This window comes from Filicampus tigris, chromosome 2 (assembly GCF_054856515.1).
Source record: "Filicampus tigris isolate MCC_2025a chromosome 2, RoL_Ftig_1.0, whole genome shotgun sequence".
Taxonomy (NCBI): domain Eukaryota; kingdom Metazoa; phylum Chordata; class Actinopteri; order Syngnathiformes; family Syngnathidae; genus Filicampus; species Filicampus tigris.
Genome location: NC_141218.1, coordinates 37,470,585 through 37,542,673, shown reverse-complemented (window position 1 = coordinate 37,542,673; position 72,089 = coordinate 37,470,585). Strand labels below are relative to the sequence as shown.

The 72,089-nt window shown below is 42.5% G+C and overlaps 1 long non-coding RNA gene and 2 pseudogenes across 1 annotated transcript; 1 reads left to right on the top strand and 2 right to left on the bottom strand.

The window, feature by feature from the left end:
* Window positions 1–2,404: 2,404 nt before the first annotated feature.
* Window positions 2,405–3,330, bottom strand: LOC147152376 (uncharacterized). The gene is made up of 3 exons (XR_015090141.1): window positions 3,155–3,330; window positions 2,608–2,697; window positions 2,405–2,534 (listed from the first exon to the last, which is right to left on the bottom strand). It is a non-coding gene; the product is annotated as an uncharacterized LOC147152376 (long non-coding RNA).
* Window positions 3,331–56,293: 52,963 nt separating this feature from the next.
* LOC147152375 (zinc finger protein 862-like) lies at window positions 56,294–68,270 on the bottom strand (annotated as a pseudogene).
* A 1,357-nt stretch (window positions 68,271–69,627) lies between these two features.
* Window positions 69,628–71,308, top strand: LOC147152374 (uncharacterized; annotated as a pseudogene).
* The last annotated feature ends 781 nt before the right edge of the window (window positions 71,309–72,089 follow it).

The window sequence follows — 72,089 nt, the reverse complement described above, 5'->3', positions numbered from 1 at the left end:
ACACGCACTTGCTCAATTCATGTAAAACAGGGGTCAGTAACTTGGTTTGGGCCAAATTTTTTCCTAACAATCTTATCGAACAAAATTATATTTTCATCAGACAAACCCTCTGCAAAAATATCAAAAGCTCACAGTTTGGTTTTATCACGGTATTGATGTCAGTGGATAATATTTATTGCAATGTTGTGTAAAAAAGCTCACAGCACTGCAGTAAGCCTTACTTTATTGCTAGAAAGTTGACGGTAAACAGTCTCCTCACTAATTTGACAGTATCATATTTCATATAGCATTTGAAATGTGATACTGCATACTGACAGTGATTCATTTGCTTATCAAGTAAGAAACACATGAACATTCTGAATAAAGATAACAGGTACAGAAAAAGCCAAGTAACAAATAAAATAATCACCTTGTTTGTTTGTTTTTCTGTGTTTACTGAGATGCTTAAATTCGGAGGGCAACTTATCTCTGATGTGTTGTCCGAGGCAAGGGGTGTAAGTCTCAACCACCAACACCGCTACCCACCAGACGACGGCACATTACGGTGCTGGTAAATGTGTTGAAAGTGTCCATAATCAACATGTGCTTCAATTTACATTAGTTCTCTCTATTTTTTAAAATCGGAAGATCAACGTACTGTAGCTCCCAGCGTACACGGCTGGCTTTTCTTTACATAGCCGGGAGAATTGCCACGTGCGCCAGTCAGCTAATCATCAGTGCATTTCTTCAGATGTGTCACATTATCATGTGGGGTTATGCAGCCAATCGATTGGCCGCAAAACACGATCCCAAAAGTGAAATGCTTAATATGCACTATATAGACGAGGTTAGAGATGAATAGACTAATATCTTCATTTCAGATGTCAAAAAGTGTTGGCGGCTCCCAATGTTTTCTTTTCCATGGAAACCGGGTCGAAATGGGTCTTTGAGTTTTGTTAAAGATTGCTGACACTTGGTATAGGTGATAATAACCATTGGAATGACATTATTTATTTTTTCAGCATTTTGCATTGTATCACCCAATAATTACGGCACTTGTACTTGTTTTTGTTGAATTCATTTTGAATATACAGATCGCAAATTAGCCCCCCTCATTGTCCCCCGAAATATGGGCCATACGGCACTGCCTCTTCAAGAATATCATGCCTGTCCAGAATGCAACGTCATCAGGAAGTGACGAGTCATCGTGCTCAGCAACAACAGATTTTGACATTTCACTATTAGCGCAAGATAGTTATTTGAAATTGGAAGATATGGCAAACAATTCAGTCGGGTGAGCATGAATTAAAGAAATTAAACCGTTACGCGAGGTGTTTTAAGGACAAACTGCAGGTGTCACTGATCTTTTTCACTTTAATATACCTGCTTGGTAGTCGTTGTGAGCTGTACATGCCAGATAGTAGAAATAAATAAAATAATGAGCTTATGTGGTGCTTCTTGATATAATTCCCCATGGAAAAAAAGAGTTCCGGGGTGCAGTTGGGACGGTGTTGTTTTATGTACCGTACATCCGATTTGCTTCCTCTTCAAAGTGAAGTGCAGTGGAGTCTTTAGTGATGCGTCCTATCTTTTGGCACCAAACTAATCGACAGATGGCATGCAGCGCGAGAGTCGTGCGGGACGATAGAGGCACTCCACCAACTGTTTCTCATACATTTATATGACATAATTAAAATATACTCACAACAGAATTTTAATAAACAAAATACCTTTATTAGACACTCGAGCAGGAAGTAATAATCAATCTAGTCGTTTACGTCATTGCCTGAACCCCATCAAAGTGACTGCTCTCGTAGTGCTAAGGGTTTCAAAATCAGAGTGTTAATCGATGATGTCATTGCCAGAGCGTAACAAAGCACAATCCGTCAAAATGACTGCTCTCGTAGTTCTCATAGTATCAAAATCCTGGTAGTCAGAGTGTTAAATGAAACAGACTTACCTCACGACACAAGACACACATTTGAGGGGGGTCTTTTTGCAACAAGACATCTCATCGATCCATATTAAACAAACAAGCCAACGTAATCCAGCAAACCTTACTGTTTTCACTCGTAAAAAAGGAAAACAAAACACTATTATATGGTAAATGGGGAGGCCATTACACCACACGGCTTCCGCATTCCGCATTGTGTCGCACACACCTCCGGCTGTGATATCATGCTTTATTTCAGTATTTACTATTTCCACTGCTATAAATCGGCTAGAATTGCATAAAAATTACATAACGACGTAGGCCTGGACCATTCGAACTGATTTGTGAAAAAAAATAATGAGGTTTTCGGCCGACACGATATATAATTTTACTTCAATGTTTTGAGATCACAATAATCTGACAATTTACAACTACGATTAAACAAATGAACAAACACAAATAAAATACTTTGATCAGATATTGTGCAGTTTTGGTGTCGCTGTCAGCAGGCGTGTCAACAGGCAGCCGCGCATGCTGATCGGTCAAGTGCTGTCAAACGTTTCTGGAGAAGGCGAACGCTAATCAGTCATCACTGAAATTGCACAAGGTCTGAAAAAAGAAGCTAAAAATTTTGAGTTAATAAGAAGACATGATACATGTTTTTGAGACAACATACACTTCATTCGGACACTTACAGTCAGAGCTGGGCATTCCCTCTAGCCAACGGACCGGTCCATCTATCCGCCTATGACGGATGCCCATTTTGCTGGCGATAAATGGGAAATCTAAAAAAAAAGACTGATTAAGCATAAGGGGAAGTGGTTTTTCGCCCGTCTATGTAATCTTCCATAACCTAACATTGATGATTATTGTTTCGTTAGATGTAGGTAAGTTTGCTGCTTTATTAGTGTATTTTACGTAAAGCATGTACAGTATTTTTTTGGATCAGCTAATGTGTCACAACATAGACTGTAGACAAGTATAGATGCGCGCTCACAGACGACTCCTGTTAGTGCTGCTTGTATTCTGCCCGTTTATTTCAGAAAGAAACATGCAGAGTAGACACTGCTGCTATAGAACTTGCAGAAATGACTCCGGACACTACGGCCGTCCACATATGAAGGATGTATTTTTTATTCGTTTCCCGAAGCCAAAAATTCAGAGGTGTAAATATGAGTAATGGGTCAACTTGAGCGGACGTCCAAAAGACCAGTTTAACGCCAGCAACGTGAAGCCTTTTACCTTCACATGTGTTCAGGGTCTAGGTGTGGGGAGGGCCCAATTGCAGAGACCTGAGAAGACTTGAGAAATAAAATGATGTGCTTATTGAATCAAGGATGAAGGTGTAAATTGAAGACTGAATCAAGGAGTTGTCTTTGTAACAGGCGGAGTTCACGGCACAGTGTTGGCAGGCTGAGTGCAACTCTGAATCGAGAGTGTTGATCTGGCGACAAGGCGGTGGTTGGGACAAGTATGCTGCTGATGGTGATTGCTTGCACCTGGTCCCAGCACCAATTGTCTCTCCACACCTGCACCAAGATAACACTGATAACCAAGATAAAAAAAGACTGATTAAATATAAGGGGAACACACCCCTACATACGCAACCCCCCCCCCCCACACACACACACACACACACACACACCCGCACCCCCGCACGCACACGCACACCCACACACACCTGTACACTCGGCGGGTCTTGTGGGGAGCGCAAAATTCACTAAAAGATTATTGCCGCGGTTTGTAGACATCAGCTATAATGCTATGTTCACACCAAACGTGAATGAAACATTCCGAGTCGCTTGATTCACTCGCGTTTGACCGCAGGAAACTTGAAACATCAAATGCTGCAGCCGCTCATTCGCACACAGCGGAGGGGAGGGGATTCGTGAGGCGAGGGACTTTGTTTGGTAGTAGACGAGTGTATTTATGTCAGCCATTTTGCGAAAGAGCCATAGAGGACGAAGTAGTGGAAACCTGCGTTTTGCACTTGCTCTGGAAGAAATACAAACGTCGGAATGCCACGCGCTGTCGTGTATGAATTCACCACACCAACCAGAGGCGCGCACAGCTCGGTGAATACCATCGTCTTCCCCGACAATTGCGCCTAGATGACTGCCGCTTCCAGCGGTATATGAGGATGACCAGTGCCCAGTTCGACAGCCTGTTAGTATGCGGTTCCATTTGTGCCAAAAATATGTTACGTCATGTCATGTCATCTTCCAAACCGCTTATCCTATACAGGGCAGTTGCTGGAGCCTATCCCAGCCGTCAATGGGCGAAGGCAGACTACACCCCGAACTGGTCGCCAGCCAGTCGCAGGGCACACATAGACACTGTCACTGAGCGGGAATCGATCCCACGCTGCCCGCACACAACTGAGGCGTGTGTACCACTACACTATCAGGGACAATATGTTACATGTCAATGATAAGTGTCTATGATAGACGTCCATGATCTGTGTCTGTCAATGATTCGTGTCTATGTTATGTGTAGCTAATAAGTGTCTATAGACGTCTATGTAAAGTGTTGATGTTAGACGCCGATGAGAAATGTCGTCAGTGTTTAATAAAATTAATAATATGTATGCATGCGGTCCTGTTCGCTCATTCACACCACCGTTGCGAAACACTGCTTTGTTTAACAGCCGGGATCAACTTTTTCGTGTGTCTTATTTTCAGCCTGTATATATGTCTTTTTCTTTTTTTTTCTTTTCTGGTAATCTGCTGGGGCTGTGCCTTCCCCCGCCTTTTGGGGAGAAAAGCGCCAAATAAATCTGACTTAATAATAATAATGAAGGTCTTTGCCTTCTCATAATAATAATAATAATAATAATAATAATAATAATAATAATTATAATAATAATCATAATAATAATAACAATAATAATAATAATAATCATCATCATTTTGTTTTCCTGTACTTCACGTCATGGCCGCATTGAGTTCAATGTCTTTGGCATTACTGATATCTAGGTGTAGAAACAGCGCACAGCACATAGATAGACTCGGGCTCAAAAAAATATAATATAATATAAAGGAATTAACCCGTTCATGCAAAGTGGTCACTAAAGTGGACAGCTATTTAAAAGTTGATTTCGCCATATTAATTAAACTAAAAAATATATTTATAGTTTAAATAATAACATCAAATCATAATTAATGCATGAAAGGGTTAAAATATTTTTTTAAAATTAGATTAATTAATAAAGGCAAAAGCAACTTTTAAATAGCTGTCCACTGTAGTGACCACTATGCATGAAAGGGTTAATAGATGCTGAAAATAAGACATACCCAAATGCATACTTTTATACATATTATTTTATTTAGAATGATTTTATTAAACACTGATGACATTTCTCATCGACGTCTAACATGGACACTTATCATGGACGTTTAACATAGACACTTATCATCGACGTCTAACATATATAGACACTTATCATCCACACATAACATGGACATCCAACATTGACACTTTACATGGATGTCTAGCATCGACACTTATCATCGACGTCTAACATACTGTATATAGACATTTATCATCCACACATAACATAGACACGTATCATCAACATAACACAGACACATCATGGACGTCTAACAAACACTTATCATCGACACATTACATAGACACATATCATGGACTTATAACATAGACATGTATCATCGACACATATTTTTGGCACAAATGGAACCCTTATATGTTAGCTCGTATCGATGCTAGGATATCCCGCATGGACACGAACTACAGGCGTTCCATTTCAGCCGCGGAGCGCCTGTCTATTTGTCTCCGCTGAGTGCCGCAATTGTTGTTTATAGCAGCTAAATTGATCAGAAATGATATTTAAATACATACGTCATGCTGACAAATATTAAAAAGAAATGAATTCATGAAAATGATGTAGTAGATGACATCGGATTTTATGAGGTAATCTATCTTGCATTTGGAGTGACGTACGCAGTTTTCTCAGTGGAGGACAAAAAGCCGGGTCACGTATATTACCATGCTGTGTGCGCGCTGAGAGTCTGAGACCAAAACAAATACCTACCTCATCACGATGTGAAAAATGAAAGAAGCAGGAGAAGCGTCACAAACTGATGCATTTGCTCACTGAAAAAACAGCCATTACTAAGCATTTTTGTGCAGTAAAGATGACAAAAATATCTCAGTGCTTTGCAAACTTTGTGCTGGCACAAAAACACTGCCCACCGCTAAAAATGCCACACTCAATTTGAGGAAACACTTGGAATCACAGCACAGCGCGATACAACTCAAAGCAAAGCCTTCAGGTAACAAGACAGCCAGCAGTCCTACAAGCTGAATGTGATATTTGTCACTGTATTGTTTCGTTGGCAACGTCCGCTGATAGTGTAGTGGTACACACGCCTGAGTTGTGTGCGGGCAGCGTGGGATCGATTCCCGCTCAGTGACAGTGTCTATGTGTGCCCTGCGACTGGCTGGCGACCAGTTCGGGGTGTAGTCTCCCTTCGCCCATTGACGGCTGGGATAGGCTCCAGCAACTCCCCCCGACCCTGTATAGGATAAGCGGTTTGGAAGATGACATGACATGACATGTTTCGTTGGCACTACTTTATTGTGCGCAAGATTACGCCCATTTTGCTTAGAGTTAAAGATGTGGCGGAGCCTACAATACTGTTGTTGAACCAGAGCGGGACAAAGTATGAGAGTGTGTGGCTGCCGTTTTAAACAATAAACATGTCTCCTGTCTTATGTGTATACTCGATGACTATGTAGATTAATCTGAAAAGATTGCCTCCCGATCGCTAAACGAGAGACCCGCTGCAGAACAGTCAACCACACCACAGCCAGTTACTTCAGCCCTCCGGCACAAAAACTGATGAAGCTGGATTTTAGTAAAAAGCACCAGTAAGTGGTAAAAATGTTGGTTGGGCGATATGGTCATCCATCCATTATCCAGTCTGCTTATCCTCACAAGGGTCACGGGAGTGCTGGAGCCTATCCCAGCTGTCTTTGGGCAGGAAATGTGTCCGTTGAGTACTGTTGTTGAAGAATATCTTAGTAACACTGCAAAATATTAAAACAAGTAACAAAAAAGGCTATCTGTAGGACCTTAGTTCAGCTCTGGTACTTGAGAAAATATAATTTTTTATAGTTTCAGTTGTAACAACAAACCAGCCTACATGTAAATGTTTTAGTTACAGATTGTAACCAGCCTACTAATCAGTAAAGTAACTTGATTACTTGAGTGAGGACTAATCAGTAATTGTATTAATTTTTAAGTAATCTGTCACAACACTGATCACTGGCACATCAAGCTGCTCGAAGATGGTCTTATCTGCTTACCTTGAACATGCCTGTCTATAGTTTTCTTTCGACTCTCCTGATACAACTCTCTTCTTCGTTTCCTCTCCTACATGTTAAGTGTGTCATCAAACAACACAGTGACTACTTGTTACCCTTTTAATAAGCCGACTGACTGTTTGAAGTTTGAAGACACCTCTGATGCTAATTAGAAGACACACCTTGGTTGAACATGTCCCTGTGGTCAAATGATCTTTTCAAGGGGTAACATCATTTTTTTGGCCAGGCCTGTTTTAGAATTTTTTTTTTTTTTTACAATAATTATTTTTAACCAAAGTCCAAAAGCATTTGTGATTGGTTCATTCGCATTACATTTTGTTTACTTTTAGTATTATTTCTTGTTGATATGGTGCACAGATCGAATTTTTTTGCCCATATGCGGCCTGTATCCCATTTTTAATTTTTTTTTTTTTTTTGACAGTCCGAACGGCTAAATTCCGATTTTTTCAAATGTAACCTGTGTCACTTTCATAGGTGGTCCTAGATTGGATACGTATCAGATTTTTTGCAAGTCTGAACTGCCAGGCCGCATATATCCGACATTGATGTCATCCGTAGCCCAAAATGCGCTCCGCGTGAGCAGAGGGGGAATGCAGGCAGCCGGGAGACTGAATCTGCAAAGTTGTTTTGAATAACAGTATTGTATTGACTTCATATTTGACTTTAATCCCATTTGAAACATGAATCATAAAGTGGACATTTATGGCCATAGTGGTAATTCCGCTACGGTTCAGATTGGCTCATTTTTTTACGCATGGTTATGACGTGACATCAACTTGAGTAACGTCTCCATGAAATAAGATAGAAAAGCCTCGCCTCATCATTTCCCCAAATACTGTATTTCTACCTCCGACCGAATTGCTCGACTGTAGAAATGCTCTGACACTATATCCATACCAACAATTTTGTTCATGTGTGTAGACAGACATAGACATAAACATTCAATCCTATTGGTTTGTATATTATATTGGAATACTTTGTAATGGTTTCATGGTCCACTATGACAATGAAAAAGGCTATTCTTTCATTATCACCTATTCTGACGTGTACCACTAAAAGGGACACTTCAGTAGGCCTGAACATTGGCACTTATATAATAGGTCTGCATGTAAAAATGATGTTAGCCCTAAAATTTATCCACCCCCCGCAAAAAACAAACAAACAAAAAAATCTGCAGTGATTTAAGGACTTTTTTGTAATGACTAAAACCACAGAATGTCACACCCCCTTTTGGATCTTGGCTTGTGGTTTTTTTCCATCTCTGCCTGTCTACATTATACCGGGAGGCAAGCATTGTAATGCATAATGTTTCCTGGCTTGGTTTGTCACATTCTGTTGTCACATAGTGTCTGGAACACTGATTAATTGCCACCAAAATTCATATGCACATTCCTACTTTTGTTCATTTCAACCTATGAAAATTGTAGGAATATGCATAAGAATTTTGTGCCAATTGTCACAGTTTTTGGACATTTAGTGTGGCTTTCTAGTTTTGTTATAGCTCCATAGGTAGACAAGAAGGTAGCCATGGCTGTTAATGCTAACTGAAAAATGTTTTGTCCTTTGGATAAGCCCAAGTGTTGGCTGCAGAGCTATACCTCTGGCCACAGAAGACAAAAATAACTATTTTTTTTTAAAAAAGCCTTGTGCTTCATTTGCATATTCTGCCACCAAGTTTGGCTTAAGAATTCATATCAGCTATTTGTGGTAGTGAGAAAACAAATATAGCAATGGTGAAAACCTTGATAGCTCAGACTTTAATTGAGTCCTAACAATAAAATCACTTAGTCGGGAGGAACAAAACAGTTCCATCAATTTTGGCACATCCTGATTTATCACACAAAACGTCTGAATCATATTGTTAAATGGGAATGGTAATGAAACAGCATTGTGCCACTCTGGCTGAAAGCAACCGCATGTTATGTTTGTTAGGTGCTTTAAAAACCTTCTTCAACCGCATGTTATGTTTGTTGGGTGCTTTAAAAACCTTATTCAAGCTGCGGCTGTGGCTTGTCACTTCGCTTTGTCATGTGGCTTGGCTTGGGACATTAATCATTTAAGACCCCACCCTTTATGACTTCCATTGTGTGAGCCTCTGTGTGCTGTGTTTGTGTGTGTCTCGGGGGAAATTTGAGCTACCATATCAGCAATCTTTTCTTTCTATAATTAATTAATACATCGGAATAGACACACTCATACTGGCCATTTGACAGTGATAGCCATCAACAGAATACTTCGCATATCAGGTTTATTGAGTACCACTTGTATTTAACATCATCATGGTTTGGTGCATATATCCATCTTATACTAGTCAACTTTACCAGTCAACAATACTACAAAAATAAAATACAAAATAATGTTTTCATTAGGCGTCACGGTGGTCGACTGGTTAGCACGTCCGCCTCACAGTTCAGAGGTCGTGGGTTCGATCCCGGCTCCGGCCTCCCTGTGTGGAGTTTGCATGTTCTCCCTGTGCCTGCGTGAGTTTCCTCCGGGTACTCCGGTTTCCTCCCACATTCCAAAAATATGCATGGTAAGTTGATTGGACTCTCTAAATTGCCCCTAGGTGTGATTGTGAGTGCGGATGTTTGTCTCTGTGTGCCCTGCGATTGGCTGGCAACCAATTCAGGGTGTCCCCCGCCTACTGCCCAAAGACAGCTGGGATAGGCTCCAGCACGCCCGCGACCCTTGTGAGGATAAGCGGTATGGATAATGAATGAATGAATGAATGTTTTCATTAGTGAGCTACAGGTGATGTGATAATTTAGCAAATTAGACTGCAATCTTTCTTTCTTCTTATACAATACAATACAATACCATTTTATTTGTATAGTGCATTTCACAACAGCTAGAACTGTACAAAGATTTTCACATACAAACAACAAAATAGCCATAATTTAACAAGTGAAAGCAATAAATTAAAACACAAAATACCATATACAATAGACACCGGAAAACAACAGAAAACCGTCAGTCTCACGTCAGATCAAAAACCAAAGAATAGAAATGTGTCTTCAACCAGGTTTTAAAAGTGGACAGGGAGGGGGCTTGCCTAACATCCAATGGGATGTCATTCCAGAGGGAAGGACCAGCAGCCGAAAAGGCTTGATCCCCTCTGAGACTCTGCTTAGTCCTCGGCACCTCGAGCAGCGCCTGGTCCGCAGACCTGAGGCTGCGGTAAGGTGCGTAGGAGTGGAGGAGCTCGGAGAGGTACGTCGGGGTGAGGCCATGACTCAAAAACAAATAGAAGAATCTTAAATTGAATCCTAAAATGCATTGGGAGCCAGTGAAGGGAGGCCAGAATTGGTGTTATGTGCTCCATCTTCCGAGCTCCAGTTAGGAGGCAGGCAGCAGCACTTTGGACTGGAGACGTTTGAGAGAGGACTGGCTGACAAAATAAAGTGCATTACCGTAATCCATTGTTGATAAGTCCTCACAACAGCCTTTCTCAGGCCAAAAGGTTGAAAAAACATCCATCCATCCATCAATTATCCAAACCGCTTATAGCCACAAGGGTCGCGGGCGTGCTGGAGCCTATCCCAGCTGACTTCGGGCAGTAGGAAGAGTACACCCTGAACTGGTCGCCAGCCGATCGCAGGGCACACAGAGACAAACAAACATTCACACTTACAATCACACCTAGGGCAATTTAGAGTGTCAAATCAACCTACCATGCATGTTTTTGGAATGTGGGATGAAACACGGGGAGAGCATGCAAACTCCACACAGGAAGGCCCGTGCCGGAATCGAACCCACGACCTCCGCACTGCGAGGACGTGCTAACCAGTCGACCAGTGTGCCGTGCATAAAAATACTTAATGCACATATGACATAAATATTTTTAAAACAAAAATGTCAACGAGAGAAATCAACACAGATGTCTATCATTTTTTAACATCCCTAGTTACAGCTCATTAGCCCTTACGTGAATGTAAACTGTTGTTATGGCAACAAACGACAGACAACGATAATAGCTATTTGCGATAACACCTATTTATTGATTTTGCCCCGTTGCCCCATCAACAAGAATAATGGAATGCGATTTAAAACAATCATAATGTTACTTACACTGAAATTACCCAACATGTTCCTCGGCTCTGGATTGACCCATGAACTCCGATCCAAAGTAGCGGGAGACAACGTGCTGTGTCCCTGCTTCATCTGTGGTCCAGAACCGCAAGTGGACCTCCATGTGTTTGCTTTTTATGTTGTTCATGCTATCATCAAACATGACTACGTATGTCTTTTTACTGACGCTTCGCGATAGCTCCTTTTTAATGAATGAAGCGATGCAATATTTAGCGACGTATGCGGTTTTATTTATTTTTATTTTTTTATTTACAAGCTGGGAGTCGGGGAACATAGCAGTGATGCCACTGATGTCTTCATTAGATTTAAATGAATTGCGCCTCGTAACAGTGTAGAGAATTCACAGTACTTCTGCCTTTTGCGTCGTGAATTGGCGCTCGCCATACCCGACTGGCGTCTAAACAAACGCTAGGTTTGTTGGTGGTGGAAAGAAAACAAGACTTAATCTTCAACAGTTTTCTTTTTAAGCCAGAGAGTGTGCAAACTCACAACATGCTCCGTTTTGTTCTACTTCTTCTTTTCTTCAACCTGCTTGGTGTTTACCTATTCATGTACCAATGGCGCCCTCTATTGGTAAAGCGGATCACATTGACATTCACATCATACACTATGTGTTTGTAAACACAAGAGCTGTGCTTGGAATGTCTATGGCTTGAAGAAGGACCCCACTAGCTGCTGCCACAGACCGCTGGTGTTTTTCCTCCTCTTATGTGCGACTCAACGGCTTTGACCCCCATTGTCCTGAACGAAAAAGTATTTTTGCAGACTTTGCACCGGGAACTGTAGATATTTTCACCAGGGGCTAACCAGCTCGTAAATAAACCATTTTCCATCCATTTTTCATAAAAATTACACTCCCCATCTCTGCATTCGCTTCGCGCTCACCTCTACAACCGCAAATAACCAGGAAATGGGATCAAGTCGCTGAGGTTGCGGACAATGTACCGTAATCCCCAACTCTCGTATTTAGTGCGCGGCCATTAATAAAACAAATACACACCATTAGAAGTTTTACGGCGGACGACAGTGTTTCCCTTAAACGCATTAAACGCATCTTCTAGAAATGCAATACCTACTGCAATTTTCCATAAAATTTAAGACAATTAAGACCCTGATTGTCCGGATTTTAAATTTAAGACATTTTAAGACTTTTTAAGGACCCGCGGGAACCCTGTTCAAATCTATTTGGTTAACAACGTTAGGCAGGGTGGGGAAACGGAGGCTCTTTCATTTTCCTCTCAGCGGTCTACAAATTTAGAAATTGCAAATACAATTTCCTCCAATACACCCAAAGAATCTGGCACCCATGAACGAGCAGACTTCCAAAACCATTTTCACAAATACAACTAGTTTTTGGCCACTGATGAATCAAGGTGTCAAATAAGGTGTGTTGGTGGAAGCCTTTTGCTTTCGCTTGTAGACATCCTTGCTACGCCCCCTCTCTTTTCACGTTTTCTACTGCCATTGGTGTTTCTCTTGATCTGACATCACACAATCTCTGCTGTTACTTGCTTTAAGTGCAATGCAAGGGAATTGTATGTGGTGCCATGTCTTAGGAGGTCATGGTGAATGCAGACTGTGTATGCCTCATATTTACAGTCCAAAGCTCCACAGGAGTATTTAATCAGTATAAAGAATAATTTTTCAAAGAATTGAGCTGCTTCCTTGGTGCACTGTGCCATCTTTACTTTGGTGTCCTTCTCCTCCTAATGTTCAGCACCATGTAGCTTGTGAACAGGCAACACAGGACATGCTGACGAGACTGTCTCCCAGCTGATCTGAGAATACCTCGGGAAGGAGTTGGATGAAGTGGCTAGGGGAAGCTCCTGACCCCCACAACCCCACCCTGGATGAGCGGAACAAAAATGGATGGAAGGATGGATAGGATCATGACATATATCTCGCATGAATCAGTCTACACTACACATAAAATGTACTATGTGTAGTACCCTTGGTGTGACCCCTTGGATGAGTAATAAGACGTAGTCTCAACTAATGCTCCAGTTTCTTTTATTTCTCTCCGCTCTTTCTCTCTCTCTCTCATCCTGTGAGCATCGTGAAAACTAGACAAACAATTGTATGATATACCAGCATATAGCCCGTCTAGATTCACACAACAAATGAAGGAATGGAAAGTTTCTACATATGTGTATTATCAAAATAGTTAAAGAAAACACTGTAAGCAAACAAAAATAAACATCCACTTACCAAACAAACAAACGTAAATTCATCAATCATAACATTGGTAAGATATTTGCTATCCTGTTATTCCGCCGACCAAGGGTGCTAAAAAATTACGCTCTGAGGTCTGCAGCTTTAATGACACTCTGAGATGGTATACAACGAGGGCTGTTAGCCGCATGGCAAGTCAGCAAAATGTGTCTAAATCTAGAGAAACCATAGATGACAATAATACATTGAAATGAGTGTATATAATAACTTGTCTTATAATGTGTCCTTGAGATGACAAATATAGCACTTAAAACATTAAAAAAAGATTATCAAGAGTCGCACCCTGTAAATCAGAAATCTGGCATCGTACCGGACTGGCCCATGATCGGCAGCGTGGTGCAAAAGCGCATCCGGACTGCTGGAAAATACAAAGAAAAACTAGTAGTAGTAGTAGTAGAAGAAAACGTAGTGGAAGCTAGGCTCTTAGCCCATATGGCAAAATGTTTTACAATGGCATTTCTATTGTGGTGAATGACATACACCCTAGTCCGCTGATAGTGTAGTGGTACACACGCCTGAGTTGTGTGCGGGCAGCGTGGGATCGATTCCCGCTCAGTGACAGTGTCTATGTGTGCCCTGTGACTGGCTGGCGACCAGTTCGGGGTGTAGTCTGCCTTCGCCCATTGACGGCTGGGATAGGCTCCAGCAACTCCCCGCGACCCTATATAGGATAAGCGGTTTGGAAGATGACATGACATGATGACATGACATACACCCTATACCAGGGGTCGGCAACCTTTCACACTCAAAGACCCATTTCGACCTGATTTCCACGAAAAAAGAAAGCCCTGGGAGCCGCAAATACTTATTGACATTAACCTCCAAAAAAACATCAGCTTGTTTGAGTTCCCAGGCACTGCTTCGTTCAAGTTGTATAATACCTTATGCCTCCATGTCACTCACGTCCACATATTACTACCTACAAAATATATTCAATCGATAATTTGATGCTTGAATTGATTAAAAGAGTACAAAACCCAAGCTGGCAAAATCCGAGTACTTCAAAGTCTGTGCTCCCACCCGTTGAAACGTCATACCAGCAAACACACCTGCCCAAAACAATGCAATACAATACATCTTCATTTTGGCTACAACGCCTTCACAGAACACCTTCTTTCAGGTTTAAAGCCATGAGAGATATTGTGTAGCGCAAGTCATTCTGTTCAGAAATGGAATGAGAGAAAAACTATCAAATTGACTGCAGACAAAAATAAATCAAGAAAGTATTGTGGAAAAAAATCACTGTTTTGTGACACTACGGGTCTTTTGTATTGAAAATGTTTTTCATAATTTATTCATTAATGAAACACTATAAATACGTACATGCACATACTGACGGCATGAATGAAGATTTTATGTTTCTTTAATCGTGTATCCATGGAGGTCAATCTGCCCATCACCCAAGGGACAAGCACCAAGATCAGCCAGCATCTGTTTCACCGCACTTCTTATTAAGTGTTCATCCATCTGTCCTTCAGCCGTCTGTCATCAGCCGTTTCAATTAACAGTCAACTGAGTTTGACAACCCATGACAATTTCATAACAGCAATATGCCACGATAACCAATTTCACTATCATTCATTTCTGACAAGAATAAAACATAATAGTCATTTTGGTTAACTGGAAATAACATATCGGTATTCATATTTTGCCATTTTCCTATTGTAATCTTCCCTCACGATTATATCCCTAAGCTTGTCCAGGAGTTTTCCTGCTACTTTTTGTGGGTACTTGCCAAAGATGGGGGACTTGTGTTGACTTGACTTGAGCTTCCATTTTTAGGATGTGCGACTTGAAACCTGGTATATAAGTGACTAGACTTGACAAGTCTTTGTCATCTTCCAAACCGCTTATCCTGTTCGGGGTCGCGGGGAGGTGCTGGAACATATCCCAGCTGACAATGGGCGAAAGGCGAACTACACCCTGAACTGGTTGCCAGCCAGTCGCAGGGGACGCACAGACACCGTCACTGAGTGGCAACTGATCCCACGCTGCCCGCACACAACTCAGGCGTGTGTACCACTACACCATCAGTGACTCACAAGTCTTTGTGTTTATATTTATTTAATATTTGTATATAGTTTGAATTGTTCATTTTAACACAGTTTGCGTTTTAAGAAGGAAAGCAAGAATTAAAAAAAAAAAAAAAAAGAAAAAGAAAATAGGGTTTTTGTTTAATTCACTCCAACCTGGCAACCTGGTCAGCATCACTTGTTGGTGTGAAGTGAAGACCTAAACAAAAAAAGTGATGGGAGCACTCCGAGGATCATGAACTTGAATTAATGGATCATTTTGTCGATGACGTTGGCAAAAATAGGATGGCAAAATGCATGATTTGCACCTCATAGAATTAAGACACAACAATGACGTCTAAATTAATTACAAATCCCACGGACAAGTAACCTAATGTCACAGTTTAGCTAGCGATACAAACATTGAATTGGGACCAGTAAAAAAACATGGGATTGTGAACTTTTAAATACAGCTATGTAACGTAACTAGGGGTGGGATGGTTTGTGAAAACTGTCTGAACCCTTTGTTTCGACTGTCGCATTCCAGTTGGCACAGTCGTGCAACCCCACCCACGGTACGCTCTATTTAAAAAGAAGGCAAAGTGATGTGGACTTGAAAGTAGCTCCTATGCATGAGCGGGCAGCTCGTCCAAGACACGAGCTCACTCATCGATGGACGGTAAGAATAAGATCCCCTTCTGCTAACTGTGACTGTTAGAAATTGAAAGCCAATTCTGCCTCGACTAGCTGCAGGAGCTAGGGGAGTAGGGGAGCTGCTTCGCTGCCTATGGGAAAATAACAAAGCGTTTGCATCGCTAAATGTCTGAAAACTACGATCAATTGTCACTAAAGTTCATATGCACATTCCTGGTATTGTACGGTCTAACCGGTAATTTAAAAAAACAAAACAATCAGCACAATATTTTTGATTTTGTGGAGGTGATAGTGGTTTTTCCTCATAGGAGCTCACATTTGGTGTTAATAAAAACTAAATATTGTGCTGCCCGCTTTTATATTCTCACAGTTTGAAATGGACAATAGTATAGGAATGTTCAGATGAATTTTAGTGGCAATTAATCAATTTCAGACACTAGGTGACAAACCAAAATAAAGCACAACACGGATAACAATGCTTGTCTCCCAGCGATGACGTAGACAGTCTGAGATGGAGAAAGAAAACCACGCCCCAAATGTAGGCGGGCCAATTTGCGGCTATAGTCATCACAAAAAAGCCCATAAATCAATACAGATTCTTTTAGGGGGGTGAATTTTAGTGCTGACATAATTTTTTAATACAGACCTATTACATACGTGTTGATGTTCAGGCAATCAAGTGTCCCTTTAAACCTACTTAACTAATAAGAAGACAAGATGAACCCTCTACACTTCAGACTGCTCCCAAATCCACACCAGCAACACCTTCATTAAGTATGCAGACGACACCACAGTGGTAGGCTGCATCGCAGTGGGTGATGAGTCACAATTTACCGGGATGAGGTGCAGCAGCTGACCGTGTGGTGTAGAGAAATTAAAACCTGCTCCTGAACACATCCAAAACAAATGGTCGTGCCCCCTAGCATTCTATCCCTGTTCGGCCGGAGTCACGGGATTAACCGATTCCAATTTCTCCATTGAAAATCATTGTACTTTCATTGTTCATAACGTCCCAAAACGGTGATCAATTGGCACCAAAATTTATGTGGGCATCTCTAATAATGCCCACTTCAACATATCAAAAGGATTAACCTCTCCGTGGCTGATTTATATGAGAATGAGGAAATGTGGAAGTGAGCAGAGCTACAAAGGTTTATGCTGGGACGAGCGCACGCTGCTTCTTTGCTTAAAAAAACACTGCTTCTTTGCTGATCACAGTTAGGACGAGCGAGGAATTTAACACCAGTCAGGATATTTACAGAGACTGAAGTAGAAATGAGTAGACGTGCACATTTATTTGGATGAGGAATGGCCCCATTTTCTCGACTGACAACACGCCGTCCAATTTGGAACGTAAACAGCCGAAAAGGTACATTCCAATGCGGCCACACTTTGTTGTGGAGTCAGCCTCGCTGGAACTTTGACGCTTGTTCGATAAGGGCTTAATTCACTCTCTGGCAGCTCTCTGTCTGACAACGCACGCGACAGCTTGGGAGGCAACCCCGCGACTTGAAGATCGACGCAGGCTGGACACAGAGCAAGGAGCTAATGTTCTGCTAACACCTTTGTTCTGCTAACGACATGAAGCTAGTTGTTGCTATTAGCTGTCCCATTATCCTACCTTTAGCCCTGGAGGGAAGAGGGGGCGTAAAGCTCCAATCTGCCTGCTGCTGCTGCAAGCCTCTCTCCTGAGAGTTGACACGAGTTAGCATCGCTAAATGTTCGAAATATAACCATTCGGGATTCGCATGCATGCTCTTGTCCACTTCAGCTTGTGAAAGTGGAGGAGCAATCGCCATGGTATTTTTGATTTTGTGGAGGTGATCATGATGAGCTCACGTTTTATGTCAATAAATCCAAACTATTGTGCAGAACACTTTTATACGTTCACAAGTTGAAGTGGACAAGAGTAGTAATGCGCATTTGGATGTTGGTGGCGATCACCGTTTTCGACAACAGAACTGACAAAGCGAGCAATATGTCCACGCTTGGCTCCCTCCCGTGACGTGGACAGCTGAGACCAAAAACATAACATAAGCCATGCCCCAAAAAGGGGCGGGGAAATTTGTTATAAACCTAATCACAAAAAAAGCCCTTAAATCACTACAGAGTCTTTTGAGGTGGGCATTTTAGTACTAATGTAATTTTTACATGCAAACCTATTATATAAGTGCCAATGTTAAGCTCACCCAAGTGTTCTTTAATAACCAAAGAATTTAACTAAGCTTTCAGAAGTGTTTTTTGGAATTAATAATCGTCAAGTCAAAAATAATCGCTAGATTAGTCGAAAAATGAATTGTTAGACTAATCGTCTAATTGTAAAAATAGTCGAAAGATTAATCGGAAGAAAAATAATCGTTTGGGACAGCCCTATCTGAGATACTTGATACAGGCGTGATGCAGGGAATTGAGAATTTAATCAATAGCACAATCGTATGGTCTATGTGGCGGCAAAGAGAGTGTGCTGTCCTTACTAAAAACTTGGTGTAAGTCATGATAAATACTTATTTGCTGAATATTTTCAAGGCGAATCCCTACCGTTGGTTTAACCATCGCGTAAATATTGCCCTCAACTGCCAATCGCAGGCAATGCGCAAAACAGAATGGACCCCATCTTGTTATGGCTGGATGATCCCATGAAATAACTGGATTGTGGTTCTTGAGCCAGTGTAGGCCTAGGACTAGAGGTGCAGACCGAGACAACGCGATTAAAAAAAATCAAGATATTTTTAAAATGACCGGTCCCGTGACATGTCTGACTTCCGCTAAGGGTCGTCCATCGAGATCATTATCCTTCCTGACCTCTTCTAGTGCTCGACTTGGCAACTCAATTCGCAAACCCCCGAAGGGTCAATGAAACAATCATTGGCCCCAGAATCAACTATAACACGAATAGCGAGACACTGAGTCAGACCAGCTACTTCTCCCTCCATTTCAAGTCGGTCTGACTCGCGAGATCTATCCTCAATCTCACCAGTCTTAGTCGAGGACGAGTCACTCATATCGGTGTCCTAGTGGTTGGTGCTTGCAAACATGTCGGACTTACAATTGTCCATGGAATGGGTGTGATCAGCCCACCACACAGAGAAGGGTCATGACAAGGATTGTACTTTTGGCTAAAATGCACCATGGGGTTCTAGTAAAGGTAAGCCAATTTTAGGATAAAAATTAAAACTTCAATGTAGTTATTAGCCAACGTTCCATCGTAATCATTCGCTGCCAGGCTGGTAGAGCACGTTCCTTGCACAGCCTGCAGCTTAGTATTTATTATTCATTTAGCATCTTTAAAGTGAAATTTGATGCGTAACAAATGTTTAGAAGGGTGCGAACCATGTCGCAAAGGAAAAAACTGGTGATAAATTCAAGCAAGGACACATTCTTAAGATCACCAAGTACCCATGAGACACAGTGTCTGTTGCATAATCTGTATCATTACTGTGTTCTGTCTCACAAAAAATATTTGAAACAAAATAAGACTGAACAACAAATGACTCACAACAGAAATCCCTGTTTAGTTTAATGATGTTGATATTGTATTTTTACCGCCCCTAACTTCCCATGATGTTGTGTGACAATTATGAGCAAGGTGACAATAGGCGCAGCAGTGTTGCTTGTGCCATTTTTCAAACAATAGCATTGTAATCCCTGCTGATTCATTCTTCATGCCATTGCTATTTGTGGGACCAACATTTTTGTGTGGTGTTTTTAATGTAAGATTTTGATTGAAACGGCTGCCTCACACATTTTGTTGGCATACGTGGCAGTCTAACAGAATCATTTCTCTGACACTATAATTCACACACACAAACACAGTGATAGATTTGTGCAATCGGAGGTTCACACAGTACTGCAAACAGTGGTACAGTATATCATTAGCATATAAATTTGCTCAAATGTAAATGCATTCATTGTGTCCGGAGAGAATATGGGTTCATTTCTGCAGACTTAAAATGCATGGTAGACAGATTGGGAGATGGTGTTCACCGTGTAAGCTGCAGATCAATAAGAGGTGCCATGCCAGCTTCTCCTAAATATAGCTGTCTGCCTTACATGATTACTCCTTCTCTTTCAGTTCTTCATATTAGTTGAACATTAACTACACACCATCTGCCATCACTCAAGGCTAGTGACTTGTTGACCTGGATATTTGGTATGCCATTGGGCATTCACACAGATGCGTCTCTGCTACAATTCGTTTAATCTTTACATTTTGTCGCAAGAGGCTCCTTTTGTTTGTACCAGGTAGGCAATTTTTGCAGACTGTCCTGGCACAAAATGTAGTGATGAAGTGAGAGGAGATACTGAGAAATGTGATGACTTCTAAAAATACACACTGGTAAATAGAGTGCTGGTATTGCTATTGCATAACGCCTGTGTCCACTACTGTTAATGTCACACCTCTTCCATGAATCAATTTTTGGGAGCTAATAAACAACAAATGTTCACAGCCCATTTATTCAGTCTTTGTCTACGTCAGACAAGTTGAGAGCAAGCACTTATGGAGTTTATTCTAGAGTGTTTTTGTTTTTCGGTTATACTTATTGTCCCTAAAGGGGGAATTCAACTCACACTGTATAGTTTGGGTTGCACACCACCCAAAGAACCAGTTCACACAGATGCAGGTATTTAAGGAGAGTTTAGAGTGAAAGAGATGTGTGTGCTGCACCACTTGAGATGGGTTGTGGTCACAATGCCTTGCTCAAGGGCATCTTGACAGTGGCTGGGAACTAGCATTTCTCCAACAACTATTTGCCATTTTTGCATTTTTTGTCCATAGTGTGGCACTCTAAATTGTGTCCACCGATCCTAAAGCCTAAAGCCCTTAAAAAATGGAATAGGACTGCTCAATTGTTTACCTCAGTTTTGCGTTCATCTAAGTTATTTCATATTTGTTATCAAATAATAAATACTACTACTAGTACTACTACTACTACTACTACTACTACTACTAATAATAATAATAATAATAATAATAACAAGTTTTATTTTGTGGATTGTATTGGGAAAGTGTTGGGAGGGGGTGAAGGTGATGTCAGTGTAATGACACCTTAAAGAGACACTTGGATGAGCTTATACAATGTATTTTCCGGACTTTAAGTCGCGTTTTCTTTTCCATAGTTTGGCCGGGGGTGCGACTTATACTCTGGAGCGACTTATGTGTGAAATTATTAACACATTATTACTGTCATGGATTCTTACTGCTGACTTGTATTTATGTTTTGCCTCCTTCTGCAGGCGCTTTAGCGCTAAAAGCGCCTGCAGAAGGAGACAAAACATCATAAATACAAGTCAGCACTAACAAGCCATGACAATTACTTCTATACCATTTCACATATTATTGTAACCCACATAAAGAAACATAAGATACATCCTATAAGCTATTAAAATGCATGAATAATTAAACGCTTAATGTCTAATGTTTTGTTAAACTAAAAGGCCTTGCCGAGGAAGCCAGCTTATCCAAACAGCTAAACATTCACAAACAAACTCCACAGACTCTAGGTGTGCAGCGAAGTTGCCTGTTTATGTTGTGAAACTGCACAAGAAACAGAAAATACTATCGATCTATGCTAACAATTAGCGACCATGATTAGCATTAGCGATACTGATTAGTATGTTCAGTCATCAACACAATACAGTCATCCACAATTCAGCTCCTATATAAATGTTGCATGCTCATTACACACAATTGTCTAAGTTACTTAACAGACGATGGTTGAACAAGAATGAACCACAAGCAGGCAGTTGCCTGCGTCTGGCTGGGGTATTGCATCATGCAGCCACACAAGTAAGAAGCTGAGCACAGAGGAGACGAAGACATAATTACGACGGAATACATTAATACTTTTGGAGACTTGGAAACGTTCTACATGGTCAGGGACGTATTTAATCGATCTACAACCATTTTGGTGAATTCAAAGTTATCTCAAAGTAACTTTCTTGTATGCTACATGTGTGAATGTTAGCTAAATGTTACCATCGTAGCTTGGTGGAAATGATGTGTACTAAGCGCACAATTTCCTCCCAAAATGCGACTTATACTCCAGTGCGACTTATATATATATATATATATATATATATGTGTATATATATATATATATATATATATATATATATATATATATATATATATATGTGTGTATATATATATATATATATATATATATATATATATATATATATATATATATATATATATATATATACATATATATGTTTTTTTCTTCTTTATTATGCATTTTATGGCTGGTGCGACTTGTACTCCGGAGCGACTCGTAGTCCGGAAAATACGGTAATAGGTTTGCATGTAAAAATGACATCAGTTCTAAAATGCCTCCCCAAAAAAGACTGTGTAGTGATTTAACTTTGTGATTAGATCTACGACAAATTGACCCACCCCGTTTTGGAGCTCGGCTTGTTATTTGTTTGGTCTCAGCAGTCTACATCACGGGAGGGAGGAAAGCGTGGTAATATTACTCGCTTTGTCAGTTCTGTCGTCCAAAACGGCGACCGATCACCACCAAAATGGAAATGCGCACTACTACTCTTGTCCACTTAAACCTGTGAAAGTATAAAAGTGTTCTGCACAATAGTTTGGATTTATTGACATAAAACGTGATGTCATCATGATCACCTCCAGAAAAAATAAAAAATACCGTGGGGATCGCTTCTCCACTTACACAGGCTGAAGTGGACAAGAACATGAATGCGCACACGAAGCCAGACTGCTTATATTTTGGACATTTAGCTACGCTAAACTCATGTCAACTCTCAGGAGGCAGATGGCGACTGGCAACGGGCAAGCAATCAGGCAAGCATGGATCTTTGTTCCCCCCTTCCCTCCCCGGCTTACAGTAGGATAACGGTACAGCTAATAGCAACAACTAGATTCAGGCTGTTGCAGCCTCGAGAGCGAAGCAGAGTTAGTTAAGACCTCATCGAACACCGGGGGTGTCTTGAACGTGCGCATCCGACTCCGCAGCCGAGTGTGGCCACATTGGAATGCACCATTTCGGCTGTTACGTTCCAAATTGGTCAGCGTGTTGTAGGTCGAAGAACTGGGGTCATTCCTCATCCAAATAAATGTGCACATCTACTCATTCCCACTTCAGTCTCTGTATATATCTTGACTGGTGTTAAATGCCTCGCTCGTCCTAACCGTGATCAGCAAAGAAGCAGTGTGGTTTTTTTTTCAAGCAAAGAAGCTCGTCCCAGCATAAATCTTTGTAGCTCTGCTCACTTCCACATTTCCTCATTCTCATATAAATCAGCCACGGAGAGGTTAATCGTTTTGATATGTTGAAGTGGGCATTAGTAGGGATGTCCACATAAATGTTGGTGCCAATTCATCAGCGTTTTTGGACGTTATAAGCAATGGAAGTACAATGATTTCCAATGGAGAGTTTGTAATCAGTCCCTCCAGTGACTCAGACCGAACAAGGATAGAATGGTAGGGAGCGCGGCCATTTGCCTCATTAACAAGAGGCGTTATTCATGTGGTCACTTATTTCCTAATTTCTCCCAAATGTATTGATAAAATAAAAAATGACAACTCTTTTCATTTTCCTGATCAAAAAATATATAAAATGAACTTGTTAGTGAAAACATGGTCATCCCGGCCCAACCACCATAAGTTATTTTAGTGTAATTTTATTTTGTGTATTTATTTGCGGGATGTGTTGGGAAAATGTTATTTACGTGTTATTATTAATGTTGTGGTGGTCAGGTATGCCATTTATTTTTCTTTCTTTCTTCAAACTTTCCTGTTTGTATAGGGTCTGAGGAAAGGGTGGGAATGAAGGGCAATAAAACAAGGAATTGCAATTCTAATGACTGTCATGGTCTATTCCTGGTTTACCTATTCCTTACTTTTTTGGCTTTTTTCTGTCCTCTATTCGCGTGGGCGATGTCGTGCCCCTTTGACCTCAAAACCCATGTGGAATGCAGGCCAGCTACGCCAATGAGTATCTTCTTTGCTAATATTTATGTGAGGACTGTTGCTTTTTCCTTTTTTATTGTGTAACACCACACCCTTTGCCATTGCTGAGTAATACGTAGTGGTAATTATTCTGTAGTTAGAGATGTACCAACTTGGTGAAGCCGCTTATTTTATATGTAGACTTTTTTTTTCATAGAATAATGCAGATGTCTATTGTATATTGTTAACTATTATAATATATAAACATTTTTAAAGCAAATATTGATGTATTTGAAAAAGAAAGTAAAATGTCTTACTCTACATACATCCTCTTGTTTTTAAATGTAAATATTGCAGTGTTTCTGAAATCCACTATCTTCCAATGTAGATATAGAATAAATAAGAAACAATGTTCATGAAAAATGTGGGGGTTTCAACAGTAATTTATGCAGTAATGAAGTGATATAATGGATTACCCGTTATATTTTTGATTTACAACTCCACTCCGACAAACGACATTACGCCCTTGTAAATAAGAGTTTGATGTACTCATTTATTACAGTATTTCCATTTGTTCATTCATTTTCACCTCAAACCTTTGTCTCTAGGGTTGGATACCCAGCCCTGGTACTAAATTTGCCAGGGTCTGAATTTTTATAAACTGCTTCACTCTCAAAGGTTTTCTAAACCGAAATTACTCATCTTAATTCTTTTCAATGGATTTACAATGACGGAAAACACAATATGCTAATCCTATACAAAAGTACTTTTGCACTCCGAGTATTCTTTTCTAATGAACAGTAGTGTGACACCCCAACTCGCTAACAAGCTTAATAGCTCACTACAAACAGCGACACCACTCGCAAAGTCGTGCAAGGTCTCCAGTGTTATGAAGTACGATACGATGAAAGAACCAAACCTCACCCACACAAACTGAGTCCTCGCTTGTAATCGGTCTCGTGATTTCTTTGACCTAACACACCAACGCTCGCTTCATTTCATTATCACTGCTTTGTTGATGCCTCATTAAATGTCAGCGTGTTTGACACTCCTCCATGCAAGACACCACAACAATACCCCGTGAATCCCCTCTGCCTTCCGCCTCCAACCACGAGTTCTGCCATTTCACCTTGCCTGTACCTGTGGCTATGTACCCAGCATTTTGCCTCCTCTGACCCTGAGTTCTACTTCATCACGTTTGTCTGCCTGTTCCCATGGCTGTTGAAGCATTCTGCTACGAAGACAAGAAATTGTGAGTTTCCATTCCTACTCTCTGTGAATTGTGGATTAAGGCAATAATGTGTGAGCATCCCTGACATGCTACCTGTGGAGTGCAGAGCATTACATGACTTTGGCTCAAGACAAATTCCCAATCTTCAAAGTCTCACCCTCTCGACTGTGAGGTGAACTGCTCTGGGCCATGGCTTTGAAGTGACCTGTCACAGCTGATACTGAAGTCCTTATTAAAGTCATTTCCAACCAACTATGTGGTACACCACACTCACCTCCAATCAAACCTGCTGCTGGGAAATTTCTAGTTTGCTTTTTTGAATTACTACACATCTCTACTTCATAGTTTGGCATGACAACCCTTTCAGACTGGCAGAATATTGTTGGTTATCATGCATTTTATATATGGCCCCTATAACAGAAATCCGAGAGTTGTGTATGGTACTTGTTTGGTATTATGGGGCTTATTGACTACTTGCTAACTACTTGGGCTGCCTCAATCAGTATTATATATTCTGAAGACATTGGAGAACTGATTGGAGGTATTATTACATACCCAAATAAAATCAGAGGCTGTTAAAGCCTTATTTTTTCAAATTCTCCATAGGCGGAAATAACATTTTACAATTTTGCTTGTGCATCTATTTCCACCAGAGTAATCTAGAAATATAGACATTATTTTAGAAAGCACATTTGACATCTCATAGGCCTTACCTTTCAGCAGGTACCAGATTTATTCCTGTAGCCCTTATAGTTTTGGAAATATACTTATTTATGTACAGGCACGTTTTAGACAGAATTCGCCTGAATTCAATTAAGACTGATTTATGATTAATTAATCAAATACAAGGAGGCAGGGGAAGACCTGATGCCTGTAAATGATTGCATAAGTCTGCCCAAAAAGAAAAATTATGAAATTGAATTTGATTCAAATATATCCGTTTAATTTGGTTCGCCCCTGACCTGGAAGTTGCTCTTCGCTGTGCAGATATTACCTAGCGCATTCAATAAGGAAGCGGCAACGAGGAAACAAGACGAATGGTAAACGAGACGAGCGAGAGCGGAGCAATTAAGGCAGGGACGCGATCTGGCAAGAAATACACAAAGAATTCTAGCTACAACTGGTCAAGGGCGCACACGGTAAACAGAATTCCTGTTTTTAAAGAGTTTAACGTTCATATTTGTTTGTAATGTAGCCACAAGAGGACACAAGCCAGTGTCTTATTGTGACGGTCCCAAGCCTGGATGAATACACAGGGTTTCGTCAGTAAGCAATATCAAAGATGTGAATCAAACTTATGACTTCCATACCGGATCGGTCAAGGCCCGGGTTAACAACGACCGCCGTCGGCGCTGTTGACCTACAGCCGGTGGAAATTGGACTACTGTTGGTCGAAGAAGGAGAGGAGGAAAGTGTGTTCGTAAGAAGAGAGAGAAGAGTAGCGCTAAGAATATAGGACTGAGAGTAGGGAGATTGAATGTTGGAACTATGACAGGAAAAGGTAGAGAATTGGTGGACATGATGTAGAGGAGGAAGGTAGACATACTGCATGTCCAGGAGACCAGGTGGAAAGGTAGCAAGGCTAGAAGTTTAGGAGCAATGTTGTTCTGTAGTTGTTCTATCATGGTGTTGATGGAAAGAGAAATGGAGAAGGAGTTATCTTGAAGGAGGAGTTTGTTAGGAATGTCCTGGAGGTAAAAAGAATGTCATATAGAGTGATAAGTCTGAAGCTAGAAATCGAAGGTGTGATGTTCAATGTTGTTAGTGGATATGCTCCACAGGTAGGATATGAGCTGGAGGAGAAGGAGAAATTCTGGCTGGACTTTGATGAAGTGATGCAGAGCATACTTAGAAGTGAGAGAGTTGTCATTGGTGCAGACTTCAATGGACATGTTGGTGCAGGAAACAGAGGGGATGAGTAGGTGATGGATCCTTTAGCAATCACTCCACACACAGGTCACGTAGACCAGCATCCTGAAACCTCTTCCCCAAGATTGATAGACGATTGCAGATGGAATGCTCCCATTCTCAGTTCTGATCATATGACTGTGCTCTTTGATGTAATGTTTTCCTGTGCTGTCAGAGCTACTGCTAGTGAGTTCAGGCGCTGGGTTTTTAACCCCCTTCACTGCTGAGCTGACCTGACCCTGACCTGCGAAGAGCGACTGCTGCCACCGCGGTGTCCCAGCTGCCGGCGGAGTTGAAGAGATCTGTGGGAATGGCCCGGCGCACGCCCAGAGTCGCCACTGCCGGGGTTCACGCTTGCCGGCCGGTACGAAGCGAGTGGAGGGGCTGACCGAGACGATCAGGGCAGCTCGAGTGGGGGTGAGCTACCATGCTATTGCTACGCAGCTTCGGCTGTAGGAGGGGCTGTGCGCCGTCACGTACGCACACTTTTAAAAAATGTTTTTATCAGTCTTACTTATTGTGCTTCTTCCGCGAGGCTAACTAGGAATTGAAACTTAGTTCCGACGTTCTAAAATCTGAACGGTTCCGGGAGAACCAGAATGATGGTCCTGATTCCACTCGATTCCCGGTTCTTGATGCCCAACCCAAGGGAACAAGAGGGAACACTTGTCAAGGCTCTTTCAGGCAAATTGCCATGATCCACGTACTCTATTTAAAATAATTGATTCTGAACTTAAGCCCTTTCTTCCTATTTGCATTGGACTCGTCCCCTGAAATATGTGATAGATTTTTGCAGTTTTACGTTGACAAGGTTGCTACAGCTAGGGCTTTCGTTCCGAATGCCACATTTGACCCCTCTGTCTACGTTCCTTGTTCTGCAGAGTTGGATTCCTTTGAGGTGGTTTTCTTGGCATTTTGGGAGGATGTGGTTTGCCATATTAAGCCATCTAGCTCCACTGATGACTCCGTTCCTCCTCATTTCTTTAAGGAGGTTCTCCCAAGTATTGGTGAATTTTTTTTGGCCACTATCAACAGCAGCCCGTCTTCTGGTGCAGTCCCCCAACATTTTAAACATGCTGTAGTTCAACCCCTGCTTATGAAGCCTGGCCTTGATCAGGGCGTGATGTTTCTAAAATTCTGGAAAAAGTGGTGCACTCTGTTAAAATCTTCCTTGGATGGACATAATGTTATGGAGGTTTTCCAGTCAGGCCTCAAGATGATGCATAGCACAGAGTCAGCCCTGTTACGTGTTTGTAAGGATATTCTCCTGACAAATGACTCTGCAGACTGTGTATGTCTTTTTTTTTTGTTGGATTTGAATGCAGCATCCGATACGGTTGACCACGGCATTCTTTTGGCTCGTTTGGAGCACCAAGTAATCATTAGTGGAAGCACTCTAGAGTAGTTTAGATCCTATTTGGCTGGCAGGACTCTTTCTGTTGACTAGGTTCCTCTTTGTCCAGCTCTGCCACTCTATCGCATGGTGTTCCACAGGGTTCTATTTTGGGACCCTTGCTGTTATTGTTGTATTTGCTGCCCCTGGGTTCCATCCTTTGAAAATGCGGTATTTCCTTCCTCTGCTATGCGGATGACTGTCAAATCTATGTACCGCTGAGCAAAAAAGACACTTTTTCCATAAGAGAAATGTCTAGGGACATCTAAGCCTGGATGTCACTAAATTTCTTAAATCTCAACGAAAATAAAACAGAAGTTATGGTGTTTGGTCCCAGTGGCTCTTATACATCCCACCCTGTTGACCTAGGCCTCCTGGCTTCATATCTAAAGCTAACAGTCTCAAACTTGGGCCAACAAATCAACGCTTTTGTAAGGTCCTGCTTCTGTCATCTTAGACAACTGGCTAAGGTAAAGCCCCTCCTTTCTCATCAGCACTTAGAATCAGTAATCCATGAATGTGTCACATCTCGGCGAGATTACTGTAATGCACTTTATTTTCGGCCAGTCCTCTCTCGACTCCAGTTGGTCCAAAATACTGCTTCTCGCCTCCTAACTGGAGCTTGCAAGCACATAACACCAATTCTGCCTTCCCTTCACTAGCTCCCAGTGCATTTTAAGGTTCAGATGGGTTAAGATGCTTGTATTTTTTTACAAGTCTTTAAATGGCCTCGCCCCGCCGTACCTCTCTGAGCTCCTCCACTCCTACGCACCTTCCCGGTGCCTCAGGTCTGTGGACCAGGCACTGCTCGAGGTGCCGAGGACTAAGCGGTGCCTCAGAGGTGATCGAGCATTTTCTGTTGCTGGTCCTTCCCTTTGGAGTGACCTTCCATTAAATGTTAGGCAAACCCCCTCTCTGTCCATTTTTAAAACCCATTTGAAGAGGCATTTCTATTTTTTGGCTTTTGATCCGACATGAGACTGATGGTTTTCTGCTGTTTTCCAGTGTCTGTTATATATAGTATTTTATGTTTTAATATATTGCTTTCACTTGTAATATTATTGCTATTTTGTTGTTGTAATGTGAAGTTCTTTGTTACAGCTGTAGCTGTTATGAAATGCACTGTATAAATAAAGTTGTATTGTATTGTATTGTATAATTTTCTGAAACTTATTTTCCTTCCAAGTGATTTCTGCTGCCTTGCCATACAGTGCCTGGTCAAAGACACAAACTATCTTCTCCAGTCAAAAGGCCTCCATTATGTTAAGCATTTGGATCAGGACTTCATTGACTTTTGACATCTCAATTGCTGGGCATTGATTGTTGGCTTGTATAGTCTCCTGCACCACATACATGTTTTTGCGTGTGAGGATGTTGAACCCAGTCCAACTGCTAATAGTTTGGTCTTCGGTGTTAGTTAACCGGGTGGGCAGCCAGATCATGTTATTGACTATGGAATTCTGGACCTGTTTCTCTGCGTCCACGTCTAGGCTGATGGTGATGGGGGGCTCTACTCTATGACCAGCATTGTACATGGGGAGTAATGCTGGTGTTGGGGAAATGTTCCTTTTCTTGGACTTTTGAAATGTCTTCTGTTCATATTGTGGCATTGGTCCAACAATTCTGGGCTGTACAGCAATGACATTTACTTAATGTGATGTACTCTTTACACTGTTTGTCTCCTACTACCGGTCTATGTTGTCCCAGGCAAGAGAGTGTTGAAGACACCCTGGTAGATGTTTCTTGGCAGTGACACTCCTCTCTGGGATCTCTCCAGTTTTTGAAGGCACATTGCGGTGTCAATTTCCTCAACCAGTGTATATGAAACACCATGGCCCAGGCAATTCAGAATATGAATCAGTTCAGTATTTCTAGTCAGAGACTTCACTGCAAAAGGCAGCAGGATGTGCTTCGGTGGTTTGGATTGACCACCGGTGACGGCAAACACCAAATAACTGCCTATGGATTTGGTGAGTCATTCAACTCTTTCTGATGGCTGAGGATCGGCTGGTTTACCTGTAATCCCTGCAATCACATCCTCCAGTTGTATCTTGGCTCCCTCAGGAAAGGTGAGCCGTTGGCCGTTGTTGACCCTGGACGTCTACCACACATACCATGACTAAGATCCTAACCTTAAATATGCCTATATGGTTTCAAGTTTGTGTCCCTGATAGTGTAGTGGTACACACGCCTGAGTTGTGTGCGGGCAGCGTGGGATCGATTCCCGCTCAGTGACAGTGTCTATGTGTGCCCTGCGACTGGCTGGCGACCAGTTCAGGGTGTAGTCTGCCTTCTCCCATTGATGGCTGGGATAGGCTCCAGCAACTCCCCGCGACCCTATATAGGATAAGCAGTTTGGAAGATGACATGACATGACAGGTTTCAAGTTTTCCCCCGCCTCCTTGCATTTGATTAATTAATCATAAATCAGTCTTAATTGAATTCAGGCAAATTCTGTCTAAAACAACATGCATGTTCATAAATGAGTATATTTCCAAAACTATAAAGGCTACATAAATACATCTGGTACCTGCCGAAAGAAAAGGCCTGTGGGATGTGCTTTCTAAAATAATGTTTATATTACTAAATAACTGTGGTGCAAATAGATACATAAGCAACATTTTAAAATGTTATTATATGCTGAATTTTAAAAAATAAGGCTGTAACAGCCTCTGATTTTATCAGGGTATGTAATAATACCAGTATTTCAGTTCTCTGATGTCTTCAGAATATATAATATTGATTTAGGCAGCCTGAGCTGTCAGCAAGTAGTCAACACGCTCCATAGTGCCAAACAAGCACCATAAAAAACTTTCGTATTTCTGCGATATGGGTCAATATATAAAATGCAAGATAACCAACAATAAGCTGCCAGTCTGAAAGGGTTATCATGCCAAACTGTGAAGTAGAGACGTCTAGCAAATAAAAAATTCCAACTACAAATTGCCCACCCATTATATTAAGATTGGTGATCTGGCTCATGGACTATTGGCCCTGCAGTATATGAGGCTAGATGAGCAGTAGCTGATTTTCATGAGAGAGGTCCAGCCTCTCAAAAAAGGTTCAATTCAGTAATGGGAAATTATTTAACTTATGAAAAAACAAGAACTTTCAAAACACCTTTCTTTTTGTAAGCTGTGCGGTACTGTAACAACAATTTCTACCACAACTTTATTGGCAAATCCAAACAGAAGATGATTTTTATGAAAATGCCAGTAATGAGAATACAATGCTTAGAATTTTCTGACCTTTTGAAAAACAATATGCTTATTTGACGTGCACCACCAACAACTCTACTAACTACTTTAAGGTGCCATAACTTCTGATGGTTATGCTGGCAAGGAAGTAGTTTGTGTGTGCACATTCACTATGTCAGGAGATCACACTGAGATGCATGCAGAAAATATTAAGTGCATTAATATCAATAAAGATCTTTTTAACACCTATAATGCTTGGAGTTGTACTGACTTTCTGTGAGCCTCTTTGTGAAATAAAGTAGTTTGGAATATCTGCTTACATACTTACTGAAAGACACAAGGGGCTGTAATGCATATAATGATCTGTACGAAAACTATAATGCCAACAAAGCTGGAATAATATTTGAAAATAACACCCCACATGGACAAGTTCCTGTGTCTGATTAGTTCATGTAAAGTCATGACATGAGTTTTAAGGGGTTAGTTGTCTCTATCTCCAGCTCAACAATATTCTTTTTCTCCTAGAAAGGGGTGACAGCCTCAGATGAATATAACAGAGAATCAGACACTGTTTGTCTTTTGTTGAAATGAAAGGCTCACAGAACAAGGGTACTCTACTTTATTATTTCTACAATGGTGAGACAGAGTGCCTTCATCGTGGCAGAACAATGGAGTCTTTCATGTGATGTGCAGGAGAGATGCTGCTTTTCATGCTTCTCACTGTAATGAGACTGCATTTACCTTGCAAATAGGTTACAGAGGCATTCTTGTCCTTGAGGGCTTCTGCTTTCAATTCCCCGACACATCCAATGATTTTCCATGTGCGAGCGTTCATGTGTGTCTGCACTCCCCTGGGTAAATGCCAGTTTTTGTGCACATGAAATCTTACAAGTTGCCACTTGGCCCCAATCTAAAAGCAAGCTGTGTTGTTTGGGCTTGAGAACTGAGTGAGAGAACGTTGCTCTACTATTTGTCCCTTAATTTTCCTGTCAATGACAATATATTGGTCCTACGAAAACCAGCACACATCTTTTTTAAATTAAATAAACAGGGAGATCAAAACCCTCATGTGACCCGCTCTGGCTAAACAGTCCCATGTCACATGGATTAGTTTCAGGTTATTGCCAACAATAGACCAGATGGTTAAAGAGGGAGTAAACCCCCAAAAATGTCTTTACAATATTATGTTCTATGCGCCGTCACCCGTCTAAACATGGTATTCTGATTACAATTGTGTTTGTGTAATATGAGCTAAGCAGCAATATCCCCTCGTTTTTATCCATCTCAGGGAGTGGCCATTTGCCACTTGCTGTCATCTGAAAATGACATCACAGTTGCTCAGGGCTCAGGTAACGACCAATCACGGCTCACCTGTTTTCTGACACTGACTGCTGAAGCTGATAAGCATCTCCACCGAGAACATCACTGAAACCAATGGGCTGCGCTTCTCTAGTGACTTTAATTGCTTCGGGACAAACTAGGCAGAATGGGCGTGGACCCCCACCTGGTAAACTGGATCTCTGATTACCTCACTGACAGACCACAGTACGTCGGGCTAAAGGACATCACGTCTGATACGGTGGTCAGCAGCACAGGAGCCCCCCAGGGCACGGTGCTGGCCCCTGTTCTCTTCACCCTGTACACCTCGGACTTCTGCTACAACTCAGAGCTGTGTCACATCCAGAAGTACGCCGACAACACAGCCATTGTTGCGTGTATCCAGGACGACAGAGAGGAGGAGTATCGGAGACTGGTCAGAGACTTTGCTACATGGTGCCACACCAACCACCTACAGCTTAACACCTCTAAAACGAAGGAGCTAGACATTGACTTTAGGAGGTCCAGAACAGGACCACGACCAGTTCTGTTAGAGGGAGCTGATGTGGAGGTGGTGTACAATTACAAATACATTGGGCTGTGGCTGGACAACAAACTGGACTGGACAACACACACCAGTCAACTGTACAAGAAGACGCGACGCAGGATGTACTTCTTGAGGAGACTGCGCTCCTTCAACATCTGCTGCAAACTTTATTATTACACTGCAGATATTTGAAATTCGACATTTACCATAATATTAAAACACAGCAGGCATAGAAAAATCTTTTTTTTAATTATTGTTATTTTTTTGAAAAAATGCAGTTGTACACTTACCTATATTAATGTGCTTCGACCCATGGTCTCTCAACCTATCTGGCTGTAATTCAAGGATCCCTTTACAATCACACTTCCCCGGGACCATCAGAAAATCACTAAGATGAGCTTTAACATTGGCGATTATATAATAGGTTTGCATGTAAAAATGACACCAGAACTAAAATGCCCCCCAAAAGCCTCTGTAGTGATTAAAGGGCTTTTTTGTGATTAGATTTACAACAAATTGCCCCGCCTCATTTTGGAGCTCGGCTTATTTTTTCTGTCTCAGCAGTCTAGGGAGGCAAGGGTGGTAATATTGCTCGCTTTGTCAGTTCTGTTCTCTAAAAGGTCATCATGATCACCTTCAGAAAAAAATCAAAAATACCGTGGCGATCGCTTCTCCACTTACACAGGCTGAAGTGGACAAGAGCATGAACTCGCACACGAAGCCAGACTGCTTATATTTCGGACATTTAGCTATGCTAAACTCGTATCAACTCTCAGGAGGCAGACGGCGACTGGTAGGGGGCAAGCTATCAGGCAAGCATAGATCTTTATCCCCACCCTTCCCTCCCCGGCTAACAGTGGGATAACGGTACAGCTAATAGAAACAACTAGATTCAGGCCGTTAAAATAAAAGGCATTAGCACAACAACATTAGCTCCTAAATGTCCGCGCAGCGTGTGGAGGTGATCATGAGCCTGCGTCTTCATGCCGCGGGGTTACCTCCCAAGCAACCCAAGCGTGCGTTGTCCGACACCGCTTGCAGCCGCGAGAGTAAAATGGCATCAGAGTGATGTAAGACCTCATCGAACACTGGGGGTGTCTTGAACGTGCGCATCTGACTCCACAGCCGAGTGTGGCCGCATTGGAATGCACCATTTCGGCTGTTACGTTCCAAATTGCACAGCGTGTTGTAGGTCAAAAACCTGGGGCCATTGCTCATCCAAATAAATGTGCACGTCTCCTCATTCCCACTTCAGTCTCTGTAAATATCCTGACTGGTGTTAAATGCCTTGCTCAACCTAACCGTGATCAGCAAAAAAGCAATGGGGTTTTTTTGGATTTTTTCAAGCAAAGAAGCAGTGTGCGCTCGTCCCAGCATAAATCTATGTAGCTTTGTAGCTCTGCTCACTTCCACATTTCCTCATTCTCATATAAATCAGCCACGGAGAGGTTAATCCTTTCCAGTAGAGATATCCACATAGATTTTTGTGCCAATTGATCACCGTTTTTGGATGTTATGAGCAATGAAAGTACAATGCTTTCCAATGAAGAGTTTGTAATCGGTTCCGCCAGTGATTCCGACCAAACAAGGATAGGACGGTAGGGGGCGCGGCCATTCTCCTCATTAACAAGAGGTGTTATTCATGAAGTCACTTACTTCCTAATTTCTCCCAAATTTATTGATAATATAGAAAATGACAACTCTTTTCATTTTCCTGATCAAAAAATTTATAAAATGAACTTGTTAGGGAAAACATGGCCATCCCGACCCAACCATCTCTTTAAGGCAATAAGATGTGTACGGACAGCTGACGCATCATCTGTTGACCAGGGGTGGCACTTTGTTGTCGCCCGAGAAGCGTGGAGATCTGCCTTGCAGATCGGGATAGGCGTGCCAAGGGAGATGCAGATGCAGGAGTCTCATTCATTCGCAGCCAAAGTAGGTAATGATCACCCGTCGGAGAAAACATACCTGTCAAGTTGTATACTTTCAGTGTAATTTGCACAGGTGGAAACACCTTTTCAAACATGTACGCTGTACATCGCTGATTTCCATTCATGTGACAGCATTCATTCGAAAATAATGTAATGTGTGGGATTGTGACCCTATCGGCGGCCATAGAATTGATCTACTCCCAAAGTGATTCGCTACACCCATCTGGTGTTTGATTTCGAAAGGAATGGTGGGATTGGATGTGATTTTTATCCAGTGTGCACGAAAGGCTCCCGGGATTAAGACGGCATTTTATTATGTGTCGCGATAGAGAGCAGCGCAGGAAAAGACCCTTGCTCAGTGAGTGTATTGGAAAGAGCCCACTTCATTGGCTGGCCTTCTCCATAGCACCAGCTGACCATGGTCAGCGGCCCAAACACGGCAGTTGTGCTGGTAGTCGCCTTGGTTTCACAAAGCATCAATTAGCTGCGTCCTCTGACTTGACCTCTTGGGGAACTGCATTAAACACACCATTTCATCGTGGTCCATGCCAATGGATTTAAGGTTCCTCACAATTTTAACATAACCTGTTTGACAGAAAATGCAGCAATGAATCTTCAGTGTCACACGGGCTACTGACACAACCGGGAAGGGCAAATTGTGGGATCCAGCCATTTGGCTTGAGTGAGTGGGCATCCTGTGAAAGAGAGCATGTGGTACATCAGCCAGTTAAAAGCACTCAGCAATGTTTGAAGGGAAAGCGCTTACCTTAACGCAAGCCACAACTCACCTGCCTTTAATCAGGCTTAAAGCCGACGTCGAACCAGCAATCCTGTGCTCCATAAAGCTTTCTTTTGCCATTCTGTTCTGCGGTGTTCTCAAAAATGACATAGTTCACATTTCCGCCCTGCTTTTGTGCTGCTGTGAAGCCAATTAGATGCAACCAATTCATTACAATTAGGGTTTAGGCTTACCTGCTGTAGCACCCGCTTGCCACTGGAGGTGCTGATACCGTGAGAGGACTTGCGACCCACTGACAAAAAGTCACCGACAAGTCTAGACTCAATCTATGCGAAACAAACGTAGACACACACACACACACACACACACACACCCACACCCCCCCCCCCCCCCCCCCACACACGCACATGCTGGCTCATTCAATTAGCTAAGATTGCACAGGTTTAGACAATTGTCTGGAGAGAAGTTCAGGAGGACAAAAGACATTTCCAAACCTCAATACCCGCCAAGGACTGCTTTTAAACTTAACATGTACATCTCATATTATTGCAAGAGGTGCTAATGTGTTGTAGCACCAACATTTTGTTGTGAATAATCTATTCAGCCTGGAAAAAAAGTTGACTTCTTTTAAAGGGTCTGTCTTCACGAAGAAAGGAGCACAGAGTCTCGAAAAAATCCAGGGTGTGCTAGGAAACAACACTGCTAAAATAAGCAAAGATTGTTTTTTAACTTTTTATAGCCAGAAAGGATCAAGCTAAGTAGCCTTAGAGATGTTAAAAATAGTTATGGCCCACATGGCTTAGTCAGAAATAATGTGTTTGGTAGTTAAGAAGTGGACAGTGACATATTCCTCCTCTGTCTCCAGTAGGCCAAGACATCTTCCCACCTTGCAAATGGACCATCTGGATGCACTGTTATGGCTCTCCATCACTATGACTTTATCATCATTTTCTAAAGGACTTTTGCATTTCTATATAGAGAAAAGGCAATTAGCTCATTAAAGCTAGTGAAGATGAAAAAGTGTGAGGTTATAAACAGATCTAATGATAAGTTTCTAATTAATTTGAAATATAAAAAGAAAAAAGTCCTCAAAGCTGGAGTCATGTGGCTTGGAAACAATTGGGGCGGAATCTGTAAATCTATCGTCCAGAACAGAAAAATAGGAGCAATTTTAGAAGTCATTTGGAATTCTGACCATACGCTTGTGAAATATAGATATGTGCAGGTATTTTATAGCTGAAATCCTGAAGGACTTTGACTGTATGGAGGGGGTTGTACTTCGCAGTTTCACTGTGCCTGACTAGTATGGTGCGCTGCATAATTAGTATTTATATAATTTTTTTTAAATTAACTGTCAAAGTGCTTAATTAGGATTATTAATTTGGCGAAGAATAATCACTGAGTGGTGGGGTGAAAAAACGGGTGGGGAGAGAATCTCAGACCCAACTTAATTTTATGAGTTAATTACACTAATTAATAAAATTCTGGCAGGGGGATTCATTTAACCAGAGGGAGCGAAGCAAGACAGTTGCTGAAATATCATCATCATGTTGACTAAGGGATGAGTTATCAGCCTGTTTTTGTGTGCCATCTCATTCATCCTGGGAATGGGTCACACATTAGATGCAGTACAACAGAGTTTTTATTAAAATCCGTCTTCTGTACAGCAAATATTTTAGCTACAAAATGTCATAATGTTGAACAGGTTTAGCTTGTGTTTATTCAAATTGCATGCTTAAACTTGATTTATCCCAAATTAATTTCATTGGTTTGTAAATTACTTAGATTTAACGAACAATGTTATATTGATCATATTCTCGACAGACACCTTGCTTAAAGACTATTCAGATTCTGAATAGCAGTGCATTGCTGTCAAGTCTGCAAAAGCTTGACTGTTATAATAACCTAGAATAAACACTTTCTGGGTATAAATCTCAGATCAGTTCCTCCTGTGATAAACATCCATGCTAGCCTGATTGCTTGCCCGCTGCCAGTCGCCGTCTGCCACCTGAGAGTTGACACAAGTTTAGCGTAAGATAAATGTATGAAATATAACCAGTCGGGGATCGTGTGCGCATTCATGCTCATGCCGCTTCAGCCTGTGTAAGTGGAGAAGCGATAGCCACAGTATTTTTGAATTTGTGGAGGTGATCCAGATGAGCTCACGGGTTATGTAAATAAATCCAAACTATTGCATTTTATTTAGTACCGATGTCATCTTTACATGCAAACCTATTATATAAGTGCCAATGCTCATCCAAGTGTCGCTTTAAGCAGAGCTGGGCATTCCGTCTAAGTGATGAGAAGAGTAAGGGACCTTTGATTTGTTTTTTGTTTTTTTTCCGAAAGAAGATCCATCCATCTATTATCTATACCGCTTATCCTCACAAGGGTCGCGGGGAGTGCTGGATCCTATCCCAGCTGTCGTCGGGCAGTAGGCGGGGGACACCCTGAATCGTTTGCCAGCCAATCGCAGGGCACACAGAGACAAACAAACATTCGCACTCGCAATCACACCTAGGGGCAATTTAGAGTGTTCAATCAACCTGCCATGCATGTTTTTGGAATGTGGGAGGAAACCGGAGTACCCGGAGAAAACCCACGCAGGTACGGGGAGAACATGCAAACTCCACACAGGGAGGCCGGATCGAACACACGACCCGAAAGAAGATGCTGTTTTTATTTTAAATGTTACATAGAAATAAGCCTTTCGGTTGCAGTTTTATTTACTTAATTTCCTCTGGGATCTTTTTTAATTGTAATTTATTTTTATTATTATTATTCAAAATCCAAACAAGTAATTGGTCATCCAGCTTCCTTGAGATACTGAAATGATACTGAAATATGCCATACATTATAACTCAAATTTTATTAAAGTAGGGCTGCACAATTTTGGAAAAATATGCAATATTGATATTATTGCAATATTTAACATGCACTTGAAGTAATTGCATCTTTATTATTAAATAAAAAATATACAATTTTGGGGGCGGTATGGCTCAGTGGTAGAGTGGTCCGGCCAATGATCCCCAAGCATTGTGAGCCTCTTGAAGTGTCCTTTAAATGTCCCAAGATACTGTTGCCCTGATGCTCCGTAGGTAAATGAGGTACAGTGTGAAGCACTTTGAGTACCCAATGTAGAAAAGTGCGATACAAGTAACAGCCCATTTATATCGTTTCATGCGGAAAAATATGAATGTATTGTTGGCTACTGTAATTAACTTCTTTAGTGTTAGCAATGCACCTAAATATACCGTTCTCCTATTGGATGGCAATGGACATTTAAAGTTGCATCTGATTGGTCAAAGTCAGATTAAAGCATACAATTCAATATGAGTTTATTGAACATCTTTTGCATTCTGCATTGCATGTGCCATTATCACAATGACCTTTTCATTATATTCTACAGCCCTAATTTAAATTACACCTTCTCTGTATGGGTAGAAAATAAACCAAAAACCCAATTTTAGCTTTCTTTTGAAGTCTTACTTAAATATGTCAACGTTGTAAACAATACCTCTTCTATAGAAAAGATAACTTTAACAAAATAATTCTTACTGTCATTTCAATGTAATATTCTAAATTATGAAACAGTAGTCTCACAACAATATTAATTTAACAAACGAAAAAAAATGTCACTTTAGTCTTTAGTTTTCTTCCTCATAATTTTTTCTTCTCCATCCTTGGTTCCGAGGTCTAACGATTAAGCAACTCAGTCGATTTTGACTCACACAGCTTTGTTGAGATTTTCTGTATCCATATGAGATTTGAGATCTCCAACTGGCATCTTTATTAGACATTGAAATAGATATGTGTGAGCTTTGCACACTGTTACATTGTACATCTATTGTCACTATCCTCATCTCTAAACTGTAATCAGAACGCACCTCTTGGTCCAGCGACTTCAACCACAGCCATGAAACACAGACGAATGGGATGTCGTATTTTTTGTTTCTTCAACTGGGGCTTCATTCCATCCAGTTTCAGCAACAAACAGTTTTCTATGGCACTCACGCTTGTAACTGAGCGCACCTGCTCCACACACTTGTCGTAACTGCCGCTGCTTTCTCTTCCAGGTTCTCCCCCCACCAGTCTATATGTCTGGGACTGAACTTTGAAATAATTTGCGTAGAAAATGAACTTTCCCAACCCCCAACACTATACATCTGAAAATAATAGTCATAACCTTCTCATATACATAAACATATACACCAATAAAGAAAAGTTTGAACACAGCTTCAAGTCTCTTTCTTCTCTTTGCCTCCTGCTGCTAAACCCATAAATATGTTGTTCACTCAGCCTCAGGATAGAAGACAGCACATCACATTAATACATCATATGAGTGTCAGAATGGCAATTTTCCAGATGATGAGGAGTAGGAGGATAGGAACCTCTATTTTTATTAAACTTTTTTTTATGATGAAAAACAAATTTACCTTGCTATTAACTGTGTAATGACCAGACTCCTTTTCCAGCTGCTGGCGAATACAGCCTTGCTAAAAATCAGGGCTGGCATGGCTGTGGTTTTGCGTCAACCTCTGCTTCAACACATTTGTTTGCTAAGTCCAAACAGCCTGACTGCTGCGTTTGAGTCTCTGATTAAATATTCATGCTGGGCCTCATAAGCTTGATCTTAAAGTTCTACAGCAGGGTTGAAGGCACTTAAAATTAAAGCAATTTTCTGAGACTGAGAAAGACGTTTCATTCATATTTAATTATTCAAATGCGGACGTGGGAGGCATCTTTTAGGGAGAATGGCTATTTGTGCACATTTTTTAAACAATTGCAAGGCGCAAGTCCACGCCCCTCTGCGACAATAACAATAACATTGTTAGATGTGCCAAAATGGTCACCGTGAAGATGTGTCCAAAACACCCACAGTTCCACAATGCTGTGCACTAGAAAGTGCTGTTCACATATGTGGCCACTAAGCGTTAGGAGGTTAAATTATTTTTGAATTTGTGTTTCCTTGTGTGTGTGTTTTTTTATTTTATTTTATTGAATATTAAGAATGGCATAATTGTGGTTCTCTATGGAAAATCTGAACTTCATATTATTCAGTTTGTCATTCATTCATTCATTCATTATCCATACCGCTTATCCTCACAAGGGTCGCGGGCGTGCTGGAGCCTATCCCAGCTGTCAACGGGCAGTAGGCGGGGGACACCTTGAATTGGTTGCCAGCCAATCGCGGGGCACACAGAGACAAACAAACATACATACTCACAATCACACTTAGGGGCAATTTAGAGTGTCCAATTAACCTACCAAGCATGTTTTCGGAATGTGGGAGGAAACCGGAGTACCCGGAGAAAACCCACGCAGGCACGGGGAGAACATGCAAACTCCACACAGGGAGGCCGGAGCCGGGATCGAACCCACGACCTCTGAACTGTGAGGTGGACCTGCCGGCCCCCCTGATTTTTCCAGGCCCACCCATTAGCCACGTTCTGGCTCCGACCCTAGTTTTGAGTCAAAACATGTCTTCTTCTAGCAAAAGCCCACAGAATCTTTAGATGTAGATATTTTATCTACAAGTGTGTGATTAATCAAACCCAAATATATGAAAGCTGTCAAAATGTTGATCCTTCTGTGCAACCTGATTTCTTAAATTATCGTCAATTGGGACCAGTGTCAGAGTATGACAATATTCAAATACTCACTGAAAAATGAAGACTATTCTTGGGCCTTAGTGAAGTAAAGCATGTTGTGTGAGTAAAATGGGTTGTCATTGATGGCAACAAATCTATAACCTGAAAGCCTTTGATTTTTGCTAAAGTACTTGACAGCAATATCCCACAGTTTTGACATATCAAGAACATATTTGTTGTGAATTCAACTTTTATTTGTTTTGAATATCAGCTATGCCGGACTGTATGCTTTGATAAAAATAACTCATGGCTTATCAGGTTGAAGTGACACTCAATGGACAGGACACTGAGTTCATGGAAGCAGATAAATTGGTGGATTACATGCCTTACTACATCCCAAACAGAGGAAATCAAACAATTGTATTGGTTAAATAGTACCTGACTGAAATGATGGAACTGCGCTGTAGTTAAATGGTATCTTTCTATATACCAACCATAATGATGGTCTAACTTTGGGTCACTCTGGTGCATTTTTTAGGGATGTAAACAACAGCAATCAACTAAAGTATGTTAAATTAAATTTAAGCACACTGAGGAAAGATGGATTAAATACAATAAACGATTAATACTACAAATTTCAAACCAAATCTATGACATGTACTTCCAAAACCTCTAACTTATTGTGCATTTAAATTAATTTAGCTTACTAACTTAATTTATCAAGAGAGTATTTCTTTGAGAGTTTTGAGTAATTAATGCACCATCAATTAAATTTACGTTAAGTTTACATTGACACCTTCAGTATGTTGCGTTTGATTTAAGGTTCGCAGAACCATTTTCCCCAAGTTGCCTTGTTTTGCATGTATTTGTGTTCTTGGCTTCTTTCCTCAAAATGGTGATTAGGGGTGAACAGGTCCTAAACTAATTCAAGTTTCAAGTTTCAAAAAGTTTCAAAAAATGCTCAAGGCATTTTTTCTGTCTCGGCTACATACCCAGCCGTCACCGTGTCTCAAGACATCTGAAGATGTTTCTTAAGACACATTTGTTGAGATGTCATCATAAGTCTAGACATGTCCATAAGACGTGTCTGTAGACGTGAGTCTAAAGATGTCTTGGAAATATGAAGATGTCTAGGTCTCACTATTCATTGTTCATTTTTATCAGTTAAATTGAACATTTTATCATTTTTGTCAGTTTAACTTTATGATTCACTGCTAATGTCAAAAAAGAAGGAAAGGCCATATTACATTCATCATATAATAATAAAACATCGTGTGTACAGAATGATTATGTTTACAAATTGATTACATTTATACAGGACAGGTACCTATGCCCCCTATCAATCATAACCAATAGGAAGACATTGTCCTCCTACTATGACGAGAATGATATTTATCTAGTAGTCTGACAACGTCTGTCGTGAACGACAAAATGTCATGTCGTTTGAGAACGCCAGAAGGGGATCTTATGTGTCATCTTGCAGGATTGGAGGGACGAGTGTTGCTGGGGCCGGGTGCAAACAATCTTTGTCAGTGCAGTTCTTAAACTGGTTCCTGACTCCACTTCGTTGCCAGATCAATACACTCCATCACCAGTTTGTGCATCCAGTCATTTCTCTAGTATTTCCATCAAGTGGTTTGACAATATTGATTCTACCTTGTTCCCTGCATTCCTCAGATCATTTGTGTCCTGCGCCTTGCCTGCCAGCCCTGTGCCCTGCAACAAAATGGATTTCATTCCTTGACCTGGAACTGCTTACTCTGTTACTGTTGTGAAATGGGTCTCCTTATTTAGTTGTTCTAAGCCGCTGTTGTTGAGCAGGCCTGCCTTTACCAACGGGCTTGCCTGGGCTGCTCAAGAATATATATATATATTTTTTTTAAATCCCGTTTTGTTGATTTTCCTGTTAACCACTTTACAGTCTTGGCATGACTTGACCAACCAGCAGGGGCACTTGACCCTTTTCTGCCGGTCTGTCCCCGCCCTGCGTCTACGACCTGGGTACCATTCCGGCCTCGTCCCTCCTTCCTTCATTAATCCCCCCGAAAAAAGGTCTGTGCATGACGCTGCGGGAGAGATGCTTGTATGTGCGCAAGGAGACGAAGTGAGCGAGTCGAGAGTTGTAATGTTTATTTAACAGTGGCCATTATTTAGATGTCAATGCAGTGGATGTGAAATAGGTCAGTGTTAAGACTCCTGAATTAATCTACAAATTTATGTAGCTGTTGGACAATATTTTGATGTATCCTAAACGTGATCAATGGTTTCTTTAAGTCGCACACATTTACACTTCATTTATTTGCTATTCTTTTTTGTGGTTCTGTGAATGTCCGTGGTGTAGGTGCAAAGGTTACAAATACCAACTGATTGTCATCTGTCATTTTACCTGAACCGTCAATCAGGAGGAGTACACAGCCCATTGGTATGTAGCAATCCCTTTTGCAGTGCATGAGTCAATGGCACTATGCGTAATAGGTGATGTAGTTGCCCAGGAGTCAGGACAAACACCTTTTTATTCTGTAATGGAGAAAGAGAAAGCATGTTACATTCACACAGGTAAAGGAACAATCTCCCCCCCGCTGTACAGAAGCTGTCTCTGCTTTGCCGGGAAAGTGCTGCTACGTCACACAAGTGCTCCTGTGTGTCTCATTAACAAATGCCTCCCTTGCGACAACAGACAATGCAGAGCCAACAAGCATATTTACAAAATGGCCAATGTAGATTGTAGATTGTAGATTGAATTGTTTAAACAGAATATGTCTAGTTTTGAGAATGATCACAAAATTAAAATAGCAAAACATAAAACAAACCATTTACTGGGCTACATATGACACGGCCAGCTACAAGTAACGGGACAAGAAAAAAAAAGACAAGGCTTGGAGAACCTTGAGCAAGGAGCTTATTAAAATCTGCACTGTAAAAAATGTTTGTGAAATTAACATTAATATGCTGTAAAATCATGACATAAAAATCTGTAATATGAATAGCAATGAATCGGTGTGTATTTCAAAGAACGAAGAATTTTAACAGAATGATTATTAATTGTAAATTTTACAGTTAATATACAGTATGTGGAAAGGATCATATTTACTAGAATCGATATATTACTGTAGTTTAAACATTGAAAAATTGTTTTACGTGAACCAATGCAATACAGTTAAAATACAATATTGCATTGTTTAACACTAGCAATTCCAGGATTTTGCTAGTCCCCCAAGGGCTTCCATGGCGGATTTTTTAACCCAGGGAGGGGGTGTGTCAGGGGAATAGCCGAGCTATTGTTATGTTAAAGTCTATTAGCCCGAGAAGCCACCCCCTTCTTTGCAATGCAATTAACCACCCCGCCTCCCACCACTTCATTGACCATTTGTTTGGAAGAGAATTTTGTAAGCTTCCCAGTAGTAGTTGGGTTTGTTCATGTTCCTTCTGCGCTGTTTGCTTTTTGCATTGTTCCCAAGATGACGGTTTTGCAAGAAAGCATCACATATTGGAGTTTGTGTGAGTTTTATTGAACAGAGAACAAGAAACATATCCACATATCATTAAAAAATATACTTTTTCCTCATGCAGTGTGTGTGTGAGTGTTTGTGTGTGTGCGTGCGAATGTGTGTGTTATAGAATGACAGTGCACTGTACGCATTCCCACGGCATTTCTGTTCTGCATGTTCCACACATGTATTTTTCACAGAGCTCACATTGCTTGGTGGCATAATTTCTGTTGCAGTTGCGTTTGACCTGGCACTTAATTTTCTTCCCAGGGCTCAGTGTAGCTGGCTGTTAGCAAAGCATTTCTGCCTGCTTCGCACTTATATAACGGTGAGCCAACTCATGTGCGAGTTCAGCCCGGTGCATGCCTGGTACAAAACATGTGCATTCAGTGCTGCGATGTCGATCATGTTGTAGAACACGGCCACTGGCCAGCGCCATGTTCCTCTTCGGACAATGTATTCCCACACCATCTGGTCCATCGCGTCCACGCCGCACTTTGTAGTGTTGTAGAAGGTGATGGTATTTGGCTTCCTCTTGGTGGTGTTCTTCATGTTTACCTCGGTGTGCATGGTGCTGAGAACATAGACAATCTTCTCCTGTTTGGGAGCATACACTGTCAGCGTGGCACCAGTTGTTGAAAACACCTAATAAATGAGAGAAAGAAAATTTGTTTATTTCACAGTAATTTTACACACTCACACACGCATGGCAGATGCGATACCAATCACACTAATAGATACCTGAGTGGTGAATGCTTCACCGCGGTCCGTCTGTCTTGAAGATGGAGGAATTTCCCGGCGAATTTTATCCACTGTGCCGAGGAGGGTGGTGTTCCGACCAAGCAGTCGTCTGGCAATTGACAGTGAAGTGAAGAAATTGTCTGTTGTTACATTTCTGCCCTTGTCCAGGAATGGTTCCATGAGCCGCATCACCACATTTTCGGACAGTCTCTCGCCATTGGGACGACTGGAGTCCTTGCCAAGATATGGGAGGACATTGCAGACATACTTGGATTTCAAGTCACAAGCCAGCCAAAACTTGATCCCGAACTTGTCCGGGTCTTCGACGGGAAAAGCTATTTGTCAATGGTGATGTATCGACCAGGGCTGTAAGCTGTGATAGTTTGTGACAAAAGCTCCCCACACACTGGAAATTGCTGCAAACTTGTCAGTCTGCACTCGTTCGACGTGGGTGTATTTGTTGTCAAAACGCAGGTGTTTCATAATGTCTTGATATCGTTTTCGGGGCATGATATCCATGATTTTTTTGTTTCCCAATTCTTCTGACCAGTAGTGTTGCATCGATGGAAGTTTGTTAACCCCACGCAAGATGATGATGGCCAGCAATGCCATCAGTTGAGGGAGGGTCATGGACCAATTCACATCCTCTGTTTCCTGTGCATGACGATTGGTCCCACTCTTGGATGACGCAAAGCATTCTCGTGGTGTTGAAACACAAGAAGCTCTGAAGGCGACTCCCAATATAACTCCTGGTTTTAGCTGTGGGCTCTTCATCAGCAGCGTAGGCTTCAATTGGGGTGAACTGGAGAGGCGTCCCAACCAGCGCTTCACGCCACACCGTGGAGTCTTTGGCAGTCTCTGTCCGGTCAGTCTCCAAACGAGCTCTCTTCTACGGTTGAGGAGCAGTCTCCTCACCTGCGGTGTGAACAAATTCAAATCATGAGTAATGGAAAAGTCAAATAACATCGCAATTGCATGCAACAATGCTGATTCTAATTCCAGTACGTCATAAATATTCATCCTCTCTATCAGAATTTTGTCTAAAACATATATGAAACAGCCAAGGCCCGCCAGAAGGTGTTCTACAACCCCTGGCATGATTCTGATTTATTATTAGAACCGGCCACATACGGCAGCGAGCCGGTGTGTGTAGCAGATGTGATCATGTGTCCAGGTTTGATCGGGTCCTCCTTTGTGCTTGCTGATGACGTCACGCTTTACGATATATTTATCTAATATATTTCTTTGCCTCTGTGTTTGTCATCTCCCTGGCTGTTGTGTTTGTATGTTCTGAGTTACTAGATAAAAAAATTGAATAAAAAAACTCACATTATCGCCACTTTTGCGACGATCGTCTTTCAGTCGGACGACACGTCACCGTTTCGTGGCTTTTACAATCAGATGAAAAGTTATTCGGAGTAAAACACATTTATTAAGACAATAACATACATGTTTAACATGTTTAAAGAACTGAAATAAATTATATACTATTTTACAAATTCATCATCTCATTTGCATTTCCTGGCTGACAGCCAATCAGAGTGATTGTCACTAACACCACTTTGCAGACTGATGTTGGTGACTTATTCATTCAATTCATATCTAAAAAGCACCATGACACAATAAATATGTAAATGTGCCACAATTCTAAATGCTACTTTTTAATTTAGATTTGTTCCCATTTCCACCGTGAACGTGCTGAGCAAAATTATGGATACATATGCATTCTACTTTATGAAACCATGACTGAGGACTGCACAACAGTGACCTCCTTGCTATGTTGACATACGCATTACGGTGTAAAGACAAAGCCGTTGTCATGTTGATTGTAATCAAGATTGATTGTAATCTTCAAGTGGAGCAGGACAACTGACACCGCGACTTTATGTCCTTAAAATCTCCTGCGCAGTTGGATAACTTGTGGTGCATTTGATGTGTTCGGATGCAAATTTTGTCGTTTGCCCATATCGCCGAGTAGTTTGACATGAACTTTGGTCGCATCGCGATCACGTCACACGCATGCAGGCCGACTAGTGGTCCGGACTAAAAGCCACCTCCGCCCTTGCTTAGTCCGCCCCTTTTTAAAAATGTATCACCCCCCTCCCTGCGCCCCAAAAATGGGCGTCCATCCGGGCCAGAGGGCCGGACCGTTCCGCCCCCGGGACGGATTGCCCAGTTCTGCCAACCAGCAGGGGATTCTGTGCAGCGCCGTGGCTGTAATTATCAGAGGTCTGCTGTGCCTGGTTGCTCCTTGATGTATGAGTTGCTATGCAGTTGCTATGGTCCTTTTATACTTTGTCCTTTAAATGTCATAAAGACCTGATGTCTTACAAATTATAGGCTTGAGTTATTCAGTGACACATCAAACTTTCTTCAGAATTCAGAACGTACTAACCAGTTGTGAGAGAAATCGACAGTTACAATGATATCATGTTAAAAGTTTAGCTCTTTGTGCTATGCCTGTTGTGACAATGGGTAGACTGTTAGCCGCAAACAGGTGCAATGTGCAGAGAACAGGAAGTATTGCTGGTTTTGCATGTCTGTATTTCGAAATGCATGTTGCTTGTACGGAATAAAAGGAGAACAAAGGGGGCACGGAAGCTGACAGACTGGGGGAGCAACCACCTCGAGTGGCTTCCACTGTCCCACGCGTAAGAAAAGTCAATCTTTTGGCTGGTCTGCGTTACTTTTTACAGTCCTCTATTAGGCTTGTCTCGGTCTTCCGAGTGGAATTCCCTGACATTCTAAAACGTGGTCCTTCGAGCCGGATGGTAACGCCTTCTCTTCGGTGGACGATCGACGATGACTGAACCAATCGGTGCACTGTCAGAACCCACTGGGTCCTGGAAGTCCTCCTTTCCACGAGGCCAGAAGTCGAACACTGCTCACCGGATGAACGCAAACACCATCCAACGAACCCAAGTGACTCGACCAGCGGAGAGATTGCAAGAACCTAAGGTCAGTGTATGGTTAAACTGACAGGATAGTAAGAATTGTTAGAGTTAATGATTCTGAAGTATAGTAAGGTGAAAACCGGACTATGGATAGTAAGGAATAAAGCTAATTCCCGAAGTGAAAGCTTGGTTTTCAGGACACAGAAATTGATCACTTCAGTGAGTGTGAATGTGAATGTTGTCTGAATGTCCTGAGATAAGAGAAATCCAAAACTGGTGAAACGGTCGTGAGTCGAAACACCCATGGATACCCGCTCCAATTAGGAGTAGAAGCTTGGTATCCGACACGACACCAGGCACGTAGCATTTTTCTCTGAACAAAGGAAAAATACATAAATAGAATGGTGAAAGCAAATAAGACCTCCAGTACATGGGGCGCTGCCCAAGGAGGCAAGAGGGACAACAACTTGTTGTCATAGTGAAGAAGAGTTGAAGGAAAAAATATAGTTTTCAGAAGGAGATTATAAAAGGGCCAACACAATTTGTGCAAAAATGGAGAAACAAGTATGGTTTTTCAGGTGATGTAGATAATAGTGATGAATTGGGAAGAGTATTGAGAAAATTGGCGTTGAAAGGGAAAGAAAAGAGAAAGGTCACTAAATATGGGAAATTTAATTGCAAAGCCCTTGTTGACCGGGCTAGAGAAAAATGAGCTAAGAAAACAGCAGAAAGAAAGAAAAAAAATGGATGAGGACTTAACAATGGCCGCTACAGCAGCCATTTATTATTAATTAATTTTTTAATTAATTATCATTAATTATTGGGTTTTTTTGCTACAAAACAAGAACAGGTTTAATAGTGTAAAAGATATTAAGACAAAATTCTTTGAAAAACGATAATAATTTAAGTTCCTTTTAGACTCAACATTTATTGGATTCATTAAAAAAAATTAAAAAGTTAAAATGTATAAATTATATATATTATAAATAAATGGTTTCCTTGTATAAGCAAACAGTGCATTGGAGTTAACTTGTACTTATAAAGTGCCAAAGCAATAACATGCTTGGAGTAAAATGCTAATTTTGACAGAATAACAGACATGCTATTAATCTATACTTTTAGACCTTTGTCTGGAGTTTTTTTTGTTTTGTTTTTAAAGCAAAGTTCACGCATAGTAAACACAGTTAAAGTAATTTGCTTCTGATAACATAAATTTAATATGTTGATTGGGTCAAACTAATTTAAATGTTGACTGTTACATATTAGTAATGTATACAATACTTCTAAATTACAGTAGGCCATATATAAACTGTATTACAATATAATGACCAATAATATGTTTGCAAATTTCATTTGAAGCAATTCGAAACAAAAATAAACACCCAAAAAATTGACTTAATATTATAGACTGCACAAGAAATTTTATTTAAGCCACAGAAATAATGTTTAGCATGGTTTCTATTTTTGTGCTGGTAAAAGTAGTGTATATTTGCATAAGATATATTATTTAAAAGACATAACCTGAATTGGGAATTTTAAATTATGCACGAAATTTAGAGCGAGTTGAGAACAAGAAAACGAAGACTGAGAGTCACGAGACTAACATTTATTATACCGAAAAAAATATAAAACCCCAAGAAAGATCCTTATCATAAAAATGACAAACCAATGGCAATGTGAGACCAGGTAACATGGTCGCCGAGTGCTGACATGGCATTCGAAGAGATAAAGTGGGAATTGATAAACTCATCAGTACTTGCTTTGCAAAATTATGACAAACCTTTTGAGCAAACAGTGACAGTTAAGCAAGGTTTTATGACCTTGGTGTTGATGCAAAAACATGGAACAAAAATTAGGCCTGTAGCTTATTATTCACAACAACTTGATCCTGTGGTGATAGCTACTCCTGAATGTGTCCAAGCAGTGTTGGCTGCAGCTTTGGGGGTTGAGGAATCAGCGGAAGTTTTGTTGTTCCTTCCTTTAACTTTGAAGGTGCCACATGCAGTTTCAGTACTGCTCTTAGAAACAAAGATGACATTTTTGTCAGCAGCACGACACCTACACTGCACCGCGCTTCTCCTATCACAGGGGCACATTAACATCATAAGGTGTGGCGCATTAAACCCAGCGACACGTCTGCCCACACCAGTAGATGGCACGCCACACGACTGTGGTAGCCAAGTCCAAATTTCCACCATACCCCGATTCGACCTAACAGACATATCCCTCCCGACTGGAGAAGTTGTTTTTGTTGACACACCAGCTAGCAAAGGGGAAGACGGCCGCAAAGAGGGTGGGATATGCAGTTAAAACACAGACCAAGATTTTATTTCAAGGAACGTTGAAGTAAATGTGCTCAGCATAATCAACTGAATTATAAGCATTGATTCAAGTATGCAAAATGTTTCAAGGGAAAGATGTAAGCATTTGGACAGACAGCCAATACGACTGGGGTTCAGTGCATGTGTTCTGTCAACACTGGGCAAACCGGGGGTTTAAAACCACAACAGGAAAAGAAGTCGCCCACAAGGCATTACTTCAACTGCTACTAGAAGCAGTACAACTGCAGAGAAGAATTGCAATTTGCAAATGTAAAGCACATTTGACAGGAAATGACTAAATCACAATTGGCAACTGATGATCTGATAAAGCTGAAAAAGGAAGTGGCTCAGGGGATTCCCCCAGTTGACACAACATTAGCACATGAACTGCTCGCAGCTGAAACACAGAACACAACACAAGACATTTTGAAGTCTGAACAAAAGCAAGCACCACATACAGAACAATATTGGGAAAACAAGTGGGGCAAATTAGACACACTAGACACAGGAATAGGAAAATTGGCTGACAGTAAGCCATGGCTACCTAAATCCTTATATGAGTGGGCAGCAAAATTGACACATGGATTGAGTCATGTGTCAACAGGAGGGATTATAGCACAGGTACACCAGCACTACCACACACGTGGATTTACGCACTATTTTAAAAAAAAATTGCAAACGATACATAATTTGTTTAACAAACAACGAACAATACACATGGATTATATTGAATTGAACAAAACATAAAGGAAACGTGATTGTGTTATTGTTGATGTGTTTTCAAAGTGGATTGAACTGTTCCAAGCACCCACAATGATGTGAAAACTGTTGTTAAGGCATTATGTGAACGCATAATTCCAACGTTTGGAGTTCCATCTGTAATCAGAAGTGACAATGGAACACACTTTGTGAACTGTTGAACATTGACTTGAAGCGACATTGTGTGTACCATCCACGTCAGCAGGACTTGTGGAATGAACCAATGGAACAGTCAAAGCCAGACTCATTAAGACCAGGAAAGAAACAAAGAGACAGTAGCCAGATTGTATTCCCAGTGTAGCCACAAGAATGAGGATAGTATCTACAGGAGGAAAAACTCTATCCTCATTTGAGATTCTTTATGGACGACCGTATAGACTTCCTGACCTTGCCCCAGAGCAACCAGTAGCAGGGACTTCTATCCCTGTCCACATGAAAAGGCTGTTTGACCAGAAAGAAATGCATAAGCACAATGACTTGCCAGTGTGTTCTGCTCCACAGACGTGCCAGGTCCAGATTGGAGACCTGGTCTTCCTCAAGGTGCTGAGACGGCCCCGTTGGGACAGTGAACGCTGGGATGGCCCCTTCCAGGTGATTGCAGCAGGTCCAACTTCTGTAAAGATCGAAGGGCGTGACGGCTAGATCCACCAGTCGCAGTACCAGCTCCTTCGGTTCCCTGTTGACGGGCCTAGCGACGCCAGTCCCTCGAAGTAGGATCAGCACCCAGTGCGCTGACTGCGCACCGTCGATAGACCAGTGTTGGAGAGAGGGTTTTCTGTGCTTGTACACCCCTCTTGGGAAGATGGAGCAGACCACAGGCCGGAAGCTGACCGCAGTCCTGTCAGCTAAAGACACTGTTTGCATCCTTGCAGGACTGTGCCTGGTGGCAGTTGGCACACAACCTCGTGACCAAGAAAACACCCACTGAACAATCGCCTAGTCGTAGACTGCTGTCTACCTCTGTCCTGGGAGATCTACAGCTGCTGACGGACAAAACAGGGGCAATGATAAACTGGTGTAGCCTATATATATATGTCACTGGAGTCCAGCAAACAACCTCTTATGTTGTCAATGATGATGTGGTGACACTTAACAGTACACACAGAGCGAACAGAGATTTGGGAAGTCCTAATTCAAAACTTCAGATTACACAGAACACCCCTGTTTATTTTGATACCATTGGCTAACCCAGAAATATTCCAGATAAATTATTAGAAGAAACAAGCGCAGCGTTTACACAGTTGCCATTTATAGGTTCTAGCTAATGTCCCTTCCCAATTTGGTAAGGGACATTAGCTAGACTGGGGATCGATCGATCACACCGAACTAATCAATTATCTGAATCAATAGGTAACGATAGCTATGACTGAATACCAGCAGGTGCACATGAACTCTGATGATGACAATGATTTTACTGATGATGATTCTACCATTGTGTAAACCCTTTTTGAATACTTCACAGAAAAGCAATGCAGTTGTGAATGTTTGATGTTTCCGCGTTCACCTTGTACATGCATGTATTGGACGAAAAACAGCTTTAGTGCTTGCTATCTTTTGTTTGGCTACTGCTTGGGATGGGTTTTCTGCCCAAACGACGCGGGGCAATTTTTCCTCCCACTCAAGCAATAGCTTTTGTGTGTTAATTATGTTTTATTTTAACCATGATATACAGGAGGGAAATGTGAGCGAAATCGACAGTTACAATGATATCATGTTAAAAATGTATCTCTTTGGTACGCCTGTTGTGACACTTTGTTGAACTTAACCAAGAAAATTTCTGTCTGCAGTAAAAATTTACACTTTAAGTGTGAACAGGATGTCTGAAATGGGTAGACTGTTAGCCGCAAACAGGTGCAATGTGCAGAGAACAGGAAGTATTGCTGGTTTTGCATGTCTGTATTTCGAAATGCATGTTGCTTGTACTGAAAAAAAGGAGAATGAGGGGGACACGGAAGCTGACTGGGGGAGCAACCACCTCAAGTGGCCTCCACTGTCCTGCGCGTAAGATATGTCAATCTTGGCTGGTCTGAGTTGCTTTTGACAGTCCTCTATTAGGCTTGTCTCGGTATTTCGAGTGGAATTCCCTGACACCAGTCGTGAGCCCAGCAGACTCAGACACAATCATTCAAGTCGCAGACGTTACCACCTGCTCCTAATCATTCCTCCACCTCCAATCGATTGTCTCACCGGCCACTGCTTTGCCTTTTCACTGGGTACCTCTCGTGTCGCCCCATCTCAATTGGTCGCGCAGGCCGTCGTCGAAAGCCCTGGTCTGCCTCCAACCGCCATCAGTCTGCTGACCACCCCCACACCCTTTGTGTAAAATCTGTCTTTTCTTCCACGTCCCTCTCACCTTTGCCATTTATTTGTCCTAGTTTTGCACTTTCCTCTTGTAGTTTACCACCCAATGTTTTGTTTTTTGCTTGATTTTTCTGATTGGAAAGATGGCCATGATTTGGTTAACCTCCTTTCTGATTCCGATTCCAATTTTGCCACAGATTTTGTTTTTCCAGGTCGCTTTTCCTTCCACAGTCATAATTCAAGCCCATTTTTGTCACGTTTTTCTGATGATGATCCCTTAGTATCCACCCCAGAACCCTTCTGATCAGACCCTTACTTGGGTGCCGGGTTGGCCATTTACATGGGACCTCCGCGGGCTGACCAACGTAGGCGCCCAAGCAAAGGTTCTGGTTCCTCCCGTAAATCCCGCTTTTTCCAAATCACGTCATTCTGAACCTATCCCAAACCTAGTACCATTTGTCCCATTCATTCTAGTTTACTTTCCTCACTATCTGTACTCCCAGCTCCTCATGTTTCTTGTGTTTCCCAACCTCTATGGTGGCAGGCTGATGAGGCAGGGCCCCGTGCCGGCACCTCGTGAGCTGCAAGCCCCCGTGCCGGCTGTTTGGCTGTGCCAGGAACCCTTCACGGCTCCTCGGCATCACAAGACTCCAAACCTGCTCCAGCGGGCCATGCCCTGCGCAAGAGCCCTGCGGCCGCCCTCCAACTCTACTACGGTCGCGCAAGCTCTGCGGCCACACTGCGACTCGCGGTGCAAGCCATGTGGCCTCCCTCCGATTCTGCTACGGTGCCACAAGCTCTGCAGCCGCCCTCTGACTCTGCTACAGTGGCACAAGCTCTGCGGCCACCCTCTGATTCTGCTACGGCAGTGCAAGAGCTACAGCTGCTCTCTGACTTTGCTACCGTGGCGAAAGCGCTGCGGCCGTCCTCCGATTCTGCAACGGCAGTGCAAACCCTGTGGCTTTGTTTTGTTCCATTAGATTTCTGGTCACCGGTCCATGGCCTGGGTACCCGGCCGCCATTTTTCAAGCCGAACTGAATTGTAATCGTCAGTTGTTCAGTTTGTCAATCAGTTAAGTCTGTCAGTTAGTCCGTCAGTAGTCTGTTGGTCCATCAGTTCAACCATCAGTCCGTCCCCCGAGCCCACCCCACCCAATATAAACATGTCAGTAAAACGGGCATATTATTGTGCCACTTGTTGAATTTAAAGTTGTCAAAGAACCCTAACCCCTGGACTCTACAGGGCCTATAGCTTAATGCCAAAGGGCCTATAGGTGGACATGATATTCCACATTATTTCGCTATTTATTCATCAGTCAATCATATCATTGCAGCAATCACAGACCCGTATGATAGACTCTGGACATTATGTGACTGATCCCCACATGCATTTGTTTAAGCAGGCAAGCTGACAGGACCGTAGCAGCGGCAGTTTATCAGTCAATATTCCCATTCAAATCGGGCTGTGCACGCTGCTACACCACATCACAACGGCGCCCTCCGTGATGTCGGCTCTGGTGGAGTGCCACTTCTGGCTGGTCTGCAGGCTTGGTAGGTAGTTCTACAGGAAGCTGGACCAGAAGTGGTTCGCCAGGACTTGGGAGTGTCTCCAGTGACGACGGCTCAGCAGGTCTGTCTCGGGATACGCGACCGGGGGTAACGATCCAGCCGGCCACCCCATCAATAGGACATTGGCTGTCATGGGATTGAGATCGCTGAGGCTGGATGAGATGTATCCTAGCAGCTTCAAATTAAAGATTCCTTCCACTTCAAGCAGCACAGTATGTCCTTAGAACTTCCTCGTTGCCAGGCTGAGCTCCCATAGTGGTGTACAAGGCTGTCTTCACGGAACGTGTTTCCCTTTCCCACACACCTCCAAAGTGGGGTGCTGCAGGGGGGTTGAAGTGGAAGCTGATCTTCTGCTTAGCTAGCTGTTGCTCTAGATCTGGGGACAGGGCAGCGAACGCCTCTCGCAGCTCCATTTCTGCTCCACAGAAGTTAGTTCCCTGGTCCGAATACAGCTCAGCTGGTGTCCCTCGGTGGGCGATAAACCGCCTGAGAGCCATCAGGAATGAGTCTGCGTTGATTGTGTTCAAAAGGTCTAAGTGTACACCTCTAGTGGTGAGACACTTAAATATGATTAGGGTTGGGCACCAAAAATCCGGAATCGAGTGGAACCCGTTCTATCATTCCGGTTCTCCCGGAACCGTACAGATTTTAGAATGTCGGTGCTAAATTTTGATTCCTAGTTAGCCACACGGAAGAGCTACGAATGAAGTATGACCGATTAAAAAAAAAAATGTGCGTGCACAGCGCGCAGCCTCCGGCTCCAACCACCGACGCTGCGTAGCAATAGCACGTTAGCTCGCCCCCACTCGCACTCAGCTCCTCGGCTCGCTTTGACCCGGCCGAGATGTTAATCCACAATCCCAAAGCACAAAGTGCTTTGCAAGCATGAAGTGCACAGAGTTTGGGGACAGAATGTGAATGACCATGTAGCAGAACGGCTACCACAACCTCTTCATTGAACGTGACAAAAATAATCATGAAAAGTATGGTGTGATCGACTTAGACTAAGTATTGTTTAAATTGGCCTATTGAGACCATTCAAACATGGTATATAGTTGAGATTTGACACTTTTGACCAAAGTTTGAATGGAAACTCTGTGAGGCGGGATCATGCCTCTCTGTGTTGTCTTAAAAAAAAAAAAAAAAGTCATGTGATCGTCTGTCGACTTTAAAGGGATTGCTTACCCTACAAAGAAAAAAGTAAAACAATAAAAATCATGGCTGGCAGCATGAAATGTTATTCAGAAAAGGTAGAAACATTTACTTTACAGAGAATACTAGAGAGAGCAATAGTGATGCCAAGTGACTGCTTTTATTTGCACAGACTGCACAGCCTATTAGCACAATGCATCTTGCGAGGCTTTTTAAAAAATAGCTCCAAAGCCTCCTGGTAGGGGAAGTCCTATGGTGCTGGTCCATTTATAGATATTCTGAGACACGCGGCCAGGTGCTCCCCATCCAGGCGATTCCGCAGGTCAGTTGTGACCTGAAAAGCGTCAACACAGGCACCAATCTTTAAAATGACCATGCTGAAATTGTATTTCATATCCTGGCTGCCTACTGCCCGAAGACAGCTGGGATAGGCTCCAGCGTGCCCCGCGACCCTTGTGAGGATAAGCAGTATCGATAATGGATGGATGGATGGATGGATCCTGGCTGCCCCTGTGAAATAATTTGTATGTATGCATTCTCCTTACCCTGTTCATGGTTGAAAAATCCTGCTCACAGTTCACACTGGAGACAGGGATTACCAGCCCAGTTGCAGCAAGTTTGCTTAGCAGGGGAAATTTAATCTTTTCCCACTAGCCAGCAGCTGCATCATTTCTGCATGATTCTACTCCTTCAGAAATTTGCCAAAAAAGCATACAATGTAATTTGCAATACGCAAGACGGATGACAAATCAATCCTGTAAAGAACATCTGATAAATTACTAACCTTAAATACTCCTGATAGGTGATGTTTAAAGTAGACTACTCCGCCTTGATGGCCTCTTGTCCTGGGATGATTTTTCTTGGAGGATTTGCAGATTAGTGAGGTTTTCTCTTTCAGTTTTCACTGCCCTTGGACTGAGCACACTGAAGGCCCCCAATACCTCTATGTCCTGGAATCTGGCACTAAGGTTACTCTCCAGGCTGCTGAGGTATGGCTTGCGGATCTGGAATGATTGGTATATTACATTATATTACATATTTCCAAAATATCTACAATTCTCAATTAAGAGCTGGGGGGGATCTATTTACATATTTCACAAATCTGTCCCACAGCTCCTCCCGGGGATGCTCCTGGAGGTCCTTTCTCCTCCGCTCCTCCTCGTGGGTGATGTTCAGGGCCCCAACCCCCACTGGGTTGTCCAGGTCACAGGGAAGCCGAGCAAGGTGAGTCCCGGTCAGTGGGGCCTCGCCCGCCTCCTGGAACCTCCTCAGTATAGCAAGTGTGACGGGAAACCTAAAATGTGTAAAAAGACATTCAAGATGACAAGATAATGGCTGGTAAAGGGTCATTCCACCTTTTATGAAATGCATCCTTTGTGACATACCTGGGTCTTTATGTGAGTGAAGTTCATATTCGATCTCTGGAACACCTTAGAAAGCAACGCAATGTGCGGCAACACATCTGCTTGCAGGTAGAGTGCATCCACAAATCTGTAAGTCGCACAAAAGGTGTAGAGTCCTGTTGCGATGGGACATTTTCGTGTTTAGGTTGCCTCCTCCACCAAAGCAGACAGGACGGCTGGCAGATTTCTCTTCAGATTCCAGAGCCATCTTGTATCATTGACTTCCTAAACATAAATAGAAACACTGGTAAGAATAAAATAATCAAACCCAATTTTCAATAATATTGTAAGGATGGTAAGTCTTGATGACATACCTTGACCTTCAGGTCACTCAGACCAAGAGTGGTAGCTGCAGATCAGAGGGTGGCTGAACGATGGCCACTGTTTCTGAAAAACAGATGCAGCTCCTGGAGGCCCACAGGCACCAGCTTCGGAAAGCTATCAGTGAGCTGGTTCGCCACGCCATTCACACGACCTAGGTATAAGATATAAATTTAGTGTTGGGGTGTCACCAATTGTCACCACTCTAATATCACACAGATTTCATACCCGTCATGACTTTCTTCTGCAGGACAGCTTTTATAGCCGCAACAATGGTGTCCGCTTTGCCATCATCCACTGCCACCAGGTCTAGGAAGTAATTGAATACTCCTCCATCTTCATCCATGTGTCTAAAATAAAATAATGTATAACATTAAAATATCAAGGTCTGAATTTTAATTTTCATTGATTACTTTAAAAAATACAGCACCTGACATGCAAATCCAGCTGCTGGTTCACAGAGATATCAGTTGTTTCATCAACCTCCAGGCTGATTGCTCCTGAAGCTCTAATGGCTACCATGATAGGCGACTCTATAACCTACAAGAAGAATATTTTATTGTTTCCATGGAGACATTTTTCTAACATTTATCAGACAGAAGAGCAAACAAGGAAGCAAAAACACCATTACATCTGATCACTTATTGCACACAAAATAATACAAGAACACAATATTCCATTACCAATAGAGCACTTGGGACTGAGAATAAATACTGTGTAGATTTACTTTACCGTTGCAAGGATCTCAGGCATTTCATCCACTATTCTATGTGAGCGGTAATTGTTTCTCTGATCCACCTGAGAAAAGGACATTTATCAATTTGTAAGCCTGTGGTTTAAGTTCCAAGTGTCATAGAGTATTATCTGGAAAGGGTCAATTACCTTCAACTTATCAAAGTAGCTGCAACCCAAAAGCTGAGCTCGGCTCAGCAGCTTTGGGTAATTTGTGTGATCAACCATCTCATTCTTAATTAGCCAATAGAGGCATTTGAAGCCACCAATAGTGGCCTCATGCTCCAAAACAATGGTAGGCTCAAAAGCCTGAACCACGGAGAGGCCTACACAAAGAGCAAATATTTAATTACAGTATATGGTTAAACATGTGTAGAATTGCCTAGGCTAGAGATGCAGAGAAATAAATGTAATATTAAATGAATAAATTATATTAAGAGAGATGATTAAGATCATATGAATAGTTTTAAAAAGCAGTTTCATAACATTAAGTAGTAATGTCTGCTATTTACGAGGTAAATGCATCATAGGTTCATCTAAAATGTACAGTACATTGGTCCAACTGTGTAGCATTGTATGAATGCGAGTGTGTTTGTGGGCCCATTTTATTTTGGTTAATGTTGAGTCTAGTTTTTGACACTTTTCATAATTTCATATGCATGTATGTATGTCACGAGGATGTCTATTTATAGACAATGATATGGATTAAATCCATAAATTGGCCGGGTATTACACGTTTAATAGGCCTTTTTGTTTAAAGTTAGATTCTATACCTGATGCAAGTGAGGTCTACTTTTGGACAAGTATTGATGTGGGTCTGAGGTCATGTGGCGCTATACAAAATCCTTTCTGTACACCTTACAACCCACTTCAATAAATGCCCTTTGCTGAGGGCCTTTCTTCGCTGGAGACTTGTGTTGGCGGCAGAGTCTGCAAAACATTCCTTGAAAAAAAAAACAAAAAAAACCAAGTGTTAATTCTTACATAACCAATATATTTGCTATTAAACACATGGTCTTGCAAATGTAATTCCAAATTCCTATCAATCTTGGTGTTGTACAGCCAATTCTGGTACTGAGGCTCATTACACCAGTCAGTGTTCCATCCAGAATGACGTTGCCTGGGATCTGAAATTATCATGCAGTGGTGTAATAATAGTGTTCTCCTTACTCTGTTTAGGAATGAATGCTCCAACTGTGGAACTTGGAACAATGGCCCTTGGAACTGTGCAACTTGGACAGTGCTGTTTTGTCACCTGCTGCTGCATCAACAGTGGGACCTGCACTTTTTGCCTCTACACTGACTCCTGCACTTTCTGCCTCTGCACTTGACTAGCACTCACCGACTCCTGGAATTCATTGTGAACAAGTGAACCAAGTTGCCTCTGCATTTTGTCTGTTAACTTCCATCCATCCATCCATTATCTATACCGCTTCTCCTCACAAGGGTTGCGGGGCGTGCTGGAGCCTATCCCAGCTGTCTTTGGGCAGTAGGCGGGGGACACCATGAATTGGTTGCCAGCCAATCGCAGGGCACACATAGACAAACAACCACAGTCACAATCACACCTAAGGGCAATTTAGAGAGTCCAATCAACTTACCATGCATGTTTTTGGAATGTGGGAGGAAACCGGAGTACCCGGAGAAAACCCACGCAGGCACGGGGAGAACATGCAAACTCCACACAGGGAGGCCGAGGCCGGGATCGAACCCACAACCTCTGAACTGTGAGGCGGACGTGCTAACCAGTCGACCACCGTGCCGCCGTCTGTTAACTTGCAATTGTATTTCAGACCATATTACATGACACATGGCTAAATGAGTTTGTCATTTCAAGTTACCTGCTGTGTGGTGCCTTCATCTTCTCGCCGTATCCTCTTAAAGTAATGGCCGATGAACCTAGGCCTATTCGACATGCCTGCTGACTAAAACAATTAGCTGGATAGTTTGCCTTGTTTTTTCCAATTCACTTAGCATTTAATATGTCACATGGTACATCAAATAATTCCGTTTTTAAAATATGGCTAGTTATAATGTCAGCTCACCTGGAATTTTGCAGCGCTCCTTGCAGAAAATCGTATTTTAGCTTCGTGTCGTACAAAACTGCACCGGTGAAACAATGTGATTCGGTTGGTTCAGCTGTGTTGCAGGTGATTGGCTGTCTCAACTTCACTTCACACACGACGTGCTTGTTTGGTTGAAGTTAGTCCTGTTGCTAAGTCTCCTCTTGCCTGTTTTGCCTCTTGTAGCCCCCTGAGCTAACCAGGGGGGCAGATGATAATTTTTGCGAAGGGTTTAAAGCCGTGTAGCGAAAAAAAAAAGCCGTGCAGCGGGTGGGGTGATGAGAGGGTGTCTTGCTCAGCTGAATATCTGAATATTATTTGGCAGCAAACAGTTGTACTACAAAGCTGCGAATTAAAACTACCAGCAAAGCGGCTGCGTAGGGGTTGAGCGAGACCGACGAATTGGCCAACTCGCCACATTTTTGCTACGGGTATAAACCAGGCTTGATTGACGGCAAATTTACGTTACATGCGGTATCTACGGTCGCGACCCGTTTAAAAAAAAAATTATAATAAATATTTTTATTAAATTCTCTTAAAATCTCCTTGGGCGGCCGTCTGTTTACTTGGGCGCACCGCTCAAGTATTAACATGGTGTGGGAAACCCTGGCGTAGGTGAGTTGAGGTAAGAATCTGCTATCAACTTTGCCTCTTGTAACTCAAGATGGTCAACTAGGATTTGGTAATTGAACAGTTCAGTCGCGTCCTCTGGCAAGAGGTTCTCCAGTGCCACCTTCAAACGTGCAAATTCACATGGATCACGGTGGCTGAAATAGGGGATGGAACGGCGTGGCCCCTTGTAGGTTTGTTCACTCCTAACAGTTGAATCATGATGCAGTGGAGCTGGAGTCTGCCAACCTTGTCTTGGCATCCCTGAGGCTTGCTGTGTGGAAGCTGGCAGGCATGTTGATTGCTGAGGAGTACTGGTTGCTGCATAGGATGGGAATCTGGATATACATATATACATATATGTATATGTGTATATATATTACGGCTGTCAATTTAGCGCATTATTTTTTAAGTTATTCCAACCCCCTTTTGACGGCGTCAATTTTTTCGATCGCATGATTAAGGTTTCCATAGCAACCAGCCGCTGCATTGATAAAGGCTGCTGGTCACCATGATCTATACATGTATCTTGAAAAAAAAAAAATCTTTAGAGTAGAGGAGGCGTTACATCTGCCTCGGGCTCCTGCCGCTGAAGATGCGTAGCAATAGCTTGTTAGCTTGCCCCCACTCGCGCTCAGCTCCTCGGCCCGCTTCGTCCCGGCCGGCAAGCATGGGCAGCGGCGGCGGCGGCGACTCTGGGCGGACCAATTCCCACAGATCTCCACAGCTGCGCGGCACCGCGGTGACAGCAGTCGCCCTTCGGTCATCCTGCCCGGGCCGGCCCGGCCGGCTCATTCGGCCGACGCCTAGCCAAAGAATGACTCGATGCAGTTCATGACCCAAAGTCAGAATCGGCTAGGTACTTCTAATTGCAACATTGAACCAACAAGTTCAACACACAAATGCACATATCCGGCTAATATTTAGCTTAGATCATACGTAGCTGCAGCATATACATAAATATTGTATCTACATAAAGATACAGTACATCCTATGGTTACATAGACTGCTTGGATTAGATAGACTTTCCTTGCTTGCCCTTAAAATGCAGCATTGTGTTTGTCATATATATTTTCTCTCTAAAGCAAGACAAGATTAGCCAGTCAATTGGTGTTCAGTAGCATGCTTTCAGTAACAGCTGAAAGTGTATGTGTGTGTGTTTGAAAAGGGCTGAGGGGCTGTTTGCGTGACTTGAATCCAATGCTTTTTTTTTTTCAATTGAAGAAAAAACAAACCCCAATTTTTTTTTTCAAGAAATATGTTCTATGCAGGCCCCCAAGTTCAAACAAGGCATTCTGATTAATATTGTGTTTATGGAATATGAGTTAAGTTGTAAAATTCATCAATTTTTTACCATCTCAGTGGTCGGCCATTTTATTACTTCTGTCGACTGAAAATGACATCACAGACGCGCTGAAGGCTCAAATAATGACCAATCATGGCTCAGTTTCAGAAAACAGGTGAGCTGTGATTGGTCGCTACGTGAGCCCTGAGCAGTTGTGATATCATTTTCAGTTGAAAGACGTGACAAAATGGCCACTCCCCAGTAATGATTAAAAACAGGTGGATTAACTCTTATTCCACAAACGCAATATTTATCAGAATGCCTTGTTTCAACTAGTGGGCTTGCATGGAGCATATTCTTAAAAAATAATATGTTTGGGGTGACTTCGCTTTAATAAAGTATTTGCATAAGAAAATCAATACTCTTATTCATGGGAAGGGTATTAAAATTCAAGAAAATAATGGGACAGAAAAATTAAGGGATTTTTTACAATAAATAAAATATGCGATTAAGTACGAGTTAACTATGAAAAATGCGATCAACTGCGATTAAAAATTCTAATCGCTTGACAGCACAAGTCGGACATGAATAAAGTAAGACATTCAACCCATTAAAACAGCTTCTTATTGGTTCGGGTATGCAAACAAATTACTATAATCTTTATATATATATATATATATATATATATATATATATATATATATATATATATATATATATATATATATATATATATACATATATATATATATATATATATATATATATATATATATATATATATATATATATATATATATATATATAAATAAACAAAACATAATATACAAACTCAAGGGGGTTCATAACATTTCCAAGCAAAAGGTATCGGTATCGTCCGATACTACCCTGTATTTACTTGGTATCGGATCAATACGAATATTCCCAGTATTGCCCCCCCCTAATCAGCAATCCTCTATTTAATTTCATTAACAGGTTACTGTCGCTAACCATGCCAAAACAGCAAAATAACAGTTTCCGTTCGGTCAGGTCTTAACCTTCACATCCATGCACCCTTGTGTACATGGTGTACATCAACCACACCATGTACACTGGATTTTTGGTACATTGATTTACAATATACAGTAATCCCTCGCCACTTCGCGGTTCGTGTTTCGCGGCCTCAGTGTATCGCGGATTTTCAAAAAGTATTCATCAAAAAATAAAAATGAAAAATACAGCCATATTGGTAGCCATATTGCAGAAAGACGCGTTGTTTCAAAGAGATGAGTTGACTCGGAGGCTTTGTACATACCCGCGGGCACTCAGAAAAGTCGCGTGATTTGTTCCCGGCGCGAGATCAACCAATGAGAGCACGAGTGGATTTACCCCATGAGTTGATGGCTGACTGCAACCTCTCGCTCGTCTCATCCACGCTAACAAATGAACAGCACTTTTGAACAACGTTGATCAACGTAGAAAAACTCATAACATTATTCAAATGTGCCGTTCAGTCAGTCAGAGTCAATCCGAATAAGTAAACAGCTGTATTCAGAAGTTGTAAGCGGAGCGCGCTGAGCCACCCGTCAATTACAATGTGCTCAGCACGTCAAGGATGACGAAACATCTGCAAATAAAATGTTAGTGTTATTTAGTTTTGTCTGAAGTTTGTCTTAAAACAGCTTAACTTAACTAAAATCCCGCGTTGCATTTTATTCAAAGGACCTTGTTGATGTTATTGTGCAAAGTTAAGGCATGATTACTTCCGGCGACTGTGCTTCTTCGTTTTAAAAGAAGAGGAAGGAGAGAAGAAAAAGATGACAACAAAGAAGACGGAGGCAACGAAGAAGCAGCAGACTTAATAACGCTTTCGCTTTGCACAACAATGACGACAAGCGTTTAAAAGTGCATTACACCATTACACTTTGTGTACCTTTGGATAAAATGCACCATGGCATTTTAGTTAACATAAGACAATTTTAGGATAAAAATCAAAACTAAAACGTAATTATGGGCTAACGTTCCGTCGCAATCGTCCGCTGCCGGGGTTGTAGCTCACGTTCCTAAATACCAGCCTGCATTTTTAAAGTTAAATTTGTTGTGTAACAAGTATTTAGAAGGGTGGGAACCATGCAATGTTGTAATAGAGGTGTAAATCCCTACAAAATAAAACTTTAAAATAAATAAAACAATTTAAATAATAATTAAAATAATTCAACCTCTACTTAACGTTTTTTTGCCTATCGCGGGGGTTCTGGTCCCCATTAACTGCGATAAACGAGGCATTACTGTACGTCGCATTATGCATTACGTGCAGTTTTGCTTTGTCATTCATTCAGGAGCTGATGAAATTCCCCTGCAATCAAGAACGCTCCACTTAAACAGTTTAAATCAAACAATTTCAATTATCTTGTGCACTTTAGGGACACCTCATTTTTATGGATAGACCTCCTACAAAAATGTCATTCTGCATTTACTCTATTTTTTTTTGTGAGGCTGCGCCTGCCCCCGACGCTCAAGGTCCATCCTGTGTTCCACGTCTCCTTGGTCAAGCCGGTGGGGGACTGTCCTTTTGCCCCGCCCCCCCGTTCCCCTGCCGCCTCCTCGTATTGTGGGTGGTGAGCCCGTCTACACCGTGAAGGAGATCTTGGACTCCAGGCGCAGGGGCAGGGTGGTTCAGTTCTTTGGAGGGGTACGGCCCGGAGGAACGTCAGTGGGTCCCCCGCTCGTGGATCTTGGATCCTTCACTCATCCATGATTTTTACGCCGCTCATCCCTCGAAGCCGAGTGGTCCTCCTGGAGGCGTCCGTTGAGGGGGGGTACTGTCATGTTTTGCTCTAGGCGCGCTCTGTCTCTATCTCTCTCGCTGTGTGTTAGTTGCAGCCCAGCTGGAGTGGGGGGCATTCCCTTCAGCTGTGCATCTGTGGCGTATCATAATCAGCTTGGTTTAAAAGGACACTGTTCACCACCATATCTTGTCAGATTATTGACCTTGCTCGCTTCACAGCCCAAGCTCTGTTTTCTAGACGTCACGTTCTCGTATCTTGTTCTCGATTTTTCCAGCAAGGTTTTGTTATATAAAGTTTTTGTTCCTCGTCACTTTGACTGAGCGCTTTGTGCTTTGTGTTATTGGGGTTTTTTGCAATCTCGTTTTGTTTTTCGGTTGTCAATATTTCCTTGCCTTGTGCGAGTGTTTTGTGTTCCCTATTTGATGGTCCCTGGCCTGGTTTTCGCCAGCGTCCTTTGTTCATATTTTGTCGGTCATTTTTGGATTTTGTAATTAAAGATTTTTCTGTTCGACGCTTTTGTCCCATTCTGCGTTTTTGGGATCCACATTTTTTCCTGTCCGCTTTTGTCAGATGTGACAGAATAATCCGACCATGGATTCCACAGAGTCTGACAAAATTAGGAAAGCTTTGACCAGTCAGGGTCGACTGGTGGGACAGCAGGAAGCAGCGCTCACGGAACTCTGTAGTGCTGTGACACTGCTGGCTCAGCGGTGCGACAGTCTGAGTGCCCAGCTTCAGCAGCGCGACATCTGAGGAACGCCGTCTTCGGATTTCCAAGCTGCATCAAGCTCGATGCCTCCTGACATATTCACATGTCGGTAGCCCAATTTACCCAACCCTACACGGTATGAGGGTGAACCCGGTTTGTGTGGGCAGTTCCTCCATCAATGTTCCCTCATTTTTGATCAGCTACCACTTACTTATGCCACCGATAGTTCGCGAGTGGCGTTTATTATGAGTCTCCTGTCTGGTCGAGCTGCTGCGTGGGCTTTGGCGGTGAGCAATTCCAAACCCGGGCTCCGGTCTTCCCTCCCTGATTTTGTTAAAGAGTTTCGCCAAGTGTTTCACCACCCTCTACACTGAAGGGAGGCCGGAGGTCCGTTGTTAGATTGCGTTCAAGGTAACCAATCCCCTGCGGATTATTCCATACACTTCTGTATTCTTGTGGCTGAGAGTGGGGTCGACGACTGTGCACTTCGTAGCATATTCCGTCGTGGACGAAATTCTGATGAAATGTAAGTGATCTTAAAGACGAATTGGCCGCACGAGATGACACCACCAGCCTGAAGGGACTTATTGCACTTGCTATTCGGTTGGACAACCAGCTGCGCGACCGTCGTCGGGAGCATAATTACGAGGGTCAGAGCTCAGGCTTTGCCATGAACTTAAAAAAAAAAAAATACTTATTTAATTGCCTCACTACAGTCTGTACAGATTTTGTTTTATTTATATGGTTGAAGCTTTTTCTTTTTAGTTCGGCAGAGGCGGTAAAACAATCACAAGGCAGAGGCGGAAAAACAATCACAAGGCAGATTGGTCCAGGTCCTTATGGAGGAGTCGGGATCCGCATCAGGACGCCAGCTACCTCCCAAGCCATCCAAGACGACGCAGGAGGAGCTGATACAGCTAGGCGGTGGAAGGCTACCCCCCGAGGAGACAAGGCGGCACGCACTGTCCGGGGCCTGCTTCTATTGCGGACAGACGGGACACCATGTGGCTAAGTGTCCTACGGGACTGCTCTCCTGTAAGTCTTCCTTTTTGGGGGTTCCGGACTCTAACGATACTGTGGCCTCCATAGGACGAATTTCCAGTGACCCGTATTGCTCCGTCTGTCTGGTAACCATGCTGAAACGCGTCCATTTTTTGTCATGCCATCTCGTGCGGCACCTGTCGTATTAGGCCTACCATGGCTCAAGAAGCACAACCCGGAACATTAACTGGGGTCGCCCAGCTATAGAAAATTGGAGTTTGTTTTGTCATGCTCATTGTCTTAAGTCCGCTGTGCCAGAGAACACATTATCGGTCGTACCTCCAGAGGAGGAAATTAATTTAGATCGTGTGCCACGCAAATATCATGACCTTAAGAAGGTGTTCAGTAAGGACCTTACACAAACCTTACCGCCACATCGGCCATATGATTGCGCCATTGACATTGCGCCTAATTCGGCACTCCCTAGCTCTCACTTCTATCAAGTGTCGCAACCAGAGCAGGCAGCATTGAGGGATTATATCGCCGGTGCACTGACAGCGGGCCACATTCGTCCGTCCACTTCAACACTGGGTGCTATTTTTTTATTTTTTATTTTTTTTATTGATAAAAAAGACGGGACACTAAGACCGTGCGTAGCTTATCGAGGTCTTAATGACATCACGATCAAGAATAAGTACCCACTTCCCTTGTTGGATTCCGCTCCCGCACCATTGCAGTCTGCAACCATTTTTTCTAAATTAGACTTGCGTAGTGCTTACCATTTGGTCCGTATCAGAGAAGGTGATGAGTGGAAGACGGCGTTCAAGACACCCCTCGGGCATTTAGAATATTTAGTGATGCCATTCGGGCTGACAAATGCCCCGTCTGTTTTTCAGAGTTTTATCAATGATATCCTCTGAGATATGCTAAATGTCTTCTGCTTCGTCTATCTAGATGTTATTCTGATCTTTTCTAAGGATATTCAGGAACATAGACAACATGTCTGTAAGGTCCTTCAGTGGTTATTGGAGAATCGACTGTACGTTAAAGCCGAAAAATGCGAATTTCACGTGGAGTCGGTACCGTTTTTGGGGTTTATCATTGGAAAGGGACAACTGCGAGCTGATCCGGTTAAGACACGGACCATGCTAGACTGGCCAACCCCTACCTCTAGGAAGCAGTTACAGAGATTTCTTGGTTTCGCTAACTTCTACAGGAGGTTTATTAGAAACTACAGTCTGGTCGCACCCCCTTTAACTCGTTTAACGCCCAGCAACCTGCAGTTTCAGTGGAACGATGGTGCCGATGCAGCGTTCAAAGAATTGAAGAAGTTATTTACTAGTCCACCAGTGCTTATTCATGCTGCCCTTGATCTCCCTTTTGTCGTTGAGGTTGATGCTTCTGATTCAGGGGTAAGGGCGGTACTTTCTCAACGGGCCCCAGTCGACCAAAGGCTCCATCCCTGCGTCGTCTTCTCCAGGAAACTCTCTCCAGCCGAGTCCAACTAAGCCATGGGGAACCGGGAGCTCCTGGCCATTGTCTTAGCCCTTCAAGAATGGCGTCACTGGCTGGAAGGTGCCAAGGAACCTTTCACCGTATTCACTGACCACAAGAACCTTGAATACATTCGCTCTGCGAAGTGCCTGAACTCACGTCAAGCCAGGTGGGCGCAGTTTTTTACCTGGTTCAATTTCATTCTCACCTAACGCAAAGGATCTCGCAATCAAAAGCCAGATGCCTTGTCGCGTCTCCACGACCCCGCAGTTGATGAGGCGCGGCACGAGGCAATCTTGCCGGGTTCATGTATTGTGGGAATGCTCCAGTGGGCGATTGAACAGAAGGTGTCGGAAGCCGCTCGTGACATTCCAGCGCCGGAGGGGTGTCCTCCGGAGGGGTGTATGGCTCTTTGTGGCGGCCGAACTTCGGCAGGAGGTATTACTATAGGGACATTCATCCAACGTGGCATGCCACCTGGGTGTTAATCGCACCTCGGCCATGATCATGCAAAGGTTCTGGTGGCCGGACTTGAAAAAAGATGTCACAGATTTTGTTGGAGCGTGTTTGGCCTGCGCCTGTGGAAAATCCTCACAGCAACCCGCGGCGGGCCTTCTTCACCCCTTGCCAACCCAGTCGCGCTCGTGGTCTCACGTTTCTCTGGACTTTGTCACTGGACTGCCAGTCTCAAAAGGCAAGTCGGTGATCCTCACCGTGGTGGACCGGTTTTCCAAGCTCGCCCATTTCGTGGCTCTGGCCAAGCTTCCTTCCTCCCTAGAAACTGCCAAGTTGTTGATTACCCATGTTATTCGTCTCCATGGAATACCCACAGACATTGTGTCCGATCGTGGCCAGAGTCTGGAGGAAATTCTGCCATGCCATTGGGGCGTCAGCGAGTCTGTCATTGGTATATCATCCGCAGACCAACGGCCAGAGTGAGCGCGCCAACCAGGAGTTGGAGGCTGCCCTCCGATGTGTTTGTCTGCATCAACCCACATTGTGGTCCCTGTACTTACCTTGGGTGGAGTATTCGCACAACACACTGGTGTCATCTGCAACTGGTAGGTCGCCGTTCGAAGCAGCCTACAATTTCCAACCGCCCTTGTTTCTGTCACAGGAACGCCAGGTCTCTTTACCTTCTGTCCAGCACCACCTGAAGCGGGCCCAGCGTGTCTGGAGGGAGACCCAGGCGGCTCTGTCCAGGACAGTGGAGTGTAATAAGGTGATTGCTGACCGGCGCCGATGTCCTCGGCCCGCTTACCTGCCTGGTTAGCATGTATGGCTGTCTACGCGGGACCTGAACCTAGCCGGGACGTCCCGCAAACTTGGGCCCAAGTTCATCGGGCCATTTGAGATCGAGGCGATCAACAATCCTGTCGTTGTGAGGCTGCGCCTGCCCCCGATGCTCAAGGTCCATCCTGTGTTCCACGTCTCCTTGGTCAAGCCGGTGGGGGACTGTCCTTTTGCCCCGTTCCCCTGCCGCCTCCTCGTATTGTGGATGGTGAGCCCGTCTACACCGTGAATGAGATCTTGGACTCCAGGGGCAGGGTGGTTCAGTTCTTGGTCGACTGGGAGGGGTACAGCCCGGAGGAACGTCAGTGGGGCCCCCGCTCGTGGATCTTGGATCCTTCACTCGTCCATGATTTTTACGCCTCTCATCCCTTGAAGCCGGGTGGTCCTCCTGGAGGCGTTCGTTGAGGGTGGGGTACTGTCATGTTTTGCTCTAGGCGCACTCCGTCTCTCTCTCTCTCTTTCGCAATGTGTTAGTTGCAGCCCAGCTGGAGTGGGGGGAGTTCCCTTCAGCTGCGCACCTGTGGCGTATCATAATCAGCTAGGTTTAAAAGGACACTGTTCACCACCTTACCTTGTCGGATTATTGACCTTGCTCGCTTCACACCACAAGCTCTGTTTTCTAGACGTCATGTTCTCGTTTTTTTCGGTAGTTTTGTTTTATAAAGTTTTTGTTCCTCGTCACTTTGTGTTATTGGGGTTTTTTGCAATCTCGTTTTGGTTTTCGGTTGTCAATATTTCCTTGCCTTGTGCGAGCGTTTTGTGTTCCCTATTTGATATTCCCTGGCCTGGTTTTCGCCAGCGTCTTTTGTTCACACATTTTTGGATTTTGTAATTAAATATTTTTCTGTCCGACGGTTTTGTCTCATTCTGCGTTTTTGGGATACACATTTTCTCCTATCCGCTTTTGTCGAACGTGACATGCACGAAATATAATAATCTGAATCCAGATAAAAAAATTTAAGTAGACTATACATCTACTTAAAAAGGTTATCTGGAACCAGATGATTTTATTTTGTGCAAACACTTGACGAAATATAATTGAGTAAATTTAAAAATGTTTTCAGTGTACCTGCATTCAGTCATAACAATAGTGTTCCAGTTATTTCACTTTTATTGGAATTATTTCCTACATAGTAACAAAACATGCGCTTCGTCAACGTGTACTTTCTCTTGAAATTGAAAGCAT